Below are 72089 nucleotides of genomic sequence, written 5' to 3'. Positions count from 1 at the left end.
CCCATTTACCAGTGTGATGGCATCATCTTTATGCCATTTTTTCTACTAAATTATTGCTCTTTTTTTAATCAGTGTTAAAGACTGTATTTGTTTCTGTTGTGTACAATTGTTATATATGATATTGCGTATTGTGCATGGTTACGTTTTTGTTTGGGTTACTTATTTTCATCCTTTGGCAAAAAAAAAAGGATTTATTCAGTGGTCAGTGCTAGAGGCATTTCACTGGTCTATATGCAGGAATATGTACTTGTACCTAATTTCCTTTCACAGTGCGGTCTTTTTCACTAGTTCTACAGAATCAATACTGACAGGGCTTTCAGTCCTGACATGACCCTGTGTGGTCACAACTGGGCCTATAAGCAACAGTGATAAATAGCTTTACTAGTCAGTCTGTGTGTGTGTGTGTGCGCGCGCTTTGTTATCATTCATGATTGTCTGTCAGCAATATGTAGTCAAGCATGTGTTTTTCTGTTTTCTGATATTTTTTTCTTCTTGAAATAGCTTCATGTTTACTATATGTATGGTTGACAAATATTTTCAGCTAATCATGAATCTCATGTCTTTCTGTGCCAGTGTGTATACAGTGTTCTTTGATGTGTTGAAAATATCTCAGGTTATACATGGCTCATCATCATGTGTTTTATGAGCCTATGATATTGAATGGGATCTATGTATCTTTCTTTTTTTTTTTTTTGCTGTATAATATTCGCTGTATCTGTTAGTCAGTCAGTCAGTACTGGACCATTGATTGTGCATGACCAGATTTCCCAGTAAATCAAACTAAAATTCGTAATTTATTGTGCTGCTTTGTTGTTTGTCACAACACATTTTTCACTGTGAAATTCTGGTTGTTCTCATTAGGGAGAGCACATTGTTACAGAGCAGTACCACTTTCTCTCTCTCTTTTTTTCTTTCCTGCCTGTAAGTATTTGTTGGTACACTGAACGCTTTGGTATCTTGGTCTGAGGGATAATTACTGATTTTGAGTGCACCTGTTGCCAGTTACAGAACAACAGACTGATTTTTTTTTTTTTTTTAAAGTGACATCATCATTAACTCTGTGGAGGTAGTCTTGGGAGTTTAACTTTCTGCAGTTTTTCTGGTACACATATATACTAACATTTCAAAGGAGCAAAACCAGTTTCCAGGTCACTTGCACTGGCAGAATTTAGCTGAAGAGAACTAACCTTTGCTAGTAATCTACAGTTATTTACCAATACTGATTGACCTCCCTTCACTGAAACGATGTTTCTTTTGGTGTGAATGTTTTGACACACACACACACACACACACATATATATGTATTTGTGGGGTGGGGGTTGTCAACACACATATATTTCTGTATGTGTATTTTGACATATGTGTATGTGCATGCTGTTGATATATTGATATGTTGATTTTATCCTGAAGCATTTTATTCTCAGAGAGTAATGTTGGTACACGTGTGCATGTATTAACTATCAGACTTTCTTCTTGGTCTGTGTTGTCCTGTTCCTTCCTTGCCCCCCCCACCCTACAGCCCCACCACCCTGCACCCCAGCCACCCCTACCCTCCTCAAAGTTAATAGGAATGATGGTGGTTTGGGAGGGATGGATGTCTGTGTTCGTGAGTTGAATTCTGGAACTGCGCGTGTGATTGTGTGAATGGATTGCTTTCGGTTAGAACATTGTTTTGCATGCATCATGTTTTTTTTCACCTGCCCAGTCTCACCTCATTTTGACTCAGTGGTTGCTATTCAACCAGCCTGTGACACTTTTATTTCTGTGCCCTTGCCTCAAGAAGCTGTTATACAGCGAAACTGCTGCATTTGAATTATATGTTTTAAAGACATGCCAAGACTGCTGTTGTTCTTATATATATTTGTTTGTTCTTGTTGTTTTTCAGGGTAAGTGTAGTACTCTGTGGTAATTACTCCAAATATGATTTATGTCTTATCAATGTACCTGAATATTTATATTTTGAAAAATGTTTGGTCAAGCTCTAAAGTTTCCTTTTTTTTTCTTTCTCAACAGCATTTGTTGTTTTTTTTTTGGAGGGGCGGGAGTGATATTATTGACAGTACCTATGAGCTCTCATGGAATGCAGATAGGGCATAAAATACTCTCACCTTGCCTATTATTTGCTTACTTTTGTGTCAGCAAGGATCCCAAAGTTCTTGGATCTGAAAAACAGCTAGCTTTCCTCCCCATTACAAATATATTATGCCCCTCTGTTGCAGTTCTGTATCCAGAACTTACCCAGCTCAGTTTCAAGTTTCGTTTAGTTGTATAAAAAGCATCACACACACACACACATATTTATATATGTGTGTGTGTGTGTGTGTGTGTGTGTGTGTGTGTGTGGTTATATTATACAGTTTTTATGTATATTCCCAGTTTAAAAAAAAAAGTATTATGGGATCATTTTTAGCATGCATTTTATTTTGTATAGGACTATTTTTGTTGGCTGTAGTATCAGCTCATGAAATACATTGATTAAGAAGTCACAACTTTTTTTTTTCTTTCAAAAATTATTTTATTCATTTGTTTCATTTCTTTATATATATATATATATATATATATATATATATATTGCAATGCACAAAACTTAATATTAAACAATATAGATACAATACATCACAATGAATTAATGCATGAGTAAGAAAAAGATCTGTAGTAACACATGGGACATATAGAGATACAGGATATACATATTGCATATTCTGCACTCTTTCCTTCGTTATCATAAACTGCACGAACAACAGAGGAAAACAAAAAATTGAAAAGCACAACATTGACAGTATATGAAGGACAGACAAAGATATATATACATCAAAAAACAAACAAACAAACAAAAAAACCCCCAAAACAAACAACAACACCAAAACAAAAGAAAAAACCCACAACCACAAAAAAAGATTCAAGGACAAAAACTCCGTCACTACTTTGATCACCTGGCTCAGGGAACAGGGGCCAAGCTCAGTGATCTGATTCAGTAACTTTTTTTGTTGTTGTCCTTGTGGCAAACGGTTCTCAATTTTTTATTATGGTATGTATACAGCGTTGTGGATTAGTGTTTTAATTCATTGTTTGCCATGGTGTGTCATGTAGTGCGGGGAGTGGTTGATCAGTGAGAGGAAAAGGAGACGGCATTGTTTTGGAGGCAGAAAAAGATTGGGTGTCACTGTCGTTGGCCTGCCTCATTGGTATTGGTAATAAGATTGAATTGCGCCAGTTGGTTACTTCTTACCGTAGTTTTAACAATTTCGATTTGTGTCTCTTCCCATCATACTCTTATCAATCCTTACCCGCATTACAGACCATCATAAACAATTTAAACATGTTTACATACCATGAAAATATTCAGCTGCTGAACCATCATAATCCTCCTCCAATTTCTGTATTTTGTATTACCATTCAAAAAAGAAGCAAGACTTTCTGGGCACCAGGCTTTCGTTGTTTTTTTAAATTTTTTTTAACATTTTTAAACCGTTATTCTACTTATGTACCATAACGTACCTTCCCTACTGAGTACACCTACCTTACAATGTATGCACATGATTTTCATATGTAGGGTATTTCATTTATAATGTGAAACCATAGGAAATTAATGTTAGAGATTACTCTCACTCACTCTCTCTCAGTGATATACTTAATTGATGTTAATGTAGTGTTAACATAGTTCTTGTCAAATTTAATGAATGTTTAAGAGATTGTGCAGAATGCATGTAGAAATTTTTCCATATCAATAATAACAGAACGTTTAACAAATGGTTCGATCGTGAGAATTAACAAAAATGAAAGAAATGCAGACTTTCTTTAGTAGTGAAACGTCTTGAGTATACTCAAATCAAGTGTGAAGTGATAAGTGATAAGAAACTCTAGGGCGAGCTGGACAATACAAGGTCTTCAGAGAAGAAGCCCCCCTCAGTCAAGTGTTTCGGCCCTTAACTCCTTACACTCTAAGGGGGCCGGGCCGCACCCAGGTCATGACTCCTGGATGCTCTTGTATTGCTGCCTCTCTTCCCCCCTCCAGGACCCGTGCCTCCAGGGTGGTCACCACTAAAGGTCTGAGTCACCTTTTTGGCAGATGTCACTGAGGCATCATACGCCCGAGTTCTTTTTGAGTGTGCCAAGTGCATAACGGCTGCACATGGGACCTCAGTTTATCGTCTCATCCGACAGACTAGATGCTCAGTTTGATTTTCCAGTCAAACTTGGGAGAAAGGGTGAGAGCAGGATTCGAACCCACACTCTCATGGACTCTCTATAGTGGCAGCTGAGCATCTCAACCATTTTGTCACCAGGGAAGAAGATACCTATGCACTGCAGACACTGAAAATATGGTTAATATGCTTTTTGATAGGGTATTAAAATTTTTTTTTTTTACAACTTTTCAAGAAAGGAGATGGTGTTTACTAATAAACAATAACTAAAGTAAAGAGGCATATTATAATTACTCTTAGCAAGTTCGAAAATTTGTAGAACAATAACTCGCTTGATGAATAGTAGAACTGACAAGAAAGAATGGGTAAAAGAAAAAATTAATATTACTGGACACCACCAAACAGAATTTAAGAAAGTATATTCAACTGCAGATCATGTGTTTCTTCATCTGTCATAAGTGTAAAACAATTTTCTAATAATGGTGGACTTTATGTATTTTTTTCCCCCCACAAGCTGACAAAGATCACGGGGAATAATCTATTTCGATTATCTTTGTAAAAACCGGGACAGCCATTTGTGATGACGAAGAAAGAGAAACTCCCGTAGGTGCTGGGGAGGACCCAGAGAAGCACTGTCTCCACCCGCCCTTGGAACAGTCCTGCACCACCCTCGGAGGCCTGTGCTGTGTTCACGATGGGTGCAGGCACGCACAGGACACTCCTAAACGAATTCAAGGGACATAACTGCTCCCGAACAGAGGCAAAAGAGACCACAGGATGCAACTCGTGACAGCCTTAAAAGAAGTATCCCCATGGGTGTACCAGCCAGTATTTCATGACTGCAGAGCCCACCAGCAAAAGACACCACCCTCCAGCTGCTGAGCACACCCCACAGACCAAACTGCCCAGACAGATGAAGACAGTGCCACTCTAGACACAGCCACTTTCACTTTCACTGCGTTGACGGCCACAATCATCAATTTGATTTTTACGCCGTTATTGTTGTTGGGTTGCGATGAAAGAAAAACAAGCTACAGAAAGTGACAGACCTATTAGTGAGGATGAAAACTTAGTCCTACTCTAAGTGGGTTCTCCGGCAGGCTACTATCACTTCACTTTTCGCCCTTCCGAGCTAGCCGGTCCCTTGCTGATCTAAGACAGCAGGGCCCCAAAAATAAATTAAAAAACCCCAAAAATATTAGGGTAAGAGAGGGGGTGGGGAAGAGGAGGGGGAGGGGGTAGGGGACCTATTATCTAATTAACTACTGATTGGGGGGCACCCTAGACTTAAAGGTGTCCAAGATGTCTGCTGCTATAGCTGTTTCAGGCAGGTTGCTCCAGTCACGTATCATTCTGGGGAAGAAGGAATATTGTCTGTATTGGGTTTTACACCGGATCTGGTTGAGCTGGCGAGAATGTTTCCTTCTTTGTCTGAGTGGGGCTGGCACGATGCAGCTTTTGTCGACGATCGCCTCTTCGTCTATTATTTTCCGTAACATGGCAAGCCTAGCTACCTTCCGTCTGTGCTGCAGAGTCGGCCATTGCAGTCTGTCGATCATTGCGGTCACACTAGATGTGTTGTGGTACCGGTTGACCACAAACCGTGCTGCTCGTCTCTGGGCAGCTTCAATCTTCTTGATGTTGTCTTGGGTATGCGGGTCCCATACGGTGCACGCGTACTCCAAGATTGGTCTGACGAAAGTCTTATACGCTGTTTCTTTGAGGCGCACTGCTGGGATCTTCAGGTTTCTTCTGAGGAGGCCGAGGGTCTTATTGGCTTTTGCACAAATGGTGTTAATGTGCAGGTCCCAGCTGAGATCACTTGTGATGGTAACGCCTAGGTATTTTGAGGTAGAAACAGTTTCTAGGATATGGTTGTGGAGGGTGTAATCAGATTTTGCAGGGCAGGATGATTTTGTGACTGGGAGAGTAGTACATTTTCCAGGATGGAAAGCCATGTCCCAGCTGTGCTCCCATGCTTCTAGCTTCTTGAGGTCTTCCTGTGCCCTCAAGAGAGAATCCCAAGTTCTAGTCTTTCCTACTGTCAACAGGACTTTCCCTGTGGTCAGTGGGTCTTTCATCACCGTCACTGGACCTTTCTCCAGGGTCAGCCTAGACCAGAATAATCTATTTCGATTATCTCTCATGCGTGAAAAACCGGGACAGTCATTTGTGATGACGTATTGTGTTGAGTACAAATAAGGAGGGGAGACAACTACCCTGGCTGAGTCAGAAAAACCTTTCGTCTGCTTGTTTTCAAGAAAGGAGAATCAGCGGTCATTGCACAAAATTATATGGATATTAAGCTGAGCGGCAAGAGGTAATTGTTGAACCAGTTTTTAGCGGTTGAATCTATTGAGATGGCAAGAAAACCCAAAGAATTATGCACATTGAAAGCATGCCTGCTTGTTGCATTTGGAAGCGAAGGCATACTGATGCATCAAGTACATCGGCAGGAGTAGTAGCACCAACGGGAAAACTTAAGGTGAGCATCCATAAAAAAACAAAACAAAAAAAAAACAACAACACATATTAAAGGCCGGGCCAATCCGTTTTCAAGTGTGAAAATTGATAATGAATTAGCAGGCACATGCATTGTAATTTGTACACATTTTTCACATTATTACACGGAATGTATACATTTGCACCCACTCTCACACAGACCCCACCCCCACCCCCACTCCCCTCCCTCCTCACGACAGCAGCAGGATGGTTATGCCAGGAAAGAGATGACTGTATCTAATATTACTATAACAAAGTATAATAACTGTTGCTATTAGTAACTTGACATGAAAGGCCCACATAACTGACAAATTCAGTGTGTGTGTGAGTGTGTGTGTGTGTGAGTGTGAGTGTGTGTGTGTTTCACATCATATCCAGAGTTGTCTTGTTACTTGCTTCTCATAGTTTTTCATTCTTGCAGTAAATGTGTGTGTGTGTGTGTGTGTGTGTGTGTGTGTGTGTGTGTTCAAGCATTCACATATTATGAATAAATGGATGGAGCTACTCTGGAACAATTACACAGTCTCTACATGTAAACAACAACAACAACAAAAACAAAAACAGAAAAGAGTATGAAGAAGAAACAATCAAAGGACCAAAACAAAGCAAAACATTGTGACAGTAATAGAGGTTGCAGATTTCAAGACTACTGAGCGTGTTTTCGCTGTATGCACTTTTTGTTGCCAGCACAGCAGGACAGTTTAGCTGCTCTAAGTGTACACTGCAGACAAATCAGCAAAATACACTATACACAACACAGTTTAAACAGGGAATACCATTTTGCTTTGTGTGTGTGTGTGTGTGTGTGTCATTTTGTTGCAGGTCATCAGAAATACTGTCCTGTGGCAGGCATGCCACATGTCAGCATGGCTACCAATTTGTGGGTCTTGGTAGTGTATGGATGTATGGTCTTTCCTGTTATGTCCCAGCGTTCACAAAACCATTCTTTCAAGGCAGAAGAAGGTAAAACAGCTGAGAATGAGTCTGTGACTCAAAACGTTTTATCACTTCTTTTTAGGTGGACTTTTATCACTGTACTTTCTAATAGATTAAAAAAACAAAACAAAAACAAAACACCAACAACAAAAAACAAACAAACAAACAAACAAAACAAAACAAAAAAAAGCAACCCAACTGATTGTCAGAAGAATGCAAACATAATTTGTACTTCTCTTGAGTGTAGTGCCTGTTATATTTCCTCCCCAGTAAATATCAATAAAATGGCAGACAGACACACACACACACACACACACACACACACACACACACACACACACACACACACACATTCTTTTGATCTCTCTTTCTTACTTTTGAATAATTGCCTCAAAATAAATACCTTGTGTGAAATATACATATTTGATGATGTTTACTTAATACTTGTTTGTCTTCCTGTGCACAGTGAAGTATTACAAAAAAATATGATAAGTTTATTTCTGTAGCGCCTAATCAAATAATTTTGCTCTAAGTGCTTTACAATTACAACTGTTTCATTAAAACAACAACAACAAAACAACAACATATATAACACATTGAAATATGCAGGTTCATCCAAAGATAATGACAACAATAAAAATCCAATCCACACAGTACCTTTCATGCAGAACATGCTCTCTCTCTCTCGCCCTCTCCCTCTCTCTCTCTGTCTCTCTCTCTCTCTCTGTCTCTCTCTCTGTGTCTCTCTCTCTCTCTTGATTATTACATAGTTTGCTTGACCATTACAGACCATAGAGTGAGGGGAAAAAAAGTTCCCAGATAAGAAGAAAGATATTTTTACTGTCATTGGCTATTTTCTGTGCATTTTAGTCATCTCAAATTTTCTTAAACAGAGGACACTGCGCACAAGATTACCACTTATGAACAGACTTAATGATTCAATATCCGCTGTAACTAATATGATCTACTTTCAGACCGTAGGACCTGCATATAAACTTTTAAAATATATTGATGATAAGAAGTATTTTGAGAAGTATGATTTAAAATACTACCATTGTGTACTAATGAGTATTGCTAATACAGTTTTACGTGGGCTGTAGTTCAAATTAAGAAAAAGAAAGAAAGAAAAAAAAAGATTCACAAGTATGATTTAAAATACTACCATTGTGTATAAAGGCATACTTCTAATAGTTTTACAATGACTGTAATCCGTATGCTTTTTCTGGGTGTTGCAGTGTTCATCACTGATTCCGTTTGTGACTCCGGGAAGGAAGTGGATGCTGGGACCCCGTTTGGGAACTGGAAGCGCGTACTCTTCCCTGCCAACAGTACATGCCAGGGAAATTTCAGATGCACGCTAACCTTTAGATATATGGATTCCGTCCCACTTACAAAAGATATCTGCGTGGACATTTCACGGATGAAGATCCAAGGGCGTGGATCAGTTATGCGAATAGAAAATGAAACTGGCACTTACATGGTGGGTAGAGCAGTAGTTTCTGAAGTAGTAATGCACAGATTTGTTTTTCCACTTACCAGTGATTCATGTATCGGTTGAATTATAAAAGTATTGTTAAAAACTGTTTGCATATTTGTGTTTGTGTGTATGTGTATATGTATGTGTGTGCTTGTGTGCAGGGGTATGTGTAAGTACGTGTATGTTTGTGTGTGTGTGTGTACATGTGTGTGACTGTGTGTGTGTGTGCATGTAAAAAAAAAAAAAAGAAGAGTGAAAAAAAAGGAATGGTCAGGTGCAAGGAATAACTGAAGGTGAAACAAATTGGGAAGGTGGGGGAGGGGAAGAGTAGGCTTGATAAGAATCATGTAAGGGAGTGGATGGGAGGAAAGGTAGGAAAGGTTAAGGAAGAGAAATATTTGTCCAAAACAGTTTTATGACTAGAATATGAATCATTGAATACCATCAATCATCACCTTGTTTGTATATTATTATTTTCTTTTGTTAATTGTCATGGTTTCCCAGGTGCTAAAGGTTCAAAGGGCTGACACTGGATTTGGATGACAAGTCGTGGTTTAACTGACGCTGACAAAAAATGTCGGCATATTGTCAATCCACCTGTCAATGTTTCTGATTGTTACATGATTAGAAATATCTGGCAGCTGCCACCTCAACCAATGAACAGTTCATGTTCAGTGCTGTCTCACCATTGCATAGGTTTACAAGAAAAGCCTTTGTTGTCAGGTGTAGAATTATTACAGAAAAATCAATCATAACAATATAGCCCTAAAGACAAGTAGCATGCACATGCGATGCATCAGGACTGATGATGTCAGTTGCTTGCAGCCTGACTTACACAATGAGAATGCGACTTGATGGAGCAATATGGACATGATGGAACACTTATGTCAGTGATCCATGTCTTTCTGTCTGTTTTATTTCTTATACTTTGGAGTCAGTGATAAATTTGCTTTCCAGAACTTGTCAGTGATAAGTATACATTCCAGAACAGCAGTATGATTATTGTGACAATGAATACTCTCAGAAATGTTTGTTAATCTTTGCTGTTCAAAACTCTTGTCTTTCAGGAGGTGAAAAGATGCTCACAAATCATTGTTAACTTAAAGAGTTAAGAGTTGAAAATAGAGGTGAGGACAGACGGTATTGATGTCAGAAATTTCTCTTTTTCAGGATCGTCTAAATGAGAACAGATACCCATTGAGAGAGAGATCCATGAACACCATCTTTTGCACTGACAAGAGGTACGCCTTGAAACTGATTTTCCGTGCAGACTGTGATAAGCCTCTGGATAAAAAGTTCAATGGCTGGATGTACGTCTTTGTGCAGTCCAGCTCCACTGGCAACATTTGTAAGTTTTTTTTCCTTTTAAATCATTTTTATTTTCTATTCTGCTGCATGTACACATGTGGTGGAGAAGACAGGTCAGATGTGAAGGTGGTAGAAGTGATCAGTTCAGGTTTGGTAAAAGTGGAGAGTTAGTACACAGAATAATTTTTTTTTCTTCATCGTTTGTTTCTGTTTGTTTGTTTCTTGGTTTTGTTGTGGTGTTATGATGTCTGTTTTAGCTTGAAACCCTCATTTTGGGGTTTTCATCAGCTATGAAACCCTCCAGATGACAGCTTCAAGCCGAAATCTTTTTTACAGCGAGTTTTTGTGTTGTAATATTGTGTGATAGTGTTTGTGGGTGTGTGTGTGTATGTGTGTGTGTGTGTGTGTGTGTGAGCGGTTATGTATAGTGTTTATGTTTAAAACAGCATGGTAGTGCAGGAAACAACATGATTGCACTTGATGATTGTGTCTTATACATTTGCTAATATTTTAGGACCATTTCCACCCGTAAAATAAACAGACTAAGATTTTCTTCTCTTTTTTTTTCTTTTTTTTTCAAAATATTCTGTGTAGTTTATTTTTGTTTTCATTTTGATTTTAAATCCGAGTTATCTTCCCCCGATTGGAATTTATCTCATCCTGTCAACACTGAACATATGATGATTATAATCTCCATTCATTTTCGAAAACAAATACTTTTAAACACTTTTGAGCATGATTTTAATTTTTTATGATTTTATTATTATTTTTATATATATTTTTTAGAGGTTGGTGATTTTTTTGCAAAATCACAAATAGTTTCAGAAGTGAAAAGATCTGAACAGGCTTGGCAACTTCTTGCTCTCTGCCTGCCAGACCATTGACCAGCGTTGACCAGTTCAGATTATGACATGCAACACCAATACCAAGTGAAAAAACAATAATAAAAGCAACAATGTCATACCCTACTAATGTTGCGCCTAACTATTGTTGAACCTAATTAATGTTGAGCCTGACTTGGGGCAATAGTCTGTTGTTCGGATTATGACATGCAACACTGATACCAAGTGAAAAAGCAATAGCAACAAAAAAAACAATGCCGAGCCCTACTAATGTTTTACCTAACTATTGTTGAACCTAATTAATGTTGAGCCTAACTCATGTTGAGCCAAACTGGGAGCAGCAGTCTGTTTGTTCAGATTATGACAAGCAGCACTCCCATAGCACTTTGTGGGTGCTGTAACAGGAGTACCTCAACAGCAAATATTTGCTTCGGTTCAGATCATTTTGAAATTATTTTCTCTCATATTATCTCAAGTGCTGCTGAACAGTGATGTAGACAGTAGAAATGTGTGTGTGTGTGTGTGTGTGTGTGTGTGTGTGTGTGTGTGTGTGTTTGTGTGTGTGTGATGTAGATTTCAGACAAAGAAGTGTGTGTGTGTGTATGTGTGTGTGTCTATGCATGTGCGTGTGTGTGTACACATTAGCCCTCTGTTCTGCTTGGGTGAGAAAATCATTACTAATCACAATCAGTAATATACAAGTCTAGGCATTACTTTAAACAGTGTGTCTTTTGCTGTTTATGTCTAGAATATGACAAAAAGTTGATTCTTCTTTAACACTTTGGAATCTGTAAAAAAACCCAAAAAACAAACACAAACAAAATGAACAAAAAACAGACAAGAATGTGATTTTTAAAAAAAGAAAAAAAAAGTGCTAGCAATGACAGTGAGAACAAACAAAAAGCAAGAACGCAAATTTTTTTTTGCCACGAAACAGATCGTTGCTGCTAACGTGGACATTACTCTGTCCTGTCCGGGTTTTTCAGTTTTTGTGGACGGTGGAGCCAGACATCGCCACCAACTGTATGATAGTGGTCAGCCCAGGATATCGCTCCGCTCTCACGTGTGGGCCGACCTTCCCCATGCCGAGACTCGCCAGCAGAGCACGCTTCGCCTGTCTGTCTTTCAAGAGATCAGGAGAGGCAATCTGGTGTGCTTTGAATGGAATCCGTCCGTCACTCCCACGGTGCCTGGCGGGGTCCAGTATGGGATCTACGAGACTTATCTCGGCAGTGAGGAGCTTGTATTTTCTGTGTATGGGAGAGGATTTGAGGGACAGGTGGTGGAGCCTGACAGCCCTTACCACGACTGCGACCCACTTGGTGTGGCCATGGGTGTGTTGGCTGAAGTGGGGAGGGACATGAAGGTGCCTGTGGACAGTTCTTGGGACGAGAGGCAGCTTTTGTTGGACATCGTCATCGGAGTCAACAGTGAGTGGACCGAGCTTAGGACACACACACACACACACACACACACACACACACACACACACACACACACACACACACACACTCACTTACATATGCACACACTTATGCGTTGTTTTTGTTTTTATTATCTTTTATGATTAAAAACCATCTGCCTAGGAAGTGAGAAAATCTGAGTTGAATCCCGGCAGTATTTTCTCCCTCTCCTCTGGACTTTGAGTGGTGGTCTGGATGCTAGTCATTTCAGTGAGACAATTAACAGTAGCCACTTATTGGACAAGCACTTGTCACACATTAAAGAACCCACGGCAACAAAAAGGGCTGTCCCTGGCAACATTCTATAGAAAAAGCAACTTTGATTTGATATGAAAGCAAATGCTCTTCCGGGCAGAAAAAAACAACAGAAAACAAGAGAGGCAAGGCCTTCAAGACTCATTTATCACACACACTTCTATCCAATGAAGGAATCATGAGGAAAAAAAAATAGTTAAGAATGTGTTTTGTATTAAACATTATCAACGTTTGCAAGAAAAGAAAAACAAAAGAAAAACAGGAACCTTTGGAGTGGGATTAAATGAAGCATGTTATAGTCGGAAGCAAGTAGACTTACTGAGTTACTCACATACTACAATGCATCTGTTTGTTGGCAACTAGAATTGATATTTAAACTTGGTTTTTGGGGGGTGGTTTTGTTTTTTTTTTAATTTTTTTTTTTACTAAGAATTGATAACTGTATTCAAGGTAATAACACTTTTTAAATCTTGTTATTTTGATGTAACTCGATTACTCCAGTAATTTTAAAGAAGACATTGCCATAGCCTTAGTCACATGGCATATGTAGCCATTTTCTCTAGATCTGTGCAGCAGACCAGTTTACACAAGGATTAGACCCATGGAAACGGAAGGGTGACATCGATTCATTTTATTTTTTTATGTTAATTACAACAAATTCAGTATCCGCTTAAAATTATTTATATACAGTAAACACGTTTATGGTATAGTTGGTGTCAATCATTGTATGTGTTCTGATCATATTTTGTATTTCTTTTCTTTCAGTTGCGAAGTAGAAAAACAGTATCATGCTGTCTTCAAACCCAAACATACATTCTGGAACTGGGAGGAGCTTGGCAATCAGTTTCTGGATCTGGAGGCTGAACGAAATAAACCATTATTTATGTAGAAATACAGCTTAATCCGGAAGACTTACAATCTGTTATTGGTATTACTGTAAAGATTTCTTTTTCCACTATGTCTAATCCAGATTTGGTATTGGCAGACAAAGTTATTTCCAGAGATAATGAGTTTGTTAAAGTTTACCAAGGACACACACACATACACACACACATTCACACACACACACACATGCACAAACACACACACACACACACACACACCAGGTTATAACATAGACTCACTTTGTTTACACAAGTGAGTAAGAAATGGGTTGTGCTGCACTGTAGTGACATGCTCTTTACATGGAGAGCAGCCTGAATTTTATTGACAGGGAATGCAATGCAGTGCAGTGCACTGCAGTTCAGTTCAGTTCAGTACAGTACAGTACAGTACAACACAGTACAGTACAGTACAATGCAATACAATACAAATGACTCAGTATAGCATAGTATAGTATAGTATCGTATCATATCGTATTGTATCGTATGGTATCGTATCATATCGTATAGTATGGTACATTGCAACACAACACAACACAACCCAACACAAATGATACAGTACAACACAGTTCAATACAGTCTAACACAATACAATGTTTTGGCTGCAGATCAAGGTAATACTGTTTACGGACTTCACACAACCCAGCCGCAATCCTCCTCAACGACCACAACGCCAACCACCACCACCACCACTACCACTACCACTACCTCCACTGCTGATGAGCCTGAAGACGAAGAGATGTCTATCTGGGATGATCACAAACTGATCGCTGGCCTGTTCATCGGGGGTCTGACTCTAGCAGGAGTTCTCGTCTGCTGCTGTAAGATGGTGTGCAGTGGCAGCAAAGGTATTGTTCAATTTCAAAGTCATGGGAAGGAAAAAAAAAAAAAAAAAAAAAAGGGTAGGGGAGGGAGGATTGGGGGGATGGGGGGGGGGGGGGGAAGCAAGAACAGTACAGCAGAAATGTGTTGTTTGTTAAAATAAAAAAAAAGTGGGGGGGGGGGGTTAGGGTGGGGGGGGGTTAGGGAATGACAGCAGAGGTTGAAGGCATTCTTTACTTTTTCAAAGTAAATAAAAGAGGTGGGGTGGGAGTGACAGCAGTGTAGTGATGGCCCAGAGGTAACGTGTCCGCCTAGGAAGTGAGAGAATCTGTGGTTCGAATCACGGCTCAGCCACTGATATTTTCTCCTCCTCCACTAGACCTTGAGTGGTGGTCTGAACGCTAGTCATTCGGATGAGACGATAAACCAAGGTCCCGTGTGCAGCATGCACTTAGCGCACGTAAAAGAACCGACGGCAACAAAAGGATTGTTCCTGGCAAAATTCTGTAGAAAAATCCACTTCGATAAGAAAAACAAAATAAAACTGCACACAGGAAAAAATACAAACAAAAGAGTGGTGCTTTTGTGTAGCGATGCACTCTCCCTGAGGAGAGCAGCCCGAAATTCACACAGAGAAATCTGTTGTGATAAAAAGAACTACAAATACAAATATTTGAAAGTGTTTTTTTTTTTTTTTTTTTTTTTTTTGTAGAGTCATGTTTAACAGCTTATAAGCCTGTGCCATTAAGGTTTAGGTGTTTAAGTAAAAAAGAAAAAAAAAAAAAAAAAAAAGAAAAAAAGAAAGTGGTGGGGGGGGGGGGGGGGGTAGTGAGTAACAACAGATATTTGAAGGTATCGTTTACTTTCAAGGTAAAAAGAAATGGGGGAGTAATGACAGCATTTACAGGCATTGTTTACTTTTAAAGTCAAAAGAAAAAGGTGAGCAGCAATAGTATTTCATTGTCTGATGGCCTGTTAGCTTGCACCCTTATGGTTAACTTGTTCAAATATATATATATATCAAAAATGGGGGAAGTAACATTAGTATCATAAGGTATTGTTTGCTTTCAAAGTAAAAACAGGTGAGCAAGAACAGTGTTTAAAAGGAATATTAACTATCAAAGTGAAAAAAAAAAAGAAAAAAACAAAAAACAAAAACAGTAATTAAAGGTATTGGTTTACTTTAAAAGTAAATAAAAAAAATTATTAAGAAAAAAAAAGCGTGGGGGTGAGGGGGTTGGGAGGTTAAGAAGGTCAAGTTGTTTTCAACACATGCTTTTAGCTGATATAGTCTTGCCACACTTATAACTGTGATTGCTCTGTGATACAGTCATGGTTCTTTGGGGTCTGAAAAAAAACAACAACAGAAAAAGGGTGCTCTACATACTCATGTTGATGATGCATGCCTGAACTTCTGTTTGTTATAAGTCATAATACAGAACAAAACAAAACTAGATATGAACAAACAAACAGAACAAAATTGAGCCAGTCAAAATTTTATGCCGCCAAAAGACAAAGATCAGGGAAGGTGTGTGTGTGTGTGTGTGTGTGTGTGTGTGTGTGTGGTGTGTTAAGAAGTTTGAGAGTGCTGTATTGATGTCTACTTCTTCTTCACCAAAAAAACCACAAAAAAACCAGTAACATCAATTTTTTATAGAAGACAGCACCAGCGGAGTTACAGTGACACTATGGAAGACACAGGTTATTATTTTTCTCATTATCAGACAACAGCAGCAACGGAGAAGACAACAACATGATGGCAGACACCCCGCGGAACGACGGCGGCGATGCTGTGGGGGCAGACAGCAGACCCAGGGAGCCAGAAGTCTACCTCATGATGCCCAGAGCTAGCCCTTTGGCACCATCCTGGAATGAGGTCACAGAGGACCGTAGAGGAGACGATGCTGCTCGTAACATGAATTGTGACCTTCCGACATATGAAGAGCTGTTCCCAGATAGATAATGGGCAGTTGTTTATTCAGTAAATGTCTCTCTCTCTCTCTCTCTCTCTCTCTCTCTCTCTCTCTCTCTCTCTCTCTATATATATATATATATATATATGGAGAGAGAGAGAAAGAGAGAGAGAGAGTTTGTGTTTCTATTGTTTCTGTTTGTTTTTTTTATGCTGGGAAATATTTTTTTAGGTATTAGAAATTTGACCTGTTGACTGTTGTACTGTTTATTAATTGTTTCTTGTTTGATTTTGGTATGGTTTTGTTGATTTCACATTTAGATTTATTACTTCACATATTAACCATAAGCATGATTAATTCTGCTTGCTAATGAGTTTTGTTTCAAGTCACACATCCCATATTGAGGTGTTTTTGTATGCATGTGAGTTGTTTAGTTGTTGTTGTTTTTTCCAAATAACTATCTTTTTTTTGTATTTAAAATGAACATTTGTAATCCATACAAATGCTGATATGGTTTGTCTCATTTAAGCACAATTTGCAATGTATGTTTTTGTTTACTGCTCACGTTTTGATATAAAAACCGGTATAAAGAGGGAAGGGTTTGGAGGAGGGAGTGAGTGAGTTAAGTTTGAAACAGTGAGTCTGAACACTGGAGCGGAATATCTACATGCTACATACTTCAGTCTGAATGGAGTAGTTGATGCTCTGCGCATTGCTGTCGTTTTTACAGAGTGATGATAATTTTTGTGTTAGTAGAATACAGGAACATTCTGTTTGTGCTTGCATGTATGTAGGCGCATGTGCTGTGTTTGACTGTGATATTTGACTGTGTACTGAACAAGCATCTACTCTTTGTGTATGTGTGTGTGTGGTTTCACGTGGCATGTTTGGTTACGCTTGGCATGTGCCTTTTAACTCTTTCTGTACTAAGTTCTGGTACTACTCTGCACAGTGTTTGTTTTTCCAAAGACCAGAAATGTGGACAGATTTTGGATTTTGTTGCTGTTGTTTTGTTCTCATACCAGGTGATGTAACTATTTTGTACAGAATTAACCATTACAGGCAGCTCTTACACATTTTAATCAGAGCGCAGGCATACTATTGCTCAGGTTTTGTGAGCCGCCATCAGCTCACAAATTAAAGCAGATAGCTTGCTTTACACACAAGAAAACCCCTCCAGTTTCGTTTACCATAAATCACATAGCAACAGGGTGTCACCATGTACTTCTTCAGGCACCTTTGGTGAAGGAAATAATTAGTCACATTTGAAATGTCTGCAATAATCAAGTCACGGTTAAAAATGTCTGTGATAGTCAAAGTCGCGGTTAAAATGTCTCCAAAGTCCTGGGACTGTTGGGAGACAACCGGGTCAGATGTCAGATATGTTTATTATATTTTATCATTTTATTTCTCTTTTTTTTTTTTTTAAAGTATACAGTGGGCCAGTTTCTGGGGGAGATAAGGGGGCACAACCTGCCACCATCTTTCAGAAGACACTGGCTGACTTTGCAGTATCAGTCTATCCAGTTTGCTTGAGTGCAATACCATCATTTTTATGGCTTTTGGGTGGGTTTTTTTAATATATTTTTTTGCTTTTTATCAGTGTAAAGACTGTGTGTGTTTATGTTGTGTGAAGTTGTGGTTTTCTCAATGTAAAAAAGAAGAAAAAGTATTTTTTATTGTTGGTTCTTCTTACTGCTTTGTATGATGTGCTGTTACTGGGTTTTTTTTTTCAAGGTATGTGCCTTCAGGTAATTTAAAGTTTGTTGTTCTAAAATGTAAGATTATAGTGAATGTTTCCTATTTTTAGCTTCTCCAAAGAGATGTTGGTGGATCTTTCAGTCATGAATGATATCCCTGGCTTCCGTAAATTCTGTGGTAGAAATTACCCCTTTTCCTATCGCTTTGTTTGTCTGGCGTTTTTATTTCTTTTTTTTCTTTTTTCTGTCTTCTCATTCGTTCTTTTTCTCTGCCTTGGTGGCCGATTCATTTTTTTTTTCTTGAAAGCCTCAGATATTTATTCATCTTTTCTGGACTTGATGATTTAGCATTTTTTGTGTTTTATTCTTTTTTGCACCAAAGACTTTTTTTTTGTTTGTTTTTGACTCACTTGTGTAAAGAAAGTGAGTCTATGTTTTATTAACTCACTTGTGTTCGGTTGTCTGTGGGTGTGTGTGTGTCTATGCCTGTGTGTTCGTGGTAAACTTTAACAATGCCATTTTCTCTGGAAATACTTTGTCTGCCAATACCAAATTTGACTTTGACATAGTGTGAAAAAAACCTTCAGTCATACCAATAACAGGTTGTAAGTCTCCCGAATTAAGCCGGTTTTTTTTTCCGAATCATTAACAGTATATTTCGTTGAGGTTTGTTTGAAATCCAAAAATTCTAAAAACTGCTTCTCACTGAGTTAGGCCCAGTAGCAGGTAGGTTGTATTTGAAGACATGATCTCGTTTTCTTGTTCACAATTAAAAGGAAAGAAATACAAATTCTGGAAGAACACACAAAACAAAAAGTAATATATACAAAAAAAAGTAATACTAACTACACCATATACATGTTTACTGCAAATAAATATTCTAAAGTGGACACTGAATGAACTGGAATGAATATAAAAGAAAAATTGAATCAATCGTTTCTTACAGCTTGTTATAGGCCTTGACTGGATTGTGCAGATCTAGAGATCTGCCAAGTGTTGCTTTGTGCTTGAAGGGATGGCAAAGCCTCCTTTACTGCTGAAATAACAGAAAAATTGAGATATAATAACACATACAAAGAACATGATTTAAACAGCGTTATTACATCCACTACAATCACATCTATTTATCACACGAAGAAGAAAACGTCAACATTGCTTCAAGTATTAAAGTTAGTCCAATGATGTCAAATGTGCCGCAGCAGTGGGGATTAGTCTGCTTGCTTAACATGCATGGTTCGATCCCGCTCGCATACTTTTTTTTCTTCGTTTTTCTTTTTTCCGTGCAAGCTTATTTTATATATCATATTTAATACAGAGCTCTTTTCAACGATTTTTTTAAATCTCTTTTTTTTTTCTCCTCATGATTCCTTGACTGGATAAAGTGGGAAGCACAAGTTAGTCTTGAAGGCTTTGCCTCTTGTATATGCTTGTTATTGTATATGATTTTGTGTATTGTGTATATAATTATGTTCAGGTTATTATTTTTGGTTTGTTTTGATCCTGTTGCAGACAATTGATGAAATAATGATCAACATCTGAGACATGTCTTTGGTCTGTGTGCATGAATATGACTGTACTTGTGTGTGCGTGATTTTCTTTTCCAGTTGTTGTTGTTGTTTTGCATGACCAATACTGGTAGTGTGTTCAGCCCTGGTGTGGCCATGTGTTTTCAGCTGGGGCTGTAACAGTGATATATCTTATTTAGCAACACACATCAGTGTGTGTGTTTGTGTGCATGTGTGTGTAATTACTTTTGTTATCTTTCAAGATTATTTGTTAACAGTATAATAGTTAATCATTCTCTTTTTTTTTCTGTTATTGTTTTTTTTTTTTTTCTTCTTCTTCTTCTTCTACTGGGAATAGCTCAAAATTATATCAGCGAATATTTTTAGCTAATCGTGAATCTCAAGGTTTTTAATGCCAGCATACATACAGTGTGTTCTTCAATACAGTGAAATCTTCTCACATTGTACAAGGTTCTTCATCATGTATTTTACGAACATATGATATTAAATGGCATTTATGTGTGTTTTTGTTTGTTAGCTGTATACTATTTGCTCTGTCCGTTAATCTGCCAGTACTGGGACTGCTATGCATAACCAGGTTTCCTAACAAAACAGAATCAACTTTGGCATGCAGAGCATTTTAGTGTCCTGGTTTGAGGCATATTTTGAGTGCACCTGTTGCCTGATATGGAACTACAGTGGACAGGTTTTTTTTTTTAAAGCAATGGTGTTATTGGCACTGTGGATGTGGTCTTGGAGTCTAACTCATTGCTTTTTCACTGGTGCTCATGTACCGGCACTGGGAAGAAGCAAAACCAGCTTCTGGGTCACTTGCACTGGTGGAATTTAATGATTGTGTGTGTGTGTGTGTGTGTGTGTGTGTGTGTGTTCTTTAAATGAAGGGAACTAACCTTGCCAGTAATCTTCAGTCATTTGTACTGATTGACCTCCCTTCACTGAAACGGATCATTTTGTGCACCAACAACATATTTCTAATGTCATAGGCAATGGATATGTTGTCTGCAATAAGTCTTTGTAAATAAGATTTTAATTTGTGGAAAAAAAGAAGAAAAAAAGAGGACTTTCACAGGGGTCTTATCATGATCTGATCTTGAAATCGGTTGAACAGCTTCTCTGTGTCTCTCTAGCTGTCCATTCTGCTGTGTTATTTGCATCGTATGACTTTTTTTTATCTACTTTTTTGTGTGGCTTTGTATTTGTTGTTTTTATTTATTTATTAAAGATTTTGTTGTAATCTGGGGATGAGAAATTAAGTGGAAGGGCTGACATCCTCAGCACAGCCTGTTCTTATTTGCCTTAAGGAGTTTAACGGTTAGGGTAGTATTTCATGAACTGTGTTGTTTCGCAGTTGTGTTTTTTCAGCTGCGACAGAGTGTTGTGTTAAACATAGTTTGATTAATTTTTTGTGTAGTTGAGTAGTCTTGATATGGACTTGTGTGGTCGGCTGGACTGCAAGGAGCAATGTCAGTGTCAGTGTCAGTGTCAGTGTATTAGAATTGTACACAGGAAAATCCAGTGTGCTCTGACCGAATGATTTAGATATATATTTTTTCAATTATTTGGGGTCTATTTACCTGCAGCAACAGATAAAGATAAGTTATTTTGATTTTTTGTTTCTTGCATTGCTTTATGATTAACAGTGGGGCCTAAGCTACTTTTAGAAAATGTACATGTTTATGTCATTTTTTGTGTTTATTTTATTATCATTTTTTCTTCTAAAGTGTTCGGATTAGTGTGCTGGCAGGAAACAAAGTGTTTTAAACTGAGCATGCTTGGAATGAGTTAAAAGTCAAGAGTTATGAAGATGTATAGCAGGATTTAATCTGACCAGTCACAGTATTCTTTTTTTTTTTTTTGTCTGCCTATTTTGAATGTAGTTGACTGAAGGCTGTTGATTTTTTTTAAATTTTTGATATATTAAATATTGCTTCCAGGGAACATAGGGTGTTAGAAATGTTGATAATTTAAAAATGTCATTTTATAGTCATTTTATAATGAGAGAAGGTTTGTTTTTTATTTCTAAAAAAATGTTATATACCATTGTTTTCCTCCTTTACTTTTGTGCCATTTTCAATACTGAAGTGTTTTGGACATGATTAATTACAAACCATCTTTGTGGAGTCATTTTATAATGAGAGAAGGTTTGTTTTTTATTTCTAAAAAAAATGTTATGTACCATTGTTTTCCTTCTTTACTTTTGTGTCATTTTCAATACTGAAGTGTTTTGGACATGATTAATTACAAACCATTTTCGTGGAGTCATTTTATAATGAGAGAAGGTTTGTTTTTTATTTCTAAAAAAAATGTTATGTACCATTGTTTTCCTTCTTTACTTTTGTGTCATTTTCAATACTGAAGTGTTTTGGACATGATTAATTACAAACCATTTTTGTGGAGTCATTTTATAATGAGAGAAGGCTTGGTTTTTTATTTCTAAAAATGTTTTATGTGCCATTGTTTTCCCTCCTTTACTTTTGTGCAATTTTGAACACTGAAGTGTTTTGGACATGATTAATTACAAACCATTTTTGTAGAGTTGTAGAAAACTTACCTGCACTTGTTTTCCTCCTCCACTTTTGCATTGTTGTAGACAATTGCTCCAGTGCATTTGATTTATTCATTTAGTTATTTATTTATTGCATTTTGGAGCTTGTTTATTACTCAGGTGTGGCCTTCACCACCCGTGGTGTCGTCCTGGTTCTGATCTTCTCTAAAAAGGATAGTGTTTTTTTTTGTTTTTTTTTGTTGTTTTTTGCTGCCCCATCATCTGCTCCGTTTCAGTGGCATTACTCCCATGCTGCTCATTCCGAGTCCCCCATACACGGCCACACCCAGGTTCGTCTGTTGCAGTCCTAGCGTCGGCATTCCACAGGGAACCATCGATGTTAGGTCGCCAGGAGGCTACACACCAGAGGAGACCTGAAAAAGTATGGTGTCTGCTGAGGGGGTGGGGCACATGGACTGTCTTCTGTTTTCCTTTCAACCAAAGGCAGCCCTTCCATACAGTTGATGGCTTCAGATGTAGTAACATCAGTGATACTGACATGGAAAAGTATTCAGTTGATTTCTCATTGTAGATGATAAAGTATTCTGTATTCTGTGAAGCCTAGAACTCTTGACGTTTGCTCTGTTGGAACCCAGGTGTGGGTTTTGTTTTATCGATTATTTTATTTATTGGTTTGCTTTGCATTGTGTGTTCATGCTCAAGCTTGTGTGTGTGGGGAGGGAGGGGGATACCAGTCACTGTGTGGTCAGTTTATGATCAGAAGTATAATACTCATACTCATTTTTTTTTACACTTCATATGGGTGCCTGTAATAATAAGTTTTGTACTGTCTAATAAATATACTTAATCTGACTGCTCCTGTATTATTGATTCAGTGCTCTCTTTGTTGCCTGTCTTGTCTGTATTTAATCCATTTCTTCTTATATATCCACTTTTTATCCCTTTTTTTGTTGTTGTGTTTTTCTTCAGTTTTTTCTTCCTATGTTTCATTGCATAGTGGATAGTGTTTCTGTGCTCTGATGCAGTGCTCGTTGAAGTGTCTTTAACAATAAAATGTGTCAGCGTTGTCTTTTTCAGAGTATAACTGTGTACGTGTATCATCAAGGTGAGCAACACTTGCTGACTGTTCGATCAAATCACACACTTAGAGGATGCATCTGATGATGCTCGTTTGGAAGCTGACCTGTGGAAATTAGTGGGAGTGGATTCCTGCCCATTGTGGAATCCCTGGGAATGAACAAACTGATTGGCTGGCTAAAAAGGTCATCCTAGGGGAGCAACCTAACAACAGGTTCAGTGAGATGAAGTCCTTCATCAGGGCACTTAAAGCACCTGCAACAACAAATCAGGGACGACTGCCACACGCTACCAAAAGAGAGCAGAGCAGAGTGTCCTGGTGAGACACAACAGATTGAACAACCACATGCACTGAAAACTGAAGCCGGTGCTGTCTCCCACCTGCCATTGTTGACAGGAAGATCCGACAGCAGAGCACATCCTCCAAAACTGGCCTCCCTGTACAAACAGGCGAGACAAGATGTGTGGCCTGTAGACGCTCCACCTGTAACTAAACTATACATGGCAAGCAAGAAGAGCTGGAGAAAACAAACGTCATTCATTGTCGGAACTGAACTGATTGTGTAGCTGTGAATGCCAAGAAGAAGACGAGAGTAGGACCGAATGACATTTGTGGTACTGAAAAGCGTGTGGCTGGTATCCAGTGGCTGCTAAACGCGCATGCGTGTGTTTGTACATCAACTTAATAAACAATACGGACATGTTCAGACATTTATCATCTACAGCTATGTTTGTTTTTCAAATGTACTCTTTTATGAATTTCTTTTGTTGAGATAATAAAGTATTCTGTATTCTTTATTTAATCCTGGTTTAAAACCAAAAAAGGCAATGAAAATGTATGTCAGCAGTATGTTTATGTTTGAATTCTTCATAAGACATAAAATGTCCGGTTTCAAGCTTAAAACGTGCAATACAGTGTACTCCTTTATTAACTAATATCTTACCTGTAATCATTTTTTCCCTGTTGGCATTCTTTGATTATAAAACACTTATTCTGCAAGGAAATCAGCATAGTTCTTTCAATTAATCGTAAAAGAAAAAAATCCTTGAATGTAATAAATACATCTGTCCAAAACATATTTGATTTACGTGTCTTGTTGTTTGTTGCAGAATTGACATTTTCATCACCACGAACAGTCAATACCCTCCAGCTGTAACACGCTTACTATTGTTGCATGCTCGTGTTTGTGTAACTCACACCAATTCTGCTGCTGTAACATTGGAATTACACCTGCCAGAACTTTTGCTAGGCTGTGAGCCTACTTTGTTGGGTGGTGCGCTTTCGTGCTGCAGTCATATCTTCAGACAAAGAGGCGGGTGTGCAGTCTCCAGCTTTTGAGCAGTTGCAGCAGCAATTGAAGAAACTGCAGTCTCGACGCATCAGCCTCAAACTACTTGGCCGGGGTCAGTCTGGGCTTGCCTCGAATGACATCCTTGGGGTTATTTGTGGCTGGAGAAGATTGACTGCCCCCCCCCCCCCCAACCCCTCCCCAAACCCCGCCACCCCCAGCTGTAAAGTAACATCCATATCCCCCCCCCCCCCCCAATCCCCCATTACGGGTTTAACTCATTGAACCCTGTGCCGGCCGGAGCAGTGCTCAGGGGATCATCATTTGTTTCATTGAAATGGTTATCACGTTCCTACATATTACGCATAAAACGCAAGCGAAGGGAACTAACCTCCATAGTGTATACGGCTATGTCCCCACGTGTCAATCTGGAGGAAAAACCAGTCGAGTTCAGTATATTTTCTGCGTTTTTCTGCACCAGTGTGACAGGGAAGCCTGCTGAGGCTGTAAGCTCCCGAGGGTTGAATGGGTTAATTCACTCTGGACCGCCAGTTTTCTCCTTTTCATCCCCTCCTTCATGACTTCCCTGGAGACACCGTGTGATGACCAGTGGATGTCTGAATGGCCTATCCTCATATAGCTTTTGTCGTGAGAAACGAGGGATTGTTCGTCTTCATCCATGTCCTCTGTGCAAGAACCTTCCGCTTGTAATCTTCGTCTTCATCCGTGTCCTCAATGTGAGAACATTCCGCTTGTAATCTACATTTCCATCCTTATCCTCAGTGCAAAAACCTTTCGCTTGTAATTTTCGTTTTCATCCACATCCTCAATTCAAGAACCTTCCGCTTGTAACATTTTAATGACGTCAGCGTTGGTGAAAAGCTGCTGTTGTCCCCTCTCTTGTCTTTCATGTGGAAAGAGTTAAACAAGCTCTTGATAAAGGCCTTTTTAGTTTGTTTTGTTTTTTATTGTTGTTTTGTGTGTTTGTTTCTGGGCCAGCCATTGCCGTCACAGCTTCCAAACATACTGAGCATAATGAGCAACCATAAGCATGCTGATTACACGATTATATATGTTATGTGTAATGTGCGGCTTATGTTCAACGAGTGTGTGTGTGTGTGTGTGTGTGTGCACGCACAAGATCTTAATTGATATGCACATGTTTGTGTCCAAAATTCTACTGTATCTGTGTTTGTTTTTCAGTTTATGTTTGTTACCTTTTTATGTACTATCCCCCTCCCCACCCCCTAACTTGACAATTAGACGGTTGAGGCCCCCCGTCAGAGTCAAGGGCCTGTTGGTCATCTGAGGTCTATTAAACTTACGTGCACGCGACCTGGTATTAAAGACCTGTTTTATTCTGTTCTAATATCACCCAGTGCTACCGGTTGGCTTCTTCCTGACCTGGAAGTAGTTTCAACCGAAATGAAAGGTGACTCATGTGAGCACGAGCGAAAGTTGAATGGTGAGAGTGGGGACTTGGATTTAAAACACGAGCAGGAGTGAAGGGAATGCTAACATTTCGATGCTGCTTTCGTGTTGCAGTTTAGTAAGAAAGTTGACGCAGTGTGGAATGGAAATTCTGCTCAGCGTGTGTTGACCTTTTACTGGCGTGTTCGCCTTTGAATGTAGTGGTTGGACTTGGGCAAGACATTTTCAGCTGCTGTCTGTCATCTTTTGGTTTGTATATAAGGTTAGTTGGGGGGTTTTTTGGGGGGTTTTTCCCCAGTTTTCTGTACGTTTGTTTATTACATAAACAAGCTTTCCATAGTCAATAGGCCATGCAGTGAGCTATATCAAAGGTTTTTTTTCCAGCTTTCTGAGATTTGTGGGGTTGTATATAAATATAAGTTGGCTTTACAAGCTTTCTGTAAACTGTAGGTCTGTATTTAAAGTTTTACCCACTTTCCGAAATCTTTTGGCCTGAATATCAAGTTAGTTTCATAGTTTTTTTTTTCGTAGGTCAAACTGTTCTTGAGAAATTGTTTTGAGGTGTTCTTGAGAGCACAAGTATTTAAACCGTTTATTTTGGTCTGAATTATGACCCATAAAGCCAGATCGAAGAGGAAACTGTTGATCATTTTTCAGCAGGTATTGAAAATATTTCTCCTGTGGACTGTGAATGAGGAATCCTTGTATAGACAGACACAGTCGTTCACACACTTGTGACAATGTTCACCTTTCATACAGTTTTCTTTTCTCTCTCCCATTTGTAATGTACTTGAAAACTGAGAAGCAGACAAAACAACAACAACAACGACGTATCAGTAGGCAAGCAAGTACATGTATGTACGTGTGATTACACCGATGAATGGTAAAGACGGACTTTAATACAACCTGTGATCATTTTTCTTCTTCTTATGCACCATGTTCCTTTGTCATTAAAAGTTTAGTTTCATTTAAAAACAAAACCAAAAAAAACCAACAACCCCCCCGAAAAAAAAACCCCATACAAACAAACAAACAAAAACAACAACAAAAAACACACACACACACAAAACTCTCGACCTGTACACTTTTAGGCTTAGTTTGGTAAGAAAATTAAACACGACAAAGTTTGTGGTATAAACTTACAAAAAATGATGATGGTGATCAACTTCATCAACATTATAATACAACACAAGAAAACTAAAACAGAACCCTCACCCCCCATCCCCCATAAAAACAACACCAACAAACAAACAAATAACAAAAAAACAATCAACGGTACAAACCACACCAGACCATATTAATCACAGGCTGTGGTAGTCAGAAACCAAAATTATTATATAACGTCCGTTTTCCTGCATGGCATCCGGCTATGAATTCATACATAAATCAAGTCTCTTTCCTTTGAAAGAGCCGGGATTAAGGTGTAGATGCTGTTCCCTTGTTAACCTTTTTTTCTTAACGCAAGAAACATTCAGAATGGTCAGTGGTTTTCTGTATGTTTTTTAACAGATATAGAATGTGCCATGTAAAGCGTGAGCAAACGAAAACTGGTCCAGCAGCTTGCCATGCTTTCGAAAAGGCGTATTATATTGTTCACCTCCGCGCTCGCTCGCACACACACACACACACACACGTAGAATGTGCATTGAGTTGCACACATGCACATCCATAAACGCGTAGGCACGTGCAGATCTCCCCCCCCCCCCCCACTCCCACGCCGCCAAACGTCTCCTCGCGCCCCCCCCCCCCCCCCCACACTTCCCGCATCCCTCCCAATACACGCAGAGGTGCTGCGATAGAGCAGTACTGTGGTCCAGCTGTAATGTGCCTGACCAGGAAGCGACCGAGTTACTACGTGTTCGAGTCCTGTATGGGCCAGGAAATTTGTTCTCCTCTCCGTCCACTAAAAAAACAAAACAAAACAAACAAATAAAAACAACAACAAACAAACAAAAAACAAAACAAAACAAACCCCAAAAAACAAAACAAACTAAAAAAAAAACCAAAACAAAACCACCTTGTGTGTTGTGGTGTGGATACTAATCTTTTCCCAGTGAGATGTTATAAACTGCGCGTGGTCCCCGTGTGTCAGTAGAATCAATGCACTTTACGCACGTTAAAGAACCCATGACAATAAAAGGTTATCACTGCAAAGAAAGAAAAGAATAAAGCTATGTTGATAGTAAAACAAAATCATGTGGAGACAGGGGGAAAAAGCGCCCCCAAAACAAGCAAACCGAAAACAAACAAACAAAACAAAACAAAACAAAAAAAAGTGTGGCTGTGCAGTCGGGCACTGTGCCCAGGAAAAAGCAGCCTGGATTTCATACAATCAGGGGGAAAAAAAAGAAAGAAAAAAGTTATACAGCACGCGCGCGAGCACTCTCACACATGCAGCTAGGCAAGCACAGGCTCAATGACTTTCTTTACGATTCACATAATCATTTTCATCAACATAAATCAGTTCAGTTAAATGTAATAGCGAAGCTGTACAAAATAACCTTTTTTTTCTAGCTTGTCAGTCAGCATATAATAATAATAATAATAACAACAGTAGTAGTAGTAGTAAAACAAGATGATCGAGCTATAGTCCACTGAATACAAGGAAGGAAGGAAGGAATTTTTGTTTAATGTCCCGTCACACATATCGGTGATTGAAGACATTTTGTAAAAGTATTTATGAATACATCTGAGTATTATCGGTTAGAAGGGGTGGGAGATGTGGATGAATGGAGGGTTTGGGGAAACTGGGCAAATGAGGGTAAAAATGTGGGTGAAATTTGAAAGAAAAACAAAACAAACAAACAAACAAAAAAAACCCTCTAAATACAGTTACAGGAAATTACTTAAAGGACTTCGTAAAAGAGAAGTCGTTAAACTGACAAGCGAAACAACTGATAATGAATGCAAAAAGTCAAAAACATCAACGTTCTCAGTCACTTGTGAAGACACACTTTCGTGTACAAAAGGCTTCAAGCTACACTGAATACAAATGAGATCACATCTAACGACTATGTACTCTACTGTTTTTGACCTTATTTCAAGACAACGAAAAATACGGAAGTTTCTTTCCCTCATTCAGGACACTATGATTTCAGTGACCATCACTGCTCTTGCTTCTGAAGCCGATGAGTTACACAGTTGGGTGGCAAAAAAGTTAGTGAGCGACCTTGACAATTTTATTGTTGAAAACTTGCTGTGCTTCCGGGCCTTTTATGTCAAGCCGTGTTTTCATCAAAGTAGATCACACGGTGTTTGAAACAATGCACATTTATTATAATTCAGTTTTAAAAAAGCACACACATATCCATACATATACATGTTCATCAATCATAAACGAGGGGGGTAGGACATTTTGTGACATTTGAATCAGGTAAGGCGCGTTTCCAACCCGATTCAGTCAAACAATTTATAGTCAGTGATAAAGTTTGACCCTCCACTCGCAAACCACATAACAATCATCATTGACACCGGGCTGACAGCAACATGAATAATATTGTTATTATTATTATTATTATTATTATTATTATTATTATATTTCTTATTTTGATGACCGCACATTACTCTCACTTATCATTTTTAGTTCTACTCTGTTTCATTCATTGTCAGTATGCTGTCTCTCGCTGTGTGTGTGTGTGTGTGTGTGTGTGTGTTTTAAGATTAATATAGAGAAGCACGTGCAGTGCAAGCAGCTTTCCGAAAGCAAACAAGATAAACTCTCTGTACATGAATCACATGTGTGTGAAGTTCCAGACGAAACAAGTGCATACACGACTCCATCACATTATCAGTTAATTTTGCTCATCCTCAGCTTCTACAGTCTGGTCAGGAAGCGGTGTGGTGCCGGGTTTCAGCAGGCTGGGCTGTAGAAGCTGTGCTGGTGGTGGTGGTGGATGTCGTGGTTGTAGTGGTGGTGGTGACTTAGTGACCGCGTCAGGCGTGGTGGTGGGCGTGGGTGTGGGCGTGAGTGCGTCGTCTATGCAAAAGGGGGGCAGAAAAACAACAACAAAAACGCATGCCCCCCGCCACCCTCTTGGTCAGGTCCATCGGGCAGGTGCCCTCCAGCGGGCTGCACACGCACTTGACGATGCTCTCTGTGAAACCAGTGACCAGACCACATATATTATATTATTATTTATATAAATTTCAGTTAAACTGTTTCCTGAGTTCGATCCCCATCACATCTGGGTGGATTAAGGGTTACAGATTTTTATTATCTCCCATATCACCACATGTGTAGACGTGCTGGTGATTTTTATTATCTCCAATATCACCGTATGTGTAGACCTGCTGGTGATTTTTATTATCTCCCATATCACCATATGTGTAGACCTGCTGGTGCCTGAACCCCCTTCATGTGTACACACATGCAGAAGATCAAATGTGCATGTTAAAGATCCTTTAACCCATGTCAGTTGTTGGTTATGGAAACAAGAATGTACCCAGCACTCGCAGTCACACTCCTGAAAATGAAGTATGGCTGCCTACATATGGTGGGGTAAATAAACAAAACGGTCATACACATAAAATGTAACATGTCTATGTGAGTGTGTATGTTTGTGCTGGACTGAAACATGATGATGGTTGATTGACAAAATAATGAGAGGCCAATGGCAACTGTCAGTTGAGTCTACCCTGACAGGCAGCCTTTGTGCAAATGACTTGTGTTTGTACAGTGTTTAGAGCTTGGTCTCTGACCAAGGATAGAAGCTATATAATATCTATTTCATCATCTTAATCATCATCATCAAATATATAAATTTCGGTACAGACATTGTACATTCTGTACAGACATTGGTCGTCTGCTTGTGTCTTTATCATTCAAACAGTTGTGTAACTTGAACTTAAACTGAAGCATGCATAACGACATGTCATGAAGTGTAAACTGTTGAAAGTTACATTCTGAGCATCAAAGTGCGATTTTATTAACTTGGTTGTAGTTTCGACGACCATATTCTCGCACAAAAAGTATGCACCGTCACACAAACGCACGGGTTTGGAAGTGGTGTATGGGGGACAATACGACCTTGACCCGAGGTTGGCCCCTACAGACGTTCACAACATGTCCCCGCCTCCACAAACCTTGCATCCCAAAGCTCTCCAGTCCTGCCATGTCTTGTGGCCCTCACTGGTCAGAGTCCGAACACTGCTGCACACAACTTCATGGCCTGTTCGCCGTACAGCCCGCAGCCATGACAGTCGTCTGGTCAATCAAGGTGCGGTGACCGCTCACCTGCCTTCAACTCAGTCCACTTCAGGCTTTCCGACGGTCTTCTTGGTCACATAGTGACACCGCTGAAATCAATGGCTAGTGGGTTAATTTTGCCGACAGACGTGTTGTCGTTCTGCGTGGCAAAGATAAGACGAGGTAGCTGCCCCAGACATGTCATTGTATCGAAAACTCGTTTTCACAGCGTGGTGTGTGTGAGTGTCAACAAACGCGTTTTGGCCCTGACCTCAACAAAAGGTCATGTGTTCAGATCAGGATCTGGAGAGATAAATCACAGAATCACAGAAATGTTTGGCTATAGGCTAAAAGCCTTTTGCCCTCATAATCAGTGTCCATTTATGTGCTTTTGGATCACTTGTTGTGAACAGACCCTTGTTTAAATCTGGCATAGTGTATACTACATTTATCTACAGCTCAATAAAGATTTAACTCTGTGGAAAATACATGGTCCTTAAACTTTTTGTCAATGTGATTTTTGAAGGCGTTTACCGATGGTGCATTGATGGTGTCATAGGAAAGGTTATTCCACAGATTTATGATACGCCGGTTAGTAAAGAACTTGCGGAACTGGTTAGTTACGAAATTAGTTTTGTTTATTTTGAAGTTGTGCCCTCGAGTTTTATCGTAGTTAGCCATAGTAAATAAGGAAGAGGTGGTGCAAGGATCATAAATATTGTGCATGATCTTATATACTTCAATGAGATCACCTCTTAATCATCTTCTAAACTCTAGGCTAGGCATATTAAAAAGAGCCAGGCGCTCCTCACAACTAAGATCACGAGTACTATTAGTATTACTAGTTATACACTTGGTAAATCTGCGTTGAACACCTTCAATCATATTTATGATTTATGTTTTTAAGGTAAGGGCACCATACAGTGAGTTTCCATATTCAATAATGGGTCTAACCAGAGCTTTGAACAATGGAATCATAATTTCGGGAGATTTATTAGTTATAGTTCTCACACGAAGAAGACCAGAAATTTGATTTCCCTTTTTCACTATATTATTTATATGTGCCTCAAAGCTTAGTTCTGGATCCATCGTGATCCCTAAATCTTTTTCGGCAGTTGTACTATCCATTGTTCGAGTTACCCCCTTTTCCTGTATCGTGTACTGATACTGTGGATTATTCTTTCCAAGGTGCAGAACTTTGCATTTCTCGCTGTTAAATTGCAACAGCCAAGTATTTGTCCATTTAACTAGATTATGTATACACATTTGTAAGTGATCTCTATCTTCTCTATTTTGGATGGCAGAGTAAGCCTTGGTGTCGTCTGCAAAATTTTTTACTTTACAATCTACCTCACCAGGCATATCATTTATAAAGTATATGAACAAGGTTGGGCCAAGAACACTACCTTGTGGTACACCACTAGTTACCTTAACCTTTGATGATTTACTACTATTTACACTTACACTTACTTACACTGTGATCTTCCATTTAGAAAGTCTCTGATCCACGATAGTAGCTTGCCTCCCAGTTTATTTATGAGTCTGGGATGGGGAACTGTATCGAAAGCTTTCCTTAGATCAAGGTAGACTGCATCGACTGGTACCTTCTCATCTAGTATGACTAACCAATCTTGTAATGTAACAAGTAGTTGTGTAACACACGAGCGCCCTCTGGTAAATCCAAACTGTTCTCTAGATAACAGATCACGTTTGGTTAAATAGTTAAAGACCGACTATCATCATGATGGGATTTACTGGAAAGAAAGAATAAAGAATCCTCATTTCATGAACCCTGGGCTGGGAAATCAGAGTGATGGTGTGTTGGGGTGGAGAATCGTCATCTTTGTGAAAATGAAACTCGATTCTGTTCGAAAATAACACCCAGAAAATGCTGATTCATTCTGTTTCCGTTTCAGCCTCTTGCAGGGAGGTTATCTCCGAAGACTGGCTAACCTTGTTCTATTCTTCGTACTGTAATACAGCAGCTGTCAATTTCCTGGTGATTTTCTTGTGACTGGTACACGCTGGGGTTTTCTGTGTTTCGATAAACTCCCGTGCTTTGACATGGACCTCAGGATCTTTAACGTGCAGCTTGATCCCCAACGTGCGTAACTGTCTTTCAACAGTCCTCAGTCATTACTTGTGTATTACACGTTTTGCTTACGATGGGATTCATCCACAAGCTGTGACACCACTATAATATCCAGTAGTGGCAGCTCCAAACAACGGTGGACACAGGTGATCCTAAAAAAAAAAAAAAAAAAAAAAATCTCCACCCAGAAGCCACCATGCAACTCAGGGATTGAACCGAACACCCTCCACGTTAAAAGGCAAACTCTCCGAACACTCGGTTTCCGTCGCTTTGGTGACGAGGCAGACGAGCTGAGCTATAGGAGAATGAGGAGGGGGAAGCAGTCTTGGTAACCTACTAGATTGGAGTGGTGCACGTGTATAGAAAAAGGGATCGATTCCAGTGGTACACGTGTATGGAAAAAGGGATCGATTCCAGTGGTGCACGTGTATGGAAAAGTGTTAGACTGTTGGTGCATGTGCACGGAGAGTGTTACACATTATGGGGCCGGAGAAGATGAAGCCAGCAATAGCCATTGGCGTGGTCTTCCTTGGGTGTTGTAGCAATGTGGTTTTCTTGGAAGATCTTATAAGGTCAGTTGTTAACTTGTTACTCTGTCTGTCTGACTGTTTCTGTCTCTGTGGGTGTGCCTGTCTCCGTCTCTCTCTCTCTCTCTCTCCCTCCCTGTCTCTGTCTCTCTAGCTCTGTCTCTGTCTGTCCCTCTGTCATGATCTCTCAGCAATGCCAAATTGTGTATAATATTGATAAATGTCAATTTATCAGCCACACACACACACACACACACACACACACACACACACACACACACACACACACACACACACACACACACTGTTTCAATATCATTTTACCCCTTCTGAGGGCAAGATAATTTCTTAAGCACTGTCATGCTTGCATGTTACATTCAGAAAATAATGTATTCAGTTCAGTTTACTTAATTCAGTTTATTCAGTTGAATTCTCTCTCTCTCTCTCTCTCTCTCTCTCTCTCTCTCTCTCTTTCATGTTTGCACATGCTTATGCAATTTTGACGTTGGTGTTGTGAATTGACTCTCGCTTTTTTTTTTTTTTTTTTTTTTTACTTTGTTGCTTTTTTTCCAATTATTATTCATGCCCAGAGGGCTGGATGTAAAAAAGTACTTTGTGCTTACTCCTTTACCCTCGTAAAATAAAATTTCGTTCGTTCGTTCTCTCTCCCCTAGCTATACCAGTTTTACAGAGGAATGGTATAAGAGGCAAACATTACAGATGTATAAAAAGTATGTAGCCTGATCACCTTCACACAGTGGTGAACAATGTATACTGTGCAGAGAGTTTCCCCAGGTAACCTGATCACCTTCACACATTGGTGAACAATATATACTGTGCACAGAGTTTCCCCAGGTAACCTGATCACCCTCACACATTGGTGAACAATGTGTTAAAAGGGGGTAGTGGTGGGGATAGGGGTTGTATGGGTAGGTGTAGAAGGTGAAGAGGTAGAGTAGAATAACAGGCAGAGGATAGGTGCACAATCCACTCTCTCCTCGTACCACAGCAGGGTCTTTTAGAAAGATGAATTGAGGTGTTTATTTCTCTAATTTTAAACAGCACACCTGGAACACACACAATATTAAAACCCAGGTTAAATCAATACCAAAACATATGCTAGACATAATTACACTGATGTAACAGAAACATCATTATGTTGTCTGGACAAGTAAACAATTCCACAGATAACCTTTCTCCATCCTGACACTCAATGCCTAGCCGTACACTCTCTTCTCAAAGAGATCTATGTAAAGATGTAAAACAAGCTTCATTTAGCTTACTATCAAAAATCAGTGGCACATAAGTTAATGTGCACCAAATATATGACTAACAAATACTAACTCCCAGTGTTTAAGTACTTTAACTCCTGTCAAACCACCATAGAATAACAGCTGTCGCACCAAGTATGTGGCAGACAATTACAAACTCCCAGTGTTTAAATCCAGTTAAATCACCATACAGTAACAGCTGTTTCCATTAAGACTGAACAATTCTGTACTTTGTCTCTGCAAAGTATCTCATTGGTAAAATTTTTACATGGGATTCATATAGTTACCAAGTAATTTGGTAAATATATAGCAACCTGTGTGCACCAACATAGGACTGCCTCTCAGTGGTCTCAAATCTTATTGAACACATACAGGTATGTGTTACCCCACTGGCATATAACACATGATTAAAGCACATGGTAATCACCACTACCAAGTCACACATGTTCCCCATGCTGCATTATCACCCATGTGCACACACATGGAAAAGCATGAACATACAGTTAGCCTGTAGATTTGTTCACCTTGAATATAACCATCACCACCTAACATACAAAATAGGTATGTCATACCTCAAAATAACTCCAACTGTTGCAATCAAAACATTCTACACAGATGCAACACACATAATCTCTGTGTTTCTTTGTGACTGAATGCTTACATTGTTCCCACAGTATGTCAACAATTGACACACCACTGACATGTTACTGAACATTATCATTTATGTAAGCCAAGATGCACAACCTGTAAACCCAAACATGATGTCCAAGCATCATACCATAATATCAACCTGTAGGAAACAGGAAAAAAAGGGGGGTGGGGTGGGGGTGGGGGGATACCCAAGTACCCTAAACCAGTACCCCATTTAGTCATGTATTGGCTACATTGTATATTTTAACCACTTTTCCCTCAGTCACTAGCCTCAAATACAATTAAGCCATACACATGCTGGCTATGCTGTCTCACAAGTCATGGTATCTGCATCAACACATTCCAGTTACATTAACTGTGCAATACCACATCAGCCGAAAGTGTCATCATGTTCTTGTGATACAACATTACAATTCAACTAACACCAAACTGTTTCCAGAACTTCAGGAGCTAAGTTACAAAAACAAAACAAAACACCAGTACAAACAATTACAAGTAATGTACTTAAACCCATACTAGCCCATTTCAGTTACTATTGTTCAGTGTAACCACAGACACCATAAATCTGTACTGCAGTTAGTCTTTTGTGAAAAATAAACAGAAAAGACATGTTTCCCTATGGAACTGAACCTCCATACATTACTCACTTTTAGATCCATTCATTAAATGCCTTGGAGTTTCTTGACTTAAATTAGACACCAAACTTTCAGAATTCATGAAATAATAACTGAGTTCAATTAACCAAAGTAAAACAGACTCTATAATCACAACAACATCTGAGACATGCAAACTGAATTGAAGTAAAAAAAGGACAAATCAGAGCAGTGATAACCAACAATCACCAAAGTAAATATGTCCTAGTAGCACTGGGAACATCCAAGTGTTACAACAACTAATAATGCAAGCCAAGAAAATTACAGCGTCAAACACACTAAGCTACCACAAGGAATATATGACAAAACCAACTATGTACAGGCTATTGATTCTTAGCCAACACAGGTGTTGACTTCATTGTCCACAAGACACTCTCAGAATCTCCATGATTTACCACTAACACTGGTCGTGCCCTTATAAGTTGCCTATTCTTCAAATCTGTTTTCCAACAGCCCTTTTCTCTTCCAGCCCCATGACTTTGGACTAAGTCATGGTTCCAATTCATCTTTTGCTCTAGAGAAAACAGAGGCAGGAGTAGGTCATTTTCCAAGAGCAAAAAAAAATTCAAAGTCCCATTTCTCCACCACTGTTTAATACACCCAAGTGTATCTGGAAGAAATCTAAACAAATACCTATCTTTCACACACACAGATCCTGGCTGACATATCAATAATTAAAGTGAGATTCACTTCATGTTCATGTGATGGAACACAATCCCACTGGGGAAATGTGTTAGTCACAGAATCCAATACCAGGAACTAAGCATTCAACTAAGTCCGAAAAATAGATGCTGATTAGATACTTACAGCCCCCTGGTATTGTCTTGTCAGTCTGGCTCTTTTGGCTTCTTCTTAGCAAGGGAGAAAAGGACGGAACTCCTCTGCATACTGGTTTTATTCTCTCTCACCCATTCGCTCAATGCAATCTTACAACCCAGATCTTCCCAATTGGTTGAGGTTTACTGACCAATCAGCCAAGTACACTACCAGGCCCTCCCACACTGGTTGTGGAGGAAACTAACCAATCTGGAACCAGCAGTGCTAGACTTTACACTTTTGATGCTTTCCCACGGGGTTTACAGCCTGTCTGAGGAAGAGTTCATTTAGTGTATTGGTAACCTGATAACCTTCACACAGTGGTGAACAATGTATACTGTGCAGAGAGTTTCCCCAGGTAACCTGATCACCTTCACACAGTGGTGAACAATGTATACTGTGCACAGAGTTTCCCCAGGTAACTGATCACCCTCACACAGTGGTGAACAATGTATACTGTGCAGAGAGTTTCCCCAGGTAACTGATCACCTTCACACAGTGGTGAACAATGTATACTGTGCAGAGAGTTTCCCCAGGTAACTGATCACCCTCACACAGTGGTGAACAATGTATACTGTGCAGAGAGTTTCCCCAGAGTGGTAACCTGATCACCTTCACAAATTGGTGAACAATGTATACTGTGCACAGAGTTCCCCAAGGTAACCTGATCACCTTCACACATTGGTGAACAATGTATACTGTGCAGAGAGTTTCCCCAGGTAACCTGATCACCTTCACACAGTGGTGAACAATGTATACTGTGCAGAGAGTTTCCCCAGGTAACTGATCACCCTCACACAGTGGTGAACAATGTATACTGTGCACAGAGTTTCCCCAGGTAACCTGATCACCTTCACACAGTGGTGAACAATGTATACTGTGCAGAGAGTTTCCCCAGGTAACCTGATCACCTTCACACAGTGGTGAACAATGTATACTGTGCAGAGAGTTTCCCCAGGTAACCTGATCACCTTCACACAGTGGTGAACAGTGTATACTGTGCACAGAGTTTCCCCAGGTAACCTGATCACCTTCACACAGTGGTGAACAATGTATACTGTGCAGAGAGTTTCCCCAGGTAACCTGATCACCTTCACACAGTGGTGAACAATGTATACTGTGCAGAGAGTTCCCCCAGAGTGGTAACCTGATCACCTTCACAGCCTTTGTCTTCAACGCTATGGAAGGGTTGATCTTCACCTCACGTTTCTTCACCAAGCGTCCCATTATCCCCATTTCGTAAGGGCTTCTGCTTCTCACATGCCTTTACAGTTACTGTGTAGATTATAGAATGTTTATTTCTCACATACATACCATGTAGAATAAGATTTTTTTTGTGGTCATTATGTATACATACTGTGTAAAATATGATATTTTTATTTGTCACATGCATACTGTGTAAAATAAGATATTATATATTTTGTCAATATATATATATATATATATATATATATATATATATATTTATACATACTGTGTAAATTCAGTAAAACAAGATACTTGTGTAGTTATTTGTCTCATGCATGCTGTGTAAAATGGTTCTTATTTGTCAAATATAAGATACATATTTAGTTATTCGTCTCATATATTTATTTATTTATCATACAGATGCTCTGTAAAATAAGACACTTATTTTGTTATTTGTCTTGTACATACTTTATAAAATAAGATATTTTTTATTTGTTATATAGATACTGTGTAAAATAAGATTTATGTATCATATATTATATATACTTTGTAAATTAAGATATTTTTTAGATTTGTCACATACATATATATATATATATATACTGTAAAAATAAGAGATATTTATTTGTCATATATTCATAAATTGCATGTGTGTGTGTGTGTGTGTGTGTGTGTGTGTGTGTGTGTGTGTGTGTGTGCAGCTACTACCTAGCGATGGTGGCACTGTTCTTTGTGGTGCAGATCATCAACAACTACGTGCTGGGTCTCAACGTGTCCATGCCCCTGCAGATGATCTTTCGTTCAGTATGTATTGTGTTGTGTTATATTGTATTGTATTGTATTGTATTGTATTGTATTGTACTGTGTTGTTCTGCATGTTGTATTGTAATGTGTTGCATTGTATTGTATTGTATGTCTCTTCAACTGCCAGCTGTACATATTATCTTTATAATGTATGAATTGTATGTCTGTCACTGCCACCTGTACATATTGTCTGTGTGATTATGTATTGTATGTCTGTCACTGCCACCTTTACATATGGTCTGTATAATGTATGTATTGTATGTCTGTCACTGCCACCTGTACATATTATGGTCTGTATAATATATGCATTGTATGTCTGTCACTGCCACCTGTACATATTATGGTCTGTATAATGTATGTATTGTATGTCTGTCACTGCCACCTGTACATATTATGGTCTGTATAATGTATGTATTATATGTCTGCCACTGCCGCCTGTACATATTATGGTCTGTATAATGTATGTATTGTATGTCTGTCACTGCCACCTGTACATATTATGGTCTGTATAATGTATGTATTGTATGTCTGTCACTGCCACCTGTACATATGGTCTGTATAATGTATGTATTGTATGTCTGTCACTGCCACCTGTACATATGGTCTGTATAATGTATGTATTGTATGTCTGTCACTGCCACCTGTACATATTATGGTCTGTAATAATCTAATATGTATGTATTGTATGTCTGTCACTGCCACCTGTACATATGGTCTGTATAATGTATGTGTTGTATGTCTATCACTGCCACCTGTACATATGGTCTGAATGATGTTTGTGTTGTATGTCTGTCACTGCCATCTGTACGTATTGTCTGTATAATGTATGTATTGTATGTCTGTTACTGCCACCTGTACATATGTATGTATTGTATGTCTGTCACTGCCACCTGTACATATGGTCTGTATAATGTATGTATTGTATGTCTGTCACTGCCACCTGTACATATTGTCTGTATAATGTATGTATTGTATGTCTGTCACTGCCGCCTGTACATATTATGGTCTGTATAATGTATGTATTGTATGTCTGTCACTGCCACCTGTACATATGTTTGTATTGTATGTCTGTCACTGCCACCTGTACATATGGTCTGTATAAACTATAATGTATGTATTGTATGTCTGTCACTGCCACCTGTACATATCTTCAGTACGCCGTGTGTGGTAAGGGAGATAATTAATCATCATTTACTACCATCTTAAAAAAAAAGTCTCTTGGAAATCTATCTCCAACATTTTTTCAGCAGAACTGTACTTAATTCTGTCACATTCAAAATGAATTGTCTTGTTGCTGTGAACTAAGCAGTGCTGATGATTTTTTTTTTAATTGTGTCACTTTCACAATGACTGTGTCTAGTTCAGTAGTTGTGAACTGAGCAATGCTGATAATTTTTTGTATTGTATTTTTGACATTGTATCATGTTGCTGTGAACTAAGCTGGACATTGTATCATGTTGCTGTGAACTAAGCTGGACACTGTGTCATGTTGCTGTGAACTAAGCTGGACACTGTGTCATGTTGCTGTGAACTAAGCTGGACACTGTGTCATGTTGCTGTGAACTAAGTGTCATGATGCTGTGAACTAAGCTGGACACTGTGTCATGTGGCTGTGAACTAAGCTGGACATTGTGTCATGTTGCTGTGATCAAAGTAATTCTGATGTTTATTAATTGTCACATTAAAAATAACTGTCTTGTTGGTGTGAACTAAGCTGGACATTGTGTCATGTTGCTGTGATTTAAGCTGGACACTGTGTCATGTTGCTGTGAACTAAGCTGGACACTGTGTCATGTTGCTGTGAACTAAGTGTCATGTTGCTGTGAACTAAGCTGGACACTGTGTCATGTTGCTGTGAACTAAGCTGGACACTGTGTCATGTTGCTGTGAACTAAGCTGGACACTGTGTCAAGTTGCTGTGAACTAAGTGTCATTATGCTGTGAACTAAGCTGGACACTGTGTCATGTGGCTGTGAACTAAGCTGGACATTGTGTCATGTTGCTGTGAACTAAGTGTCATGATGCTGTGAACTAAGCTGGACACTGTGTCATGCCACGTTGCTGTGAACTAAGTGTCATGTTGCTGTGAACAAAGTGTCATGATGGTGTGAACTAAGCTGGACATTGTGTCATGATGCTGTGAACTAAGTGTTATGTTGCTGTGAACTAAGTGTCATTATGCTGTGAACTAAGCTGGACACTGTGTCATGTTGCTGTGAACTAAGCTGGACACTGTGTCATGTTGCTGTGAACTAAGTGTCATGATGCTGTGAACTAAGCTGGACACTGTGTCATGTTGCTGTGAACTAAGCTGGACACTGTGTCATGTTGCTGTGAACTAAGCTGGACACTGTGTCATGCTGCTGTGAACTAAGTGTCATGTTGCTGCGAACTAAGTGGACATGTGTCATGTTGCTGTGAACAAAGTGTCATGTTGCTGTGAACAAAGTGCCATGTTGATGTGAACAAAGTGCCATGTTCCTGTGAACTGAGTGGACATGTGTCATGTTGCTGTGAACAAAGTGTCATGTCGCTGTGAACTAAGTGTTATGTTGCTGTGAACTAAAGTGCTGTGTCATGTCACACTAAACTAAGTGTTATGTTGCTGTGAACTAAGTGTCATGTTGCTGTGAACAAAGTGTCATGTCGCTGTGAACTAAGTGTTATGTTGCTGTGAACTAAAGTGCTGTGAACAAAGTGTCATGTCACACTAAACTAAGTGTTATGTTGCTGTGAACTAAGTGTCATGTTGCTGTGAACTAAGTGTCATGTTGCTGTGAACTGTCATGTTGCTGTGAACTAAGTGTCATGTTGCTGTGAACTCAGTGTCATGTTGCTGTGAACTCAGTGTCATGTTGCTGTGAACTAAGTGTCATGTTGCTGTAAACTGTCATGTTGCTGTGAACTAAGTGTTATGTTGCTGTGAACTCAGTGTCATGTTGCTGTGAACTAAGTGTCATGTTGCTGTGAACTATGCTGAACATTGTGTCTTGTCACTCTGCAGGGCTCCTTGGTGGCCAGTCTCTTGCTGGGCCATCTGATTCTGAAGAAACGGTTAGTTGGTTCATCAGTTGCTGTTTTCCATTTCTTCCTTCTGATTGAAGTATTCTTGTGTGTGTGTGTGTGTGTATGTGCATGTACACACATATTCTTGACTGTTTTTGTCTTTTTGTGTGCTTGTGTGTGTGTGAGCATGTGTGTGTGTGTGTGTGCATGCATGTGTGTGTATGCATGCATATTTGTGTGCATGTGTTGCATCATATGGGAACAACAGCCGAGTGGTATAGTGTTAGAATTTCATTCTGATGGTCTTGGGTTGAAACCCCAGTCACTGCGCATGGTGGGTAAAGGGTGGAGATTTTTCTGATCTCCCAGGTCAACAGATGTGCAGACCTGCTTGTGCCTGAACCCCCTTAATGTGTAAACGCGTACAGAAGATCAAATACGCATGTTAAAGATCCTGTATTCCATGTCAGCGTTCAGTGGGTTATGGAAACAAGAAAATACCCAGCATGCACATCCCCGATAACGGAATATGGCTGCATACATGGTGGGGTAAATAAAAAACCCAGTCATACACGTAAAATGTTACGTGTGTGTGTGTGTGTGTGTGTGTGTGTGTGTGTGTGTGTGTGTGTGTGCATAACTGAAATCTGACACAGGAAACGAATGATGAACACAGCGGTCAGTCGGCTTTGCCCAGGTAGGCAGCCTGTTGTGCTATGACTCTGAATTTGTAAAGTGCTTAGAACCTGGGTCTCTGACTTGGGATGGGTGCTATATAAGTATCCATGTCATCTTAATATGTTGCATTGCGTTGTGTTTTAGAGCTGTGTGCGACTCTCAGACACCTGTGTGTATGACTCTCAGACAGACACCTCTGTGTGTGTGACTCTCAGACACCTGTGTGTGACTCTCAGACAAACACCTCTGTGTGTGTGACTCTCAGACAAACAGCTGTGTGTGTGACTCTCAGACACCTGTGTGTGTGTGTGACTCTTAGACACCTGTGTGTGTGTGTGACTCTCAGACAAACACCTGTGTGTGCGTGTGACTCTTAGACACCTGTGTGTGACTCTCAGACAAACACCTGTGTGTGTGTGTGACTCTTAGACACCTGTGTGTGTGACTCTCAGACAAACACTTGTGTGTATGTGACTCTCAGACACCTGTGTGTGACTCTCAGACACCTGTGTGTGACTCTCAGACAAACACGTGTGTGTGTGACTCTTAGACACCTGTGTGTGACTCTCAGACAAACACGTGTGTGTGTGTGACTCTTAGACACCTGTGTGTGACTCTCAGACAAACACGTGTGTGTGTGTGACTCTCAGACACCTGTGTGTGACTCTCAGACAAACACCTGTGTGTGTAACTCTCAGACAAACACCTGTGTGTGTGACTCTCAGACACCTGTGTGTGACTCTCAGACACCTGTGTGTGTGACTCTCAGACACACACCTGTGTGTGTGTGACTCTTAGACACCTGTGTGTGTGACTCTCAGACATCTGTGTGTGACTCTCAGACAAACACCTGTGTGTGTGACTCTCAGACAAACACCTGTGTGTGTGACTCTCAGACAAACACCTGTGTGTGTGACTCTCAGACAAACACCTGTGTGTGTGACTCTCAAACAAACACCTGTGTGTGTGACTCTCAGACAAACACCTGTGTGTGTGACTCTCAGACACCTGTGTGTGACTCTCAGACAAACACCTGTGTGTGTGATTCTCAGACAGACACCTGTGTGTGTGACTCTCAGACACCTGTGTGTGACTCTCAGACAAACACCTGTGTGTGTGACTCTCAGACAAACACCTGTGTGTGTGACTCTCAGACATCTGTGTGTGACTCTCAGACAAACACCTGTGTGTGACTCTCAGACAAACACCTGTGTGTGACTCTCAGACAAACACCTGTGTGTGACTCTCAGACAAACACCTGTCTGTGTGACTCTCAGACAAACACGTGTGTGTGTGACTCTTAGACACCTGTGTGTGTGACTCTCAGACAAACACCTGTGTGTGTGACTCTCAGACAAACACCTGTGTGTGTGACTCTCAAACAGACACCTGTGTGTTTGACTCTCAGACAAACACCTGTGTGTGTGACTCTCAGACAAACACGTGTGTGTGTGACTCTTAGACACCTGTGTGTGAGACTCTCAGACAGACACCTGTGTGTGAGACTCTCAGACAAACACCTGTGTGTGTAACTCTCAGACAAACACTTGTGTGTGTGTGACTCTCAGACACCTGTGTGTGTGAATCTCAGACACCTGTGTGTGTGTGACTCTCAAACAAACACTAGTGTGTGTGACTCTCAGACATCTGTGTGTGTGTAACTCTCAGACAAACACCTGTGTGTGTGACTCTCAGACAAACACCTGTGTGTGTGACTCTCAAACAAACACTAGTGTGTGTGACTCTCAGACATCTGTGTGTGTGTAACTCTCAGACAAACACCTGTGTGTGTGACTCTCAGACAAACACCTGTGTGTGTGACTCTCAGACAAACACCTGTGTGTGTGACTCTCAGACAGACACCTGTGTGTGTGACTCTCAGACAAACACCTGTGTGTGTGACTCTCAGATACCTGTGTGTGACTCTCAGACAAACGCCTGTGTGTGTGACTCTCAAACAAACACCTGTGTGTGTGAAACAAACACCTGTGTGTGTGACTCTCAGACAAACACCTGTGTGTGTGACTCTCAGACAAACACCTGTGTGTGTGACTCTCAGACAAACACCTGTGTGTGTGACTCTCAAACAAACACTTGTGTGTGTGAATCTCAGACAAACACCTGTGTGTGTAAATCTCAGACACCTGTGTGTGTGTAACTATCAGACAAACACCTGTGTGTGTGACTCTCAAACAAACACCTGTGTGTGTGACTCTCAGACAAACACCTGTGTGTGTGACTCTCAGACAAACACCTGTGTGTGTAACTCTCAGACACCTGTGTGTGTGACTCTCATATTTGCTGTACATTTAGAGAGGGGCTCGTTTTAACCTTCCACCACTCTGTCGGCACTATTATATTATAGGTGAGTCAGTGAGTCAGTTAGTTAGTTATTCACTCAATCATTCATTCATTTATTCAAACATTCATGCAGCAGATGTGGCATAGTGTACATGGATCAGTCCATACACTGTATCGCCTTCAAACTAAAACTGCCTTCTGTCTGTGTGCATACGGATACTTGTTGATCTGTCTGTACTCTGTATCACTGCGGCTTTGTCAGCTGTCTGTGGCAGATGTGGCATAGTGTACATAGATCAGTCCATACACTGTATCGCCTTCAAACTAAAACTGCCTTCTGTCTGTGTACATGTGGTTACCTGTTGACCTGACTGCACGCTGTATCGCTGCGGCTTTTTCTCCACGCTTGTGCCAAGGGCAGTGCTGCTGTTCCCTGGGTCTTCCTTTTGCATGTTCAAAATTCTGGCTGTACACAGCGCAACAATGTATCACAGCTCTGGCTGTACACAGTACAACAATGTGTCACAGTTCTGGGTGTACACAGTACAACAATGTATTAAACGTCTGGCTGTACACAGTAAGATACTTCATCAAAGTTCTGGGTGTACACAGCACAACAACGTATCAAAGTTCTGGCTGTACACAGTACAACGTGTCAAAGTTCTGGCTGTACACAGTACAACTTGTCAAAGTTCTGGCTGTACACAGTACAACAATGTATCAAAGTTCTGGCTGTACACAGTACAACGTGTCAAAGTTCTGGCTGTACACAGTACAACAATGTATCACAGTTCTGGCTGTACACAGTACAACAATGTATCACAGTTCTGGCTGTACACAGTACAACAATATATCACAGTTCTGGCTGTACACAGTACAATAATGTATCACAGTTCTGGCTGTACACAGTACAACATGTCAAAGTTCTGGCTGTACACAGTACAACAATGTATCAAAGTTCTGGCTGTACACAGTACAGTAATATATCAAAGTTCTGGCTGTACACAGTACAACAGTGTATCAAAGTTCTGGCTGTACACAGTACAGTAATGTATGAAAATTCTGGCTGTACACAGTACAACAATGTGTCAAAGTTCTGAGTGTACACAGTACAGCGTGTCAAAGCTCTGGGTGTACACAGAACAGTAATATATCAAAATTCTGGCTGTACACAGTACAACAATGTATCACAGTTCTGGCTGTACACAATGCAAGGATGTGCCATCTCAACTGAAAGACTGTCACCCAGACCACCACACAAGACTAGTTGGGGGAGGGAATAAAAATCAGTCTTTTTTGTGTAGATACTTGAAATGTGTATGTGTGTGTGTAGATACTTGAAATGTGTATGTGTGTGTGTAGATACAAGAAATGTGTGTGTGTGTAGAGACAAGAAGTGTGTGCCTGTGTGTAGATACATGGTGTGTGTGTGTATGTGTGTGTGTAGATACTTGAAATGTGTATGTGTGTGTGTAGATACAAGAAATGTGTGTGTGTGTAGAGACAAGAAGTGTGTGCCTGTGTGTAGATACATGAAGTGTGTGTGTGTGTGTGTGTGTGTGTGTGTGTGTGTGTGTGTGTGTGTGTGTGTGTGTGTGTGTACAAGAAATGTGTGTCTGTGTGTAGATACAAGAAGTGTGTGTGTGTAGATACAAGAAATGTGTATGTCTGTGTGTAGATACAAGAAATGTGTGTGTGTGTGTGTGTGTGTGTGTGGATACAAGAAGTGTGTGTATAGATACAAGAAACGTGTGTCTGTGTATAGATACAAGATGTGTGTGTCTGTGTGTTGATACAAGATGTATGTCTGTGTGTGTATACAAAAAGTGTGTGTCTGTGTGTAGATACAAGAAATGTGTGTCTGTGTGTAGATACAAGAAGTGTGTGTGTGTGTGTGTGTGTGTGTAGATACAAAAAGTGTGTGTGTGTATGTGTAGATACAGTATGTGTGTCTGTGTGTAGATACAAGAGGAGCAAGTACCTGTCAGTCCTCCTCATCACTGCGGGCATCATTCTCTGCACGTTTGCCTCGGCCTCGGATGTGGTGAGTTACAGTGGCCACAGGCATGTTAGATGTTCTTTGATGTGTCAGTTTTAAGTTTATGTTATCTTTTGATCATTTCAAACATGTACATGCCTTTTGAATGCATGTGTTTTATATGCTTGTATTGTGAGTGTGAGCTGTGCAACCACATGGGACTTTCTCTCTAAAGTTGACTAGATGTGGTGAGTTATAGTGATGTGAGCCTGTCCCAATGTTTCTCAGCAATATGTTTTTGTTTACCTTGTTTTTCTGTGTGTGTTTTTTTTTCATGAGCAAAGAAAACTGTAAGTGAAATGTGAAGTTCTGTCAGGAAATAGTGTGGTCAGTGTACTGTGTGTGTGGTGGTGACATTTGTTGTCATCTCTTCAGGACAGTGTACTGTGTGTGGTGATGACATTTGTTGTCATCTCTTCAGGACAGTGTACTGTGTGTGGTGATGACATTTGTTGTCATCTCTTCAGGACAGTGTACTGTGTGTGGTGATGACATTTGCTGTCATCTCTTCAGGACAGTGTGGTGTGTGTGGTGATGACATTTGTTGTCATCTCTTCAGGTCAGTGTACTGTGTGTGGTGATGACATTTGTTATCATCTCTTCAGGACAGTGTGGTGTGTGTGGTGATGACATTTGTTGTCATCTCTTCAGGACAGTGTACTCTGTGTGGTGATGACATTTGCTGTCATCTCTTCAGGACAATGTACTGTGTGTGGTGATGACATTTGTTGTCATCTCTTCAGGACAGTGTGGTGCGTGTGGTGATGGCATTTGTTGTCATCTCTTCAGGACAATGTACTGTGTGTGGTGATGACATTTGCTGTCATCTCTTCAGGACAGTGTGGTGTGTGTGGTGATGACATTTGTTGTCATCTCTTCAGGACAATGTACTGTGTGTGGTGATGACATTTGTTGTCATCTCTTCAGGACAGTGTGGTGCGTGTGGTGATGGCATTTGTTGTCATCTCTTCAGGACAATGTACTGTGTGTGGTGATGACATTTGCTGTCATCTCTTCAGGACAGTGTGGTGTGTGTGGTGATGACATTTGCTGTCATCTCTTCAGGACAGTGTGGTGTGTGTGGTGATGACATTTGCTGTCATCTCTTCAGGACAGTGTGGTGCGTGTGGTGATGACATTTGTTATCATCTCTTCAGGACAATGTACTGTGTGTGGTGATGACATTTGCTGTCATCTCTTCAGGACAGTGTGGTGTGTGTGGTGATGACATTTGTTGTCATCTCTTCAGGACAGTGTGGTGTGTGTGGTGATGACATTTGTTGTCATCTCTTCAGGACAGTGTGGTGTGTGTGGTGATGACATTTGTTGTCATCTCTTCAGGACAGTGTGGTGTGTGTGGTGATGACATTTGTTGTCATCTCTTCAGGACAGTGTGGTGTGTGTGGTGATGACATTTGTTGTCATCTCTTCAGGACTGTGTACTGTGTGTGGTGATGACATTTGTTGTCATCTCTTCAGGACATTGTGGTCAGCCCAACACCATTAAGAGAGAAAGAGAGAGAGAGAGAGAGAGAGAGAGAGAGAGAGAGTGCATGTGTGTGTATGTGTGTATGTTTATGTATGTATTTATGTGTGTGTGTGTGTGTGTGTGTGTGTGTGTGTGTGTGTGCAGGAATCCCAACCAAGCCACACTGATGACCCATTCCATGACCTGTGTGTCTGGGGACTAGGTGGGTACTGTGTGCATCACTTTTACACACACATTCTGTGGGGACTAGGTGGGTACTGTGTGCATCACTTTTACACAGACATTCTCTGGGGACTAGGTGGGTACTGTGTGCATCACTTTTACACACACATTCTCTAGGGACTAGGTGGGTACTGTGTGCATCACTTTTACACACACATTCTCTGGGGACTAGGTGGGTACTGTGTGCATCACTTTTACACAGACATTCTCTGGGGGCTAGGTGGGTACTGTGTGCATCACTTTTACACAGACATTCTCTGGGGACTAGGTGGGTACTGTGTGCATTGCTTTTACACAGACATTCTCTAGGGACTAGGTGGGTACTGTGTGCATCACTTTTATACACACATTCTCAGGGGGCTAGGTGGGTACTGTGTGCATCGCTTTTACACACACATTCTCTAGGGACTAGGTGGTTACTGTGTGCATCACTTTTACACAGACATTCTCTGGGGGCTAGGTGGTTACTGTGTGCATCACTTTTACACAGACATTCTCTGGGGACTAGGTGGGTACTGTGTGCATTGCTTTTACACAGACATTCTCTAGGGACTAGGTGGGTACTGTGTGCATCACTTTTATACACACATTCTCAGGGGGCTAGGTGGGTACTGTGTGCATCGCTTTTACACACACATTCTGTGGGGACTAGGTGGTTACTGTGTGCATCACTTTTACACACACATTCTGTGGGGACTAGGTGGGTACTGTGTGCATCACTTTTACACACACATTCTCACCATTTCCCAGTTCACAGGTGTGTAGGGTCATAATGCACAAACCGTACACATTGTTTCCCAGTTCACAGGTGTGTAGTGTCAGAATGCACAAAACTAACACATTGTTTCCCAGTTCACAGGTGTGTAGTGTCACAATGCACAAAACTTACACATTGTTTCCCATTCCACAGGTGTGTAGTGTCATAATGCACAAAACTTACACATTGTTTCCCAGTTCACAGGTGTGTAGTGTCATAATGCACAAAACTTACACATTGTTTCCCAGTTCACAGGTGTGTAGTGTCATAATGCACAGAACTAACTCATTGTTTCCCAGTTCACAGGTATATAGTGTCACTATGACCAAGATGTATTACGCTGTGTTGTCACTATGACACAGACCTAACACACTGTGTTATCACCATGACACGGATGTATTACGCTGTGTTGTCACTATGACACAGACCCAACACACTGTGTTATCACCATGACACGGATGTATTACGCTGTGTTGTCACTATGACACAGACCTAACACACTGTGTTATCACCATGACACAGATGTATTACGCTGTGTTGTCACTGTGACACAGACCTAACACACTGTGTTATCACCATGACACAGATGTATTATACTGTGTTGTCACTGTGACACAGACCTAACACACTGTTATCACCATGATGCAGATGTCTTATACTGTGTTGTCACTGCGACACAGACCTAACACACTGTGTTGTCACTATGACACAGACGTATTACGCCTAACGCAATGTGTTGTTCCTGTGCACAGGTGTGTTCCTGCTGGTGGTGTCTTTACTGCTGGCAGCCAGGATGGGCATCTTTCAGGAACAGACCTACACCAAGTTCGGCAAGCACCCCTCTGAGGCCCTCTTCTATAACGTCAGTCTGTTTCTATCCCTTCTTCATGTGTTGTCAGTCTCTCTCTGTCTGTCTCTCTATCCCTTCATCAACCCATGTGTTGTCAGTCTCTCTCTGTCTGTCTCTCTGTCTCTCTGTCCCTTCATCAACCCATGTGTTGTCAGTCTCTCTCTGTCTGTCTCTCTGTCTCTCTGTCCCTTCATCAACCCATGTGTTGTCAGTCTCTCTCTGTCTGTCTCTGTGTCTCTCTGTCCCTTCATCAACCCATGTGTTGTCAGTCTCTCTCTGTCTGTCTCTCTGTCTCTCTATCCCTTCATCAACCCATGTGTTGTCAGTCTCTCTCTGTCTGTCTCTCTGTCTCTCTATCCCTTCATCAACCCATGTGTTGTCAGTCTCTCTCTGTCTGCCTCTCTGTCTCTCTGTCCCTTCATCAACCCATGTGTTGTCAGTCTCTCTCTGTCTGTCTCTCTGCCTCTCTATCCCTTCATGTCTGAACCTACCATACTTCTTCTTCTCATTCATGAACCAACCATACAAAAGTGCATTACTTTTAGTCAGGATCAGCCAGCATTGTCAACTAAGGAATAAAGAGATTGACATGTATGGCAGGGGAGTTGTCCCCCTTTATCTTCTTCACCGCTGGCAGGACTTCTGTTAACCCATGATATCTGTCCCTGATGCTATGACTGCTTGATAACCCATCAACCATGATTTTTCTGTCCAAAATAACTAAATCAAATCAAAAAGTTCAGCCGACCACTAAGGTGATATTAGGGCAACTAAAAAGATTGTTCACTAGCAACTATCTGAACACCTCAATGAGAACAACCTGTTCTGTTCCTTACAATCAACTTATTGTGCTGGTCACAGCACTGGAACTGCTTTACTGAAAATTGTCAGTGACCTTCTCACAGCCCTGGACAAAAATAATATTTCTCTTCTTGATCTGTCAGTAGCCTTTGACACCATTGATCGTGACATTTTGATAAACTGACTCTCCCATACTTTTGGTGTGTCTGGCATGGCTCTCTCTTGGTTCAGCTCTTACCTGTCCAGCCAGAACCAGACTGTTACTGTGAAAGTCTGCACTCAAGACCTGCTCCCTTAGAATTTGGTGTTCCCCAAGGATCTGTCCTTGGACCAGTCCTTTTTCTACTTTATATACACATGTTTCAGAAATTGTGTCTCATCATTCTCGTACACATCACAGTTTTTCGGATGATAACCATATATACAAGTCTGGTCCAGTTTCTCATCTTTCTGAGATTATCACCTCTACTCAATGATGTATAGCTGACATAAAATCATGGATGATAAATAACAAACTACACCCTGTATGAAAACAGAAATGATTTTTATTGCTCCTAAATATTTGCTAAATTCTGTTCCACTCCCCCCAAGCTGTTCAGTAAAATGGGGGCAGTGTTCCAACTTCAAAAATTGTTCGCAACCTTGGTGTTTCCTCAGACCAGACTCTATCTTTGAACTGCAGATTTCCTTGATCTGTCAAATCTGTTACCTTGAGTCACGTAGAATATGTTCTGTTTGGCATTTTCTGTCTCAGGGTGCAACAAAAACCCTTGTCAGTTTCCTGGTCCTATCTAGGCTTGACTACTGTAATTCTTTGCTCACTGGATGCCCCAACTACTTGTTGTCTAGAGTCCAAAACCATGCTGCACGGCTTATCTTCCAACCTCAGATTCTGCTCATGTCACTCCTGTTCTTCATTTCCTCCACTGGTTACCTATTGAGAAAAGAATAGATTCCAAACTCTGTCCTGTGCGACAAATTTATGAATGGCATGGCTACATATTGTTAAATGTACAAATCTCATAAGACATATGATAGAAAATAACACGAAAGTTACAGATTTTAATATGTCTTGTCTTTGCTAATGCCATTAACTCACTCAGTACGGCCAGTCCTCTCTTCTCCTCTACACAGACCCCTCGGATGTCCAGTGGGTGTCTGAATGACCCAACCTTTAGCTTCTGTCGTCAGAATTGTGGTATTCTTTGTCAACATGCACGTCTTCAGTATAAGAGCCTTCCGCTTGCAATATTTTGATGATGGTAATTGGGGTGAAACGCTGTTAACGTCGTCTCTTTCGCCGTTCGTATAGAAAGAGTTAAGAAAAGAAGAAAAACTATATGTTTTGATGAAATGGAGGTGATGACAATGGTGAAGCATGTAACAATGGAGCCTGGTGTTACAGCACCTGTTACCATTGCCAGGATTTCTGCTGTTTACCAACGACATCTACCAACAGGCACAGTTGTACAACACCTCTGGTAAGATACTGTCTGTCTGTCTGTCTGCCTGTCATTTTCTCACAGTTGTTTGTGTGTGTGTGTATGTTTGCTTGTGTGTGTGTAGGTATGTTTGTGTGTGTGTAGTTATGTGCCAGGAATGCTCACCCTTTTGGACAGAGACGACAGGCCAGAAAGGCGCACAGCACTCACTGCTAGAATGCTTGATCACTATCAGGTGGACATAGCAGCCCTGAGTGAAACCAGGTTTGCCGGTGAAACCTAGCTGGAGGAAGTTGGAGGGGGCTACACCTTCTACTGCATTAGGAAGCCAGATGGCACCCCAGGAACCTCAGGCGTGGGCTTTGCCATACAAACCAAACTTGCATGACAGCTTGACAGCCTTCCACGTGGGATAAACAATAGGCTGATGACCCTGCGTCTGAAGCTGTCAGAGGATCGCTTCTCCACAGTCATCAGCTGCTATGCCCTGACGATGACCAACCCTGATGACATCAGAGAAGCTTTCTACGAGGAGCTCAGCCACATTATTTCAGCGGTAGACCGAAAGGACAGGCTGGTCATCCTTGGGGATTTCAATGCCCGTGTCGGCATGGACTTCTCCTTGTGGCCAAAAGTCCTAGGACAGCACGACACTGGCAAGTGCAACTCCAACGGACTGCTTCTGCTCTCGCTCTGCGCGCAGCATGGACTGACCATCACCAACACCCTCTTCCAACAAGCGGACAAGTGCAAGAACACATGGATGCACACCCGCTCCAAGCAGTGGCACATGCTGGACTATGTGATTGTCCGGCAGAGAGACAGAGGTGATATTTCCATTACACGCTGCATGAGAGGAGCAGTCTGTTGGTCAGACCATCGCCTGGTATGCAGCAAGATGAACATCAGACTTGCACCCAAGCTCCAACCAGCCAGGCAGGAACCCCCTAGGCAGCTGAACATCCACCGCCACCCTGTCACCAAGGACGTGCTGCAGCAGCAGATCCAAGCAGCTCTCCAAGAAATTCCTGCATCAACTGATGTAGGAGAAGTATGGAGCCCCTTTAGAGATGGCTGTGTACACAGCAGCAGCTGACACACTCGGCTTTGTACAGAGGAGTAACCAGTACTTGCAAACCAAGCAACTCGTACAGAAGAGGCTGCGTGAGATGAAGAACACCTGGTGGGAGAGAAAGTCTGAAGAGCTTCAGTCCGCTGCTGATGCTCATGACATGAAGACCTTCCATGATGGTCTCTGAGCTGTGTATGGGCCGAGAATCACAGGATCAACCCCTGTCTGAGCCTTGGACCAGACCACCCTCCTGACAGACAAGAAAGACATCCTTGCCCGCTGGGCAGAGCACTTCAACACCCTCCTCAACAGGGACTCGTCCGTATCTGACGAAGTAATTGCAGCCCTCCCACAGCTACCAGTCAGTGACTTGCTAGCTGCCCCTCCTACTAAGGCCGAGACCCGGAAAGCCCAGAAGCTGACGTCAGGAAAAGCACCAGGAGCAGATGGAATCCAGGCCGACATCTACAAGTATGGAGCCGAGGTGCTGGGAGAGAGGAGAGGTCCCCCAGGATTTCAAGGATGCTTCAATTGTCCACATTTACAAAGGGAAGGGAGACAAAACATCCTGCGATAACCACCGTGGAATCTCTCTCCTCTGCATCGCCGGCAAGATCTTTGCCCGCATCATACTGAACAGACTGGTTGACCATGTCTCCAACACAGTCATCCCTGAAGCACAGCACGGCTTCCGCCCAGGCAGAGGAACATGTGATATGGTGTTTGCTGTACGCCAGATGCAAGAGAAGTGCCGTGAGCAGAACAAGGAGCTCCACATGGTCTTTGTAGACCTAAGGCCTTCAACACGGTGAACCGCTGTGGTCTGTGGAAGATCCTCCTAAAGTTCGGCTGCCCAGAGAGCCTAATCCAGCTGATTGTGTCATTCCATGATGGCATCCAGGCAAGAGTACAGGAAAATACTGACATGTTGGATCTGTTCCCTGTGGTAAATGGAGTGATGATGATGATGATACAGCACCAGTGATGTTACCAGTGATGGCAGTGTCTATACCACATGTAATGATACTGTGATGATGATGGTGATGATGATGATGATGACAACGATGATTTTGATGATGGTGATGATGATGACGACGGTGAGGATGATGATGACGATGGTGATGATGCTGATGATGATAATGATGATGATGGTGATGATGATGATAATGTTGATTATGATGATTATGTCCATGATGGTGATGATGATGATGATGATTATGATGATGATGCTGCTGCTGCTGATGATGATAATGATGATTATGATGATTATGCTGATGATGGTGATGATGATGATGATGGTGATGATGTTACAGTACCAGTGATGTTACCAGTGATGGCAGTGTCTATACCACGGGCCTGGCTGGTGTTGGCCGGCAACACTCTCACCCAGTATCCTTCATGCTGTCTGTCCGTTTGTTTGTCTGGTGCACTGTCTGTCTGTCAGTCTGTCTGGTGCTCTGTCTGTCAGTCTGTCTGGTGCTGTGTCTGTCAGTCTGTCTGTCAATCTGTCTGTCTGGTGCTCTGTCTGTCAGTCTGTCTGTCAGTCTGTCTGGTGCTCTGTCTGTCAGTCTGTCTGTCAGTCTGTCTGGTGCTCTGTCTGTCTGTCAGTCTGTCTGTCTGGTGCTCTGTCTGTTAGTCTGTCTGTCAGTCTGTCTGGTGCTCTGTCTGTTTGTTGTCAGTCTGTCTGGTGCTCTGTCTGTTAGTCTGCCTGTCAGTCTGTCTGGTGCTTTTTCTGTCTGTTAGTCTGTCTGTCAGTCTGTCTGGTGCTCTGTCTCTGTTAGTCTGTCTGTCAGTCTGTCTAGTGCTCTGTCTTTTTTTTGTTGAGCTGCATGTGTATGTGTGTGGGGTGGGGTGGGGTAGGGTGGGGGTGAGGGGTTGTGTGTGTGTGTGTGTGTGTGTGTGTGTGTAGGATGTATGTGTGTGTTTGTGTGTGAGTGTATTGTATTGTATTATTTTTTTGTCACATCAGGTTTACAGCACCACCATTTTTTCTTTTATATATTTCTTTTTTTCTGTCAGCAAGTGTGTTTGTTTTACTATCAAGTGTATTTTGCCACACACTGTAGCCAGGAATAACCCTTTTTATTGCTGTGGGTTCTTTGATGTGTGTTAATGCATGCTGAACACAGGACATGGGTTTATTGTCTGGTCCAGAGGACTAGCACCCAGACCACATTCAAGGTGTACTGGAGGAGAGCGAAATTCCATGGACACTGATCTCCATGTGGCCGTGTCACCTCCAGGCTGGCACTGTGTGTTGTTACATGTGTAGCCCTGCTGTCAACTGCTGTGGTGAAGTGGTTAGCATCATCACCCATTAGCTTAGGGATCACAGGGGTTTGAATCCCATCTGACCTGTGCTTCATTGTCTAGAGCTGTGTTATAGAGTCAAGTGGGAAGACTGGAACAGTATAGTCAAGTGACATCCACCTCACGGATGCTTCTTTCAGAATGCTGCTCCAACTTTTTGTCCAGGCCTGCAGGTGTCTGTATTTTCCAGGCCTGGTTCACTGAGGGATACATTGTGATGGGAAGTCTTGGTGCATGTGCACTGTGTGTCCTGGTGCATGTGCACTGTGTGTGCAGTGGCTGACTCTTTAACCACCACCCCAGATACATCTGCCTGCGTGCAGTGTTTGTGCTGACGACAGAGTGCTCCTCCCTGACGGTGACCCTGGTGACCACACTGAGGAAGTTCGTCAGCCTCATCATCTCCATTGTGTACTTCCGGAACCCCTTCACCCCCTTCCACTGGGTGGGCACCGCCTGCGTCTTCGGCGGAACGCTCATCTTCACTGACGTCCTCTCACAGCTCTGGGGGGTGGCCACACACACAGGAGGGGAGGGGAAGAAGGCAGACTGAGGGGGGGGGGGGGGAGGTGTTGGGTGGGTGGGTGGTGGGAGGTGTGGGGTGGGTGGGGGGTGGAGTTGTGGGGTGGGTGGTTGTGGGGGAGGTGTGGGGTGGGGGGGGGGAAGGTGTGGGTGTGGAGGAGAGGTGTGGGGTGGGTGGTGGGCGGAGGTGTTGGGTGGGTGGTGGGGGGAGTGTTGTGGGATGGGTGGGGGGGAGAGTTGTGGGGTGGGTAGTTGTGGGGGAGGTATTGGGTGGGTGGTGGGGGGTGGAGGTGTGTGTGGGGGGGCGTGGAGGTGTGGGGTGGGGTGGGGAAGTGTTGGGTGGGTGGGGGGGGGGTGGTGGGGGGAGGAGGTGTGGGGGTGGTGGTGGTGGGAGTGTTGGGAAGGTGGTGGGGGTGGCCACAACACAGAGGGGGGGGGGGGGGAGAAAGCAGACTGAGGGGGAGAGGTGTGGGGAGGGTGGTGGGAGTGGCCACACATGGGGGTGGGGGGTGGGTGGGAGAGAAGGCAGACTGAGGGGAGTGTGGGGGAAGGTGTTGGGTGGGGGGTGTTGGGAGGAGGGGGGGGAAGGTGTTGGGAGGGTGGTCGGGGTGGCCACACACAGAGGGGGTGGGGGGGGGGACCCACCAGTACAGACTGTAGACAGTTGTGTTTTAATCACGAATACTTCATCATAACCCAACAGTACAGACTGTAGACAGTAGTGTTTTAATCACAAATACTTCATCATAACCCACCAGTACAGACTGTAGACAGTAGTGTTTTAATCACAAATACTTCATCATAACCCAACAGACTGTAGACAGTAGTGTTTTAATCACAGATACTTCATCATAACCCAACAGACTGTAGACAGTAGTGTTTTAATCACAGATACTTCATTATAACCCACCAGTACAGACTGTAGACAGTAGTGTTTTAATCACAAATACTTCATCATAACCCACCAGTACAGACTGTAGACAGTAGTGTTTTAATCACAGATACTTCATCATAACCCAACAGACTGTAGACAGTAGTGTTTTAATCACGAATACTTCATCATAACCTACCAGTACAGACTGTAGACAGTAGTGTTTTAATCACAGATACTTCATTATAACCCACCAGTACAGACTGTAGACAGCAGTGTTTTAATCACAAATACTTCATCATAACCCACCAGTACAGACTGTAGACAGTAGTGTTTTAATCACAAATACTTCATCATAACCCAACAGACTGTAGACAGTAGTGTTTTAATCACAGATACTTCATCATAACCCACCAGTACAGACTGTAGACAGTAGTGTTTTAATCACAGATACTTCATCATAACCCACCAGACTGTAGACAGAGTGTTTTAATCACAAATACTTCATCATAACCCAACAGACTGTAGACAGTAGTGTTTTAATCACAGATACTTCATCATAACCCACCAGACTGTAGACAGTAGTGTTTTAATCACAAATACTTCATCATAACCCACCAGACTGTAGACAGAGTGTTTTAATCACAAATACTTCATCATAACCCACCAGTACAGACTGTAGACAGTAGTGTTTTAATCACAAATACTTCATCATAACCCACCAGACTGTAGACAGAGTGTTTTAATCACAAATACTTCATCATAACCCACCAGACTGTAGACAGAGTGTTTTAATCACAAATACTTCATCATAACCCACCAGTACAAACTGTAGACAGTAGTGTTTTAATCACAGATACTTCATCATAACCCACCAGTACAGACTGTAGACAGTAGTGTTTTAATCACAAATACTTCATCATAACCCACCAGTACAGACTGTAGACAGTAGTGTTTTAATCACAAATACTTCATCATAACCCACCAGTACAGACTGTAGGCAGTAGTGTTTTAATCACAGATACTTCATCATAACCCAACAGTACAGACTGTAGACAGCAGTGTTTTAATCACAAATACTTCATCATAACCCACCAGACTGTAGACAGTAGTGTTTTAATCACAAATACTTCATCATAACCCAACAGACTGTAGACAGTAGTGTTTTAATCACAAATACTTCATCATAACCCAACAGACTGTAGACAGTAGTGTTTTAATCACAGATACTTCATCATAACCCACCAGTACAGACTGCAGACAGTAGTGTTTTAATCACAGATACTTCATCATAACCCACCAGTACTGATGTCACGAGGGTCTGAATCCTGTCCTGTGCCATATACCATCTGCCATAAAGTGAAAGTAGCTTCATCAAGTGAACTCGCTTGGGTCGATTCCCTCCCATCTTGTGTGAAGTGTCTCTTTCCAGTCATCTTCATTCCTGCAACTTGTGCTCCAGTATGGCTATAGTAATGTTTCTATCGACAGCATTTAAACCTTCAAAGTGATCTCTACTCCAATATGGCTAATTGAAAAATGTTTGTGGTGACACATTTAGTATTCTTTAAAGTGACCTGTGCTCCAATATGGCTTATTGAAAATGTTTCTGTTGACACAACATTCAGTATTAAGTCTTCAAAGTGACCTGTGCTCCAATATGGCTTATTGAAAATGTTTCTGTTGACACAACATTCAGTATTAAGTCTTCAAAGTGACCTGTGCTCCAGAATGGCTTATTGAAAATGTTTCTGTTGACACAACATTCAGTATTAAGTCTTCACAGTGACCTGTACTGAAAATGTTTCTGTTGATACAACATTCAGTATTAAGTCTTCACAGTGACCTGTACTGAAAATGTTTCTGTTGACACAACATTCAGTATTGTCTTCAAAGTAACCTGTTCCCCGATATGGCTAATTAAAAAATGTTTCTTTTGAACAACATTAAGTATCAAGTCTTCAAATTAACCTGTACTCCAGTATGGCCAATAGAAAATGTATCTGTTGACACAACATTTAGCATTGTTCAAAGCAACCTGCGCCCCAGTACGGCTAATTAATCATGTTTCTGTTGACAACATTCAGTATTCTTCAAAGTGTAATAATGTACATAGTACAACACTATGAATCGAACAGTGACTTGTTAGAAGTGGCCAGTTTGAAGTATTTGGATGACCCCGACAAAGGATGACTCCTGTACAGCAGAAATGCACATGAGGATGTCGCCACAACTGTGTTTGCTGTGGCCACACTCAACAAACCCTTACAAGGGCCTGAAATCATTCTGGTGAAAAACAAAAACAAAACAACTATGAATTCCAGGGAATCTGCAGTGGAAGAGTGCCTAAACATAGTATGCACAATGCACTGAATCATATATAAAAGCACACACAACCATACACTGTCAGGAGGTGACTCACTCATCCTTGGAGCTGGAAGCATATAATAAAAGACCAAATTATCAAGTGCAGAGAGTGGAAACATAAAATAAAAAGCCAAATTATCAAGTCCATTGTGGAAACATAGAATAAAAAGCCAAATTATTAAGTCCATAGAGTGGAAACATAGAATAAAAAGCCAAATTATCAAGTCCATTGAGTGGAAACAAAATAAAAAGCCAAGTTATCAAGTCTATTGAGTGGAAACATAGGATAAAAGGCCAGCATATTAACTCTCTCCATACGAATGGCGAAAGAGACGACATTAACAGCGTTTCACCCCAATTACCATCATCAAAATATTGCAAGCGGAAGGCTCTTATACTGAAGACAGTGAATGTTGACAAAGAATACCACAATTCTGACGACAGAAGCTAAAGGTTGGGTCATTCAAACACCCACTGGACATCCGAGGGGTCTGTGTAGAGGAGAAGAGAGGACTGGCCGTACTGAGTGAGTTAAGTCCAGAAAGAGGAAACAGAGAATAAAAGGCCACATTAGGAAACAAAGAAAAAAAGGCCAAACTATCAAGTCCAGGGAGTGGCCAACAAGTCTGTGGCCTGTACTGATGCTGAAAGAGTTGTGAGACCAGGTCTGTGGTCTGTACTGATGCTGACAGAGTTGTTAGACCAGGTCTGTGGTCTGTACTGATGCTGACAGAGTTGTTAGACCAGGTCTGTGGTCTGTACTGATGCTGAAAGAGTTGTCAGACCAGGTCTGTGGTTTGTACTGATGGTGACAGAGTTGTGAGACCAGGTCTGTGGTCTGTACTGATGCTGACAGAGTTGTGAGACCAGGTCTGTGGTTTGTACTGATGCTGACAGAGTTGTTAGACCAGGTCTGTGGTCTGTACTGATGCTGACAGAGTTGTTGTGTACTGATCTCTGCAGAACTCTGCCAGTCATGCTGAAAGAGTTGTTAGACCAGGTCTGTGGTCTGTACTGATGCTGAAAGAGTGTCTGTGGTCTGTACTGATGCTGAAAGAGTTGTTAGACCAGGTCTGTGGTCTGTACTGATGCTGACAGAGTTGTTAGACCAGGTCTGTGGTCTGTACTGATGCTGACAGAGTTGTGAGACCAGGTGTGTGGTCTGTACTGATGCTGACAGAGTTGTGAGACCAGGTCTGTGGTCTGTACTGATGCTGACAGTTGTTAGACCAGGTCTGTGGTCTGTACTGATGCTGACAGAGTTGTGAGACCAGGTCTGTGGTCTGTACTGATGCTGACAGAGTTGTGAGACCAGGTCTGTGGTCTGTACTGATGCTGACAGTTGTTAGACCAGGTCTGTGGTCTGTACTGATGCTGACAGAGTTGTGAGACCAGGTGTGTGGTCTGTACTGATGCTGACAGTTGTTAGACCAGGTGTGTGGTCTGTACTGATGCTGACAGAGTTGTTAGACCAGGTCTGTGGTCTGTACTGATGCTGAAAGAGTTGTTAGACCAGGTCTGTACTGATGCTGACAGAGTTGTGAGACCAGGTCTGTGGTCTGTACTGATGCTGACAGAGTTGTGAGACCAGGTGTGTGGTCTGTACTGATGCTGACAGAGTTGTCAGACCAGGTCTGTACTGATGCTGACAGAGTTGTGAGACCAGGTGTGTGGTCTGTACTGATGCTGACAGAGTTGTCAGACCAGGTCTGTACTGATGCTGACAGAGTTGTGAGACCAGGTGTGTGGTCTGTACTGATGCTGACAGAGTTGTTAGACCAGGTCTGTACTGATGCTGACAGAGTTGTGAGACCAGGTCTGTGGTCTGTACTGATGCTGAAAGAGTTGTTAGACCAGGTCTGTGGTCTGTACTGATGCTGACAGAGTTGTCAGACCAGGTCTGTGGTCTGTACTGATGCTGAAAGAGTTGTCAGACCAGGTCTGTGGTTTGTACTGATGCCGAAAGAGTTGTCAGACCAGGTCTGTGGTTTGTACTGATGCTGACAGAGTTATGAGACCAGGTCTGTGGTTTGTACTGATGCTGAAAGAGTTGTTAGACCAGGTCTGTGGTCTGTACTGATGCTGAAAGAGTTGTTAGACCAGGTCTGTGTTGTGTATCGATCTCTCTCACGATGAAATCACACATGTACACACTGCTTATATCTTGTACATAGTTACTGTATTTATTCATATATATATATTTTTAGTTTTATCAACTCGTTGATTTTGTCAAAATGAAATATAATCATATGCACAAAAAGTAAGAAGCACAGTATTAAAGAAGGTGATGGTGTTGGGTTTTTTTTTTGTTTTTTTTTTTTAGGTCGGGAATGTCAGGGTTCATATTTTATTTTCCAAATCATATTACCAAATTGTATGACCTTTTAAAAATTTTTTAAAAATATTTATTTATTTTTTTACAACAGAATTCTCTGTGTGAAATTCAGGCTGCTCTCTAAAGGGAGAGTACATCATCACTGTGTGACTGTGATTCCTCCCACCCCCACCCACCCCTTTTTTCTGTCTGAAAGTGCATTTATTTTTATTTTTTTATTTTTTGATATTATTATTATTATTTTTTTTTTTACAGAATTTTAATAGAGACAACACTTTAGTTGTCATGGGTTCATTTACATGTGCTAAGTGCATGCTGCACATGGGGGACTCTCTTTATTGTTTATGTGGAAGACTTGCACCCAGACCATCACTCTAGGTTTTAGTTGAGGGGGGGGTGGGGTGAGTAAACATACTGGTCTGTATAAGGGATTGGAAGCCGTGGATGCTGGTTCAGTGTGCAGTCTTCTTCTTCTGCGTTCACTCGTATGCACACGAGTGGGCTTTTATGTGTATGACCGTTTTTACCCTGCCATGTAGGCAGCCATACTCCGTTTTTGGGGGTGTGCATGCTGGGTATGTTCTTGTTTCCATAACCCACCGAATGCTGACATGGATTACAGGATCTTTAATGTGCGTATTTGATCTTCTGCTTGCATATACACCCGAAGGGGGTTCAGCCACTAGCAGGTCTGCACATATGTTGACCTGGGAGATCGTAAAAATCTCCACCCCTTTACCCACCAGGCGCCGTCACTGTGATTCGAACCCGGGACCCTCAGATTGACAGTCCAACGCTTTAACCACTCGGCTATTGCGCCCGTCAGTGTGCAGTCAGTACTGGTTGTGTTTCCTCATTTCTTCCTATTGTCATTTGTGGGTGGGTGTACTTGTCAAATGAGGGGCATAGGAATGAACTGGAGCTTCCTTTGGGGGGAAAGCCTTTGGGTTTATGTCTCTTGTGCCCCACGTTCCCTGCATGTCGGCTGAAGGGTGACAGAGGCAGCAGTGGTTTCAATCATGTGCCTTGCTCTCATCGAGAGGAACAGTGCTCATTCCTTGTGTAATGTTGGAATGGAAAGTTCATGTTGTCTGCAATGAGCAGTTTGGTTTTTCACTTAATCTACAGGCTGGGCGTGTTCACATATTTAAAAAAAAAATCTGCTGTGTGTGTGGTGAATATAGAAGGGACATGGTTGCTGTGCATATATTAGATAGACGCTGTGAAAGAGATATTGATGATATGTATATGATGATAAATATAGACATGATGACTGTGTGTATGTTGATAGATGTAGAAGAGACACTTCTGCTGTGTGAATGATGATGAATACAGACATGGTGGCTGTGTGTATATTGATGTTGTGAAAGAGACATTGCTGCTGAGTGTATGATGATGAATGAATGAATTGGAAGCCACACAGGTGCTGAGTGCATAGAGATTATTTGGATCCTTGTATGGAGTATGGTCCCATATCTACATGCATGCACACTGATGTTTGGGTGTACATATGTGTGTCTTATTCCAAAATTAGCATATGTTTCATGTGTGTGTGCATGTGTGTGTTGGTAATTAGCAATGTAGAATTTGAACATGTTGTGTTTTATCAGCAGCATTTATTTCATCGATACCACTTACATGTGTTTTCCTGAAATATAATATTATTATAGTATCATTGCATTTGGTTTATAGATACCTCTGACATGTATGTTCCTAAAACATTGCATTAAGTAGTTTATTTGTGAGTGAATGAATGTTTTCAGGCTGCAGTTTCAGTATGAGTATGCTCTGGAGCAAGCATGTCTGACATGGGAAGTAACTGAGTTGTCTGTCTCTTTGTGTGTGTGTGTGTGTGTGTGTGTGTGTAAATAATCTATACTTTTCTTTCTGTGTATAAACTGATCACGTGTGTTTTTGTTGTTGTTGATGATCTTGTTGCTCTTATGTACCACATGCATGGGGAAAATGAAAACAGAACCCAAAACTATGTGCATTTCTATATGTCCTCTGTTCATTTGTGAATTCTCTCTCTCTCCCTCTCCCTCTCTCTCTGTCTCTGTCGTTCTCTGTCTGTCAGTCTCTCTTTCTGTGTGCCTCTCCTGTCCATCTCAAATGTGTTTAGAAAATGATAAAACAAAAAACACACACACATACACGCTCATAAAAATTCACACTCACGAACACACACACTCTCTCTCTCTCAGTCAATCACAATCACACAACCACCACACACACACACACTCTCACTCTCTCACGCATGTACACACACAAAACACGCAGATGTAAAATAAAAGCAAAAGAAAGAATGAGAGATAATGTACCCATAAACAGTCCCTCACACATAGTGCACTTCTGAAACAAGATGGCCAGGGAATCCCTTGCTGGTTAAGGTTACAGGACAGTGTGTAAAGGACTGGTTAAGGTTACAGGACAGGTGTGTATAGGACTAGTTAAGGTTACAGGACAGGTGTGTATATGACTGGTTAAGGTTACAGGACAGTGTGTAAAGGACTGGTTAAGGTTACAGGACAGCGTGTGTACAGGACTGGTTAAGGTTACAGGACAAGTGTGCATAGGACTGGTTAAGGTTACAGGACAGTGTGTGTAGGACTGGTTAAGGTTACAGGACAGTGTGTATAGGACTGGTTAAGGTTACAGGACAGTGTGTGTACAGGACTGGTTAAGGTTACAAGACAGGTGTGCATAGGACTGGTTAAGGTTACAAGACAGTGTGTATTGGACTGGTTAAGGTTACAGGACAGTGTGTATAGGGCTGGTTAAGGTTACAGGACAGGTGTGTAGGACTGGTTAAGGTTACAGGACAGTGTGTATAGGACTGGTTAAGGTTACAGGACAGGTGTGTAGGAATGCTTAAGGTTACAGGACAGTGTATATAGGACTGGTTAAGGTTACAGGACAGGTGTGTAGGACTGGTTAAGGTTACAGGACAGTGTGTATAGGACTGGTTAAGGTTACAGGACAGTGTGTGTAGGACTGGTTAAGGTTACAGGACAGTGTGTATAGGACTGGTTAAGGTTACAGGACAGTGTGTATAGGACTGGTTAAGGTTACATGACAGGTGTGTACAGGACTGGTTCGGGTTAAAGGGCAGGTGTGTATAGGACTGGTTAAGGTTACAGGACTGTGTATAGGACTGGTTAAAGTTACAGGATAGGTATGTGTAGGACTGATTAAGGTTACAGGACAGTGTGTATATGACTGGTTAAGGTTACAGGACAGGTGTGTATAGGACTGGTTAAGGTTACAAGACTATGTAAAGGACTGGTTAAGGTTACAGGACAGGTGTGTATAGGACTGGTTAAGGTTACAGGACAGTGTTTATGGGACTGGTTAAGGTTACAGGACAGGTGTGTACAGGACTGGTTAAGGATACAGGATAGGTGTGTACAGGACTGGTTAAGGTTACAGGACAGTGTGTATAAGACTGGTTAAGGGAGATTTCAGGACAGCAGGATTGTGTGGAGCAGGTCAATGTAAATAATGATCAACCCCAGTCTTCACAAATGAAAGCATCGTCCCAAGCCAACTCTCCCTCTCTCTGTGTCAGACTGTCTGTCTCTCCATCTGTCTATATGTCTCTCTCTCTTTCTGTGTCTGTCTGTTTGTCTGTCTGTCTCTCCCTCTCTCTCACAGAGGAAAACCCTGGAGGAGTGGCAACACACAGTGCCCTCCCTTGCTGCACCTTTCAGTGACGTCACACATGACGCAGACACCTGCAATGGCGGATGGCTGGCAGACAGTGACGATGACAGCACCCCCCCCTCCCCTCCTCTCCTCACCCCCCTCCCTCCCCACGGAGAACTCTCCTATCTGCTGCACACGGCCTTTGACTAATAGTCCCCTTCACACACCCCTCCTCTAGTAGGGGGCATTAAGTCCGAAAAACAGGTGAAAGCTGCACTTCATGATAAAAACATTCTGTTTGGTTTTTCTTATTCCTTATTCATTTGTGGTTCATTTAAGCAAGGGATCCACCTTATCACTGCACCGGAAGTGGGTGTGGTCAGCGTCTAAAGTAGGTCACTGAGTTCAAAACAAATGACACTTATTTTCTCGGTTATTTCGTTTTCTTACCCAATTTCACACGTGAAAATGTCCAGAATGTGGTCTCCGAATGTTAATTATGCTATTATGTACTTGCTATGTTATGTAAATGTCTTCAGGAGTGTTTCGTGACAAAAATAATAAAGATAAAATAAAAATAGAAAATAGGTCACAGTGTCAGTGATGCTAACTGGTCGTTGTTTCATCTCAATGTGCACTGTTATGTTGCTCATACATTTTAAAGAACATGTACATATTTTTCATCTTTCTCTGGGCTACTTGTACCCTAAACAATATATATATATATATTAAAAAAAAAATAATAATAAAAAAAATAAACAAAAACAAACAAAAAAAAGAAGGGGGAGGGGAAAAAAAGATGTGTCTAGATCTTTGGGTGCCGTTTATGATAGCAGCTAAGCCTCTTTTTGAATTTCTTCCGCCATGAGTTGATATTTTGCAAAGTACTTCAGTCTCTTAAGATATGACATTGATGAAACTGATATAGCAGCTCAACAATCACCTTTGTTTCAACAATCTCATCCACCCATTTCAGTCTGCCTATCGTGCTGACCACAGCACCGAAACTACTCTCCTCCACATCCTGAATAACCTACTGCTAGCGTCCGACTCAGGACAGATCTCCCTTCTCACTCTTCTCGACTTGTCAGCCGCCTTTGACACGATAGACCATTCAATCCTCCTTTCCCGTCTTCATTTTACATTTGGTATCAACGGCACTGTTCTAAACTGGTTCAAATCTTATCTTACTGATCAATTCCAGTCTGTCATTGTTGATAATTTCCAGTCTGAACCCGTTAAAATTGAACATGGAGTCCCACAGGGATCTGTTTTAGGCCCAGTGCTCTTCACACTGTACACTGCTCCTCTCACTGAAATTATCAACCGCCATAATGTCAGTCATCATTCTTATGCTGATGACACTCAACTCCAGAAGAGTGATACACCTGAAAAACTGTCATCGCTCTTGCAAGAAACATCTAACTGCTTCCTGGATATTCAAAATTGGATGACTCTAAATAAGTTACAACTGAACGCAGACAAAACTGAAGCAATGATCATAGGAACTAAACAAAAACTCTCTTCCATTACAACTAATACAATCAAACTTGGCAGTACATCCATCCCTCTGTCCAGTTCAGTCAGGAACCTCGGCGTTGTCCTTGACAACACACTGTCCATGCAAACATTTATCAACCAGACATGTCAATCCTGCTACTGTCAACTGCGGCGCATCAGTTCCATCCGGAAATATCTGTCCATTGACGCAACATCTAGACTTGTCGTTTCTCTCATTCCCTCTCGCCTTGACTACTGTAACTCTCTATTGTCTGGTTTGCCTGCTTCATCCATTCAGTCCCTTCAGCGCATACAAAATTCTGCTGCCCGACTCGTCCTCAGAAAGAAAAGATCTGAGCACATCACTCCTCTTTTGCAACATCTCCACTGGCTCCCTGTCTCACACCGAATAAGGTACAAGATCAGCACTCTATGCTACAAATGTATTGACAAATCAGCCCCTTCCTATCTCTGTGGCTACCTTCACATCTACACTCCATTTCGCTCACTACGATCAGCTTCGGATCCACTCCACTTACGCATACCCAGATTCAAACTCTCGACTGTTGGCCGCCGTTCTTTCTCTGTTTCTGGACCTTGCAATTGGAATGAACTTCCTCTTTCGCTTCGTCAAGTCACCACACTCAGCTCTTTCAAGTCTGGCCTTAAAACCCACCTCTTCCCAAAATAGCCTCCCTTCCCTGCCTCTTCCTTGTCTTTAGTTTCTCCAGTTTTAGAGTTATGCGTGCGTGAGAATGACTGGTGCGAAAGCGATTAGATTTGTCTCTGCACAAGATTCAGCGCTATATAAGTACCATTATTATTATTATTATTATTTATTATATACTTGTAATTAAAGAAAATCAATTGTAAATCTGTGAATGTCAGTATAATCAAGGTCGATCAGCTCTGCCAATTTCCAGAGGCACCTCACGCATGTCTAAAACATTTTTGCTTGGATACGTTTTTAATTCATATCAAGCATTCACCAAAAACTGCAAACATATACGCTCAATTCGCTTGTTTTGCCTTTCTTTCAGCACTGACAGACAATATCGTACTTACTAGATTCAATGTGGAGAAGAATGATTGTAGAATAGTAAAATCCTTCTCATTCTCATAAGGGTAAAGAGTGCTTCCAAGGAAGGGTGGTGGGTCTTGTCGCTGATGCTTAACTGCCTCCTGTCCTGCAGTCCTTTACAGCAGTCCGATGTGGGAGGATAAGGAGAAATTTTAATATCCCGTTGCGCACACTGGTGACTGTAATTTCACATTTCACTTTTTTTCTTGCCTAGGGCATACACAGGTTGGTCCAATGACTCCATGCTGCCCTGGATGCTCCACCGCAGGCTGCACGACGTCCATTACATGTTTTGTCATTGCGATTCAGTGCACATTTTCTGATAGCATGGCCAATGTTGCTAGTATGTCTGTCCAGATACTCATGACGTGCAGCATGGAAGTCTGACCAGGAAAGTGTACCAGTGGCGATCTCATGTTCATCTTCAATGACACCTTTGCAGTGACTTTCTTATTTGATTTTTGTCTCTTGACTCCTTCTGGACCATAGGGATGCAACAGTACTCCAGCGGACTCGGTTTTTGGCTGCTCTCTTCAGCTGGGCCTATGTCCATCCGGCTGTGCCTTCATCTCATCTTCCAAGCTTCTTTTCCAGGTCTGCTTTGGTCAGCCAGCTCGCCTCCTGTCTTGTGGTGTCGTCTGGAGGCTTTCGAAGGGTATTGCTAACCAGCCCCATTTCCTCTTCCTGATCTCCTCACTAATGGGCACCTGGTTGGTTCTTCTCCAGAGGCAGGCATTTGATACTGTCTCTGGTCATCTGATCATTTGAAACATGATGCAGGCATCTATTGATGAAGGCCAGTCGTTTGCTTGTGTTCGTCTTGGTTGTTCGCCATGTTTCAGAGCCACACGAGAGGACTCCTTAACGTTGATGTTGAAGATCCTCAGTTTGGTGTGAGTGGAAAGAGATATAGACTTCCAAATTGGCCGCAGGGTGTTGAAGGCATGCCTCGCTTTGTTGATGCAGTTCTTGATGTCTTCATCCGCCCCTACGTCCTTGCTCACTACGCTGACAACTTTGCAGTACACCAACCATTCACTTTCAGTGTTGCGCGTCTTGCTTTCAAGTCTGACGGCTGGTTTTGCACTGACGATACATGGTGGTATTTAGACATCTTTGGAGGTCAGAGCAACTGGATGCACTTTTGTGTAGGTGACAGAGAGGGGCGTGGGGGGCATTATTTCCATTCTGGCTGACACCGATTGCTGAACTAGGGGTGTGAAGTGCATAATTGCATCTGCGTCTTCATGCTTATTCTGCATCAAATATCCCATGGAAGGTGTCTCCCGCCGTTGTCAATCTTGAGATGTGGTCAATTTTGTCGACCACTCCAACTATGTAAATGTTTGTCATCATTCTTGGCGGAAGAACTACACCGTCTGTTTCAAATTTTTTCTATACACTGTTTGCAATATCTGTTGAAATAGACAACACACGCTTGTATGAGATTCCAAGGCCAAGGCTATGAAGGATTTCAACCAGCCCTAGCTTTCTTGTCTGACAATGAACTTTAAGGCTAGTAGATTAGGAATGAGGTCTGTGTCCTGTTGCTCTGCATATGTGATGTTGCTTTTAATGATTTTTTGCATTTATATGCAATTATCTGTGATATACTGACAACAGTTTGAATCTGGTGTGGAGTGGTTAATTCTTCAATGGAATCTGGCCCACTGGTTATCATGCTGATGGGCGCCTTTAAGGTGAAATGTATACAATTTTCTTGACATTCTGTGGATGAATTTGCCATTGAATGAACTATCTGGCTACAACAGATCACTTCTAATCAGCTCAGCGGTTTTTGCAAGATGTGAGGCTTCTGAATCATAACTGCGTGTTTCTTGATGGTGTCACCGAGGTTTTTGTCAAACATTAGGACACCTCTCTGCTTTGTAAAGTGGCAATGGGGTCTGGAAGAGCTGTGCGAAGTTTATGTTTGATACGTGATGAATGCACTTCAGTTTGCTCGATTCCTGATTGTGCCAGTCCATACGTGTATATTCTACACAACTGAGACATATCATCGTCCATGTCTTTATTTTTCTCTCGTGAGTTTGCATTTGACAGATTGTCAGCACGTCTATAGAGTTAAATGAGCATGTGTATGGTACACATCTATTGTTACCATGTCCCCTGAAGCAAATTTAAGTAAAAGACTTCTATCCTGAAGCTCTTCTGCACAGTTTCTCATCTTGTAATCAAGTCCTAAGTCCAGCTCCTTGCAGTATACCCTCATCACTGTTTAAAAAAATGCATTAATTTATTCGCATGAATACCAAACAGGTTTCTTGTTTTCACAGGACTAGCATTGGATTTGAAATTCTTATATATATATATATATATATATATATATATATATATATATATATATATACATATATATATATATATATATATATATATATATATATATATATATATATATATATATATATTATATGCTCCCAGTCTCCTTTAACAGGTTGTCCCTGCTTTCCTCTGTTCTACACCTCTTCTGCCACTTAGAAAAATGTAGAAACGTTGCTTCATATCCATCTCCTCCATCAAACAAAGACAGATCAACAGAATTGGGCAATGTCCTAATCTTTTAAAATCAGCAAGGGTTTCAGTAACATAGGCGTAACCAGCACATTCTCGTTTGGTTGGGCAGATCAAAGTTTCTTGTGATGCTGTTTGACATAACGCACAAAGATTCCAGTTGATTTCCACCACGTCTTCAGTCATCGACTTGGACTGTGGCGGATCACAGCAACCACATACTTGTCTGCATTGACATGACATAACTCTCTCTGAGAACAAAGCAAGACAGTTGTGGCGAGCTCATTTCTTTAAGTTTCAATTTCACATTGTTCAGAACCCTGTCGACTGTGAAGGCCTCTTTAGGGCTATATGCTCTAATCATACGAAAAAATCAATTTAACCATACTTCCTTACAGAATATGCAATCTACAGGGTTGTCAATAGCTACCATTAAGTCCGTAAATTAATTTATCTTTTTTTTGTACAAACTAAACAATCCCTTTTTCATTTTCTTCTCTCTCTCTCTCTCTCTCTCTCTCTCTCTCTCTCTCTCTGTCATTCTTTCTTTCGTTATTTATTCATTTATCTATTTATTAATTTATTTATTCACTTTTTTGTAAACTGTACAGTTACAGTTATATAATACTTTCATCTAAAAATTAAACGCAATAGCAATACCCTATTGTTGATTACCACACTTCAATAGCAGATTTTTTTAATGATTTTTTTTTCATTTAAAAAGAAAGAAAGAAAAAGGCATAACACCTTCGTTTTAAAAATCTAACTTTTGTCGCTAAGGATTGCCGTACTTCAGTTTCTGGTCTGCCATGGGCGATGAGAACAACCAAACCAGCGCAGTGAGCGCTAAGCGCCAGTCTCTGAAATAGGGAAGGTGCTGACAGCTGCGGGTCAGGCCGGGGTCATGCCACATCCCGCCTTGCAAAATACTATGGTGTCCCATTCGCGTGTGAGTGGTATAAATGGTCTTCGTAATTAATTTTAATTAATTTTTACGCTTGCCACAA

At 41.2% G+C, this 72089-nt stretch overlaps 2 protein-coding genes and 1 long non-coding RNA gene across 3 annotated transcripts; 2 read left to right on the top strand and 1 right to left on the bottom strand.

Annotated features, from left to right (window-relative positions):
• The first annotated feature begins 6403 nt into the window (after positions 1 to 6403).
• On the top strand, positions 6404 to 16601 carry LOC143299943 (uncharacterized). The gene is made up of 7 exons (XM_076613483.1): positions 6404 to 6630; positions 7470 to 7610; positions 8819 to 9063; positions 10231 to 10408; positions 12197 to 12640; positions 14418 to 14657; positions 16356 to 16601. The coding sequence occupies exons 2-7, from the start codon at positions 7499 to 7501 to the stop codon at positions 16592 to 16594; spliced, it is 1458 nt and encodes a 485-aa protein (XP_076469598.1). The 5' UTR covers positions 6404 to 6630; positions 7470 to 7498; the 3' UTR covers positions 16595 to 16601.
• Positions 16602 to 28663: 12062 nt separating this feature from the next.
• Positions 28664 to 32892, bottom strand: LOC143299634 (uncharacterized). Its single transcript, XR_013057548.1, has 3 exons — positions 32733 to 32892; positions 31156 to 31368; positions 28664 to 30167 (listed from the first exon to the last, which is right to left on the bottom strand). It is a non-coding gene; the product is annotated as an uncharacterized LOC143299634 (long non-coding RNA).
• A 287-nt stretch (positions 32893 to 33179) lies between these two features.
• On the top strand, positions 33180 to 56779 carry LOC143300033 (UDP-xylose and UDP-N-acetylglucosamine transporter-like). The gene is made up of 10 exons (XM_076613589.1): positions 33180 to 33922; positions 38394 to 38507; positions 39158 to 39260; positions 42265 to 42314; positions 47208 to 47289; positions 48917 to 48974; positions 50504 to 50613; positions 52808 to 52883; positions 55230 to 55305; positions 56530 to 56779. The coding sequence occupies exons 1-10, from the start codon at positions 33831 to 33833 to the stop codon at positions 56777 to 56779; spliced, it is 1011 nt and encodes a 336-aa protein (XP_076469704.1). The 5' UTR covers positions 33180 to 33830.
• Positions 56780 to 72089: the final 15310 nt, after the last annotated feature.

The sequence above is a fragment of the Babylonia areolata genome, chromosome 25, assembly GCF_041734735.1.
Source record: "Babylonia areolata isolate BAREFJ2019XMU chromosome 25, ASM4173473v1, whole genome shotgun sequence".
NCBI classification, from domain to species: domain Eukaryota; kingdom Metazoa; phylum Mollusca; class Gastropoda; order Neogastropoda; family Buccinidae; genus Babylonia; species Babylonia areolata.
Note: the sequence above shows the minus strand (reverse complement) of the source record. Positions and strands in the feature narration are given on the sequence as shown.

Coding starts and splice junctions, on each gene's coding strand:
- LOC143299943 (XM_076613483.1), top strand. CDS start 7,499: ATGCCACATGTCAGCATGGCTACCAATTTGTGGGTCTTGGTAGTGTAT. Junction 7,611..8,818: donor TTCTTTCAAGGCAGAAGAAG/GTAAAACAGCTG, acceptor TGGGTGTTGCAG/TGTTCATCACTGATTCCGTT. Junction 10,409..12,196: donor CAGCTCCACTGGCAACATTT/GTAAGTTTTTTT, acceptor CGGGTTTTTCAG/TTTTTGTGGACGGTGGAGCC.
- LOC143300033 (XM_076613589.1), top strand. CDS start 33,831: ATGGGGCCGGAGAAGATGAAGCCAGCAATAGCCATTGGCGTGGTCTTC. Junction 33,923..38,393: donor TTCTTGGAAGATCTTATAAG/GTCAGTTGTTAA, acceptor TATACTGTGCAG/AGAGTTCCCCCAGAGTGGTA. Junction 42,315..47,207: donor CATCTGATTCTGAAGAAACG/GTTAGTTGGTTC, acceptor GTCTGTGTGTAG/ATACAAGAGGAGCAAGTACC.